Genomic DNA, 72,089 nt, shown 5'->3' with positions numbered 1-72,089 from the left:
AACTTAAAACGGTCGCTTTATTGCTTACCCACAGTGAAAACAACAATTCAGGAAAGAAGAATATGTTACGAAATGCTTATTCTAAACATGTATGTCCAGCTGACACTCAAAATCTAACCATGATTATTCACCATAGATCGTATGCAGCATGTTGTTTGATAGTTTCGAGCTATGTGCAAGTTAGCTGTTTAAGCTAAACTCGCTTAAACACCAGTTGCTGTCGTCTTCATTGCGGATGTGATGCACAAACGAGCCATCCGTTGGATCTGGCTGAGTATTGATCAGTAGGTGGACATATGGGGCTCCGTCCACGAGACTACAATACCATATAGCAATATATGTCTGACAAATGCAGCAAACACCCAGTTTATAAAACGCGGTTCGAACCCTCAACTTCCGTTAATGACTCGCTTTCAGGTATATAGGGCATATGTTGCCTTTCTTGCACTTTCCAAAATTTTTAGTTTGAAGTTCAATTTTCTGTTCAGTAAATTACGCAGGTATTTTGCGCTTTCAGTAAATGGAATATTTTCTCCTCCCAAGGAGATGTGTGCCACTGTGCGTAACATGTATCTCCTGCTGTAAAGTACAACTTCCGTCTTAGATGGACTTAAGCCTAGACCACTTTCGGCAGCACCCTTCGATGTCGTACCTAGGGCTTTCTGAAGAACATCTCTTAGATGTGCCTGAAAATATTCCTATGCATGTTCACTATTGCCTTAAAAAACTTCTTTAAGGGTCCAACTTCTTAAATATGTCCAACTTCTTTAAGAGTCTTCTTGGTTTCCCTTAGGCAAGCCTACAATTTTTCAAGTAATACAACGGGTCTCCATTATTGCCATAAACCTTGGCTTTGAAATGGTTTTACCATGATCTATCTTACTACATCAGAACAACTTTTGAATTTTCTTTTTAAATAGACTAACTTTGTGTTAAAACTGAAATATTTTCAAAAAAACTTAGATATAATTTGGCAGCTACATTGAAATAAAAATGTTTCTTTCTCCACACCCTATTTGAAAACAATGCTACTACACTTGGTCAGTTAACTGTTCTCGAACAACTTCAACAGCTTTGAAAACTCTAAATTTTTATCAGTTCTCCTACTTCAAGTAAAAGTACTTTTGAAACTTTGATTTTATTTCCATGATTTTTTTCTTCATTCCATTTTTTTTTGTCCTGTTATCACTTTGCGGGTTCTTATCGGGTGCTCATCATCAGAACAGCTTAAACAAGAGTAACCCTTACCAATTGATGATTTTCCTTAACTTTGTTTTCAAGTGTAAGGAGAGGAAAAGGAAAATCAAGCAACGTTACAACTGTCTGTATGGAGTGGTTCACTGTCGATATTTAACGCTGCTGATGCTGGTCATCATCATTGGCAGAATGTACGAATGGTTACTTTATCATCTACATGCACTTTAAAATGGTGCTCCATGATGATGATGATGACGATGTTGGTGTTGGTGATGGTGAGGAAGACTATGTTGAGTCAAATCCTTGAGTTGGTCCACTTATTTGTTCGTCGTTCATCGTCGTTTCAAGTGCCATAGCAATGGACAAACTTTGACTGAAGTTCTACTTTTCATGTGGTTTCATTTAGTGGCTTAGTGAAGTGCCTTCCAACCCAGATAAGGTTGGAGAACATGATACAGCCGAGGGGAGATGTACACTTGAGTTTAAGCGCCACACACTTCAACTATAGCATGGAATCGACCATCATCAGCAACACCAAATAAATGAACAAACGTCATCATTATAAAATAATTGGAAATGAGAGTTTAATAAAAAAAAATAAACCAATGATTGCTACAAAGTTCTTGGATGGAGGGAAAAATATGCTCGGATCCAGAATGGTGATACTCCCTAGATTCTGAGAAGCATTTAACTTAAAGTGTTATTGAATGATTCTGAAAACTGAAATTCAATAGCAGCTCATGGATTAAATTTACAAGTGTGCCAAGAAACTTGAAGAAATGGGAAAGAAGAAGAAAAAATAATCTGGCAGATTATTTAAAATCTCTTACAAATTAGAGTAGTTTCTCTTTGAACAACTCAGCATTTTGTAGAATTCAATAAAATAAAGATTAAAATTAAGTTTGAATAAGGAAAAAAACTGATGCAAAATAGAAAAGAATAAGAAAATTTTTATATTAACATAGTTTACTCTGATTGTTACGCATGTAAAGGCCTCGTCATGCTCTCGCAAATGTACCGTGAATGTAGAATAAATATGTCGTAAACGTAAAGAGGCAATTATGCCTTTGATAAAACGTAGCATTTGAAACGGAGTTGATGGTGAGGGAGGGTCTGACGTCGGAAAACTTCAGGCATACCACAAGGGCAGGTCGGACGAAACAGCCCTCCATTAAGTGGTGCGATAAGTCGAAACGTCTCTCCTACTGAAGGAGTACGCAATGGCTTTCCAGAATGTTGAGAGGGCATTTAGTAACTAGAAGATGGGTCGACAGTCACCGTCCTGAACCGCAGGGGGTCCAACTGAGTTTTTCCTTCTGTGACTATATGCTACGTGACAGGGCTATCAACGCGGATTACGGAGATAATGTAGTCAATAGGTTAGTGATAAGGGAAACGCGTCAAGGGTGGGGTATTCTTGTGATTCACTTCCCGCAAATCCTGTGTTTCAAGGTAATAATACCTCCATCTTTATAGATAGCTCCAAGATGGAGACAGGGACTGAATTGGGGCCATACTCCGACACACAAAATATCGGTGAGACTGCCGGACTATTATATGTTTTTTCGGGCAGAGCTCTATGCCATAACGATATCAATAAAGGAAATTTTGGGAAGGGATTTACAGGCCTCAAGGCCATGGCTTTTAGGGCAGTGAGGTCGAAGTTCATGGCGGAATGTGTGAAATCCCTGAATAGACTCCAGTTTCACGACATTCCATTCAACCTAAATTTAACCTTAACAATAAATTCTGATACATTCCACAGAGAAATAATAAAATAGGAGAAAAGCAGTTGTTTAGATTAAATTTTTGGTTTTGAAATTTGTTCAAACATCAAATTTTGTCGGCTGTGACGAAAATGGAATGTAAAATGTTGTTTTTACTGAATTCTACTTTCAGGTTACGGTCGACAGACGTTCGGTAATCATTTGTATGTGTATCCATAAGTATGTTTATAAGAGCATAACCAGGCCTTGACAATCTTGCCTGCTTACATACATTTTCATTTGTATATTGCAGTCTTTAATAAAATCTCTCTAAACAGGATATTTGCCAAGCTCCTAATTGGGATTGGTACAAAAGACAATTACTGTTTTGGAGCTGCAAATAGTGAAAATATAGAGAATTGGACTTGTCGGGCAATATTTTGCGAATTGATCCGTTGAGTTCATCAAATTATGACACATGAAAGTTGCAAATGCGAGCAATTTTGTTTAAAAATTATTTGTATTCGTATGTGGACGGTTCAACATTGTGCCAAGATAGAGATGCAGGCGCGGATTGCAAAAAAATGGAGCAGAAGGCATGTGCGGATTTACTATTGCCGATTACGCCTTCTGAATTGGGGTTGATTGCCGAATGTTCAACATAGAGAGGTATATGGCTGAATCTCGAAGACACATTTTAATCAAAAAGTCCAGCAAGCAAGATTATATTGCTGAAGCGGGTTGCTCTGGCCCGCATGAAAGATGGTTATAATGGTCGAGAACATATAAATGAATGAACGATGTGAGCAAACTGAAGGAAATAAACGTTGCCATTGAAGGCGATCTTCTTGCTACATTGCTGTCATATAGTTTGCCTGATTCTTTCGAGACATTCCGTTGTGCTCTGGAGACTCGGAACGAATTGTCAAAACCCGAATTTCTAAGAGTGAAATTTCTTTTAAAAAATTCAATGTTCAATTGCATCGATTCGTCGTTTAACTGTTTTGGCATTTCGCATGAGTGGTGTTTGGCTAGTGGTTGTACCTTCCACATGTCATCGAATAAATAAGGATGCACAACAATGAAGAGAATCGAGAAGAATTTGTGGTAAGCCAATGGTGAACTGAGCAAGATAACAGCTGTGGCAGACGTACGAATTAAAGTTATTGGTGATAGACAAGAGAAAGTTTATTGTAAGAGATGTAATGTAAGTCAAGGACTTACGAGCATTTTTTTTAGCAAAGAGCCTGTACTTATCCTGAAAGAAAAAAAGGCGCAAAGTTGAACGAAGAGGTTACCTGTATTTCTTGAAGCAAACATCAGATGTGGCACACTCAGCGGTAGTGAAACCAAATGAGATGTATATGTGGCACCAAAGACTAGGTCATTTGTATGAAACTGATCTGAAATTATTTGCGGATCAAAAAGGTGTACATGGAATTAACATTCGTCAAGGCCATCAGTTGCCACAATGCAAGGTATGTATGTTTAAGTGAAAAGCAAACTCGGGGATGTTTTGAATGTGGACTTGAAAAATCCCTGTCAAAGGCAGGGATGTCAAATTCATAAATTAATTTTATGGAAAATTTTTGGAAAACTTTATTCAGATCGATTGGGATCCGCAACCGCAAGTAGAAGATGTGCGACAGGAAATAGATCATCGATAGGAAGACAATGTAAATGCTTTACCACAGCAACCAAATAGCAATAGAGGAAGAAAACGGATTCTTAGAACTGGCGTGCGAGTCCGACGGCGAAAGTTATAAGCAAGTAAAAGCGTGCTATGTTCGGCCGGGCCGAATCTTATATACCATGGAACGTATTTTCGAGTTCTTTCCCCGGTATATCTTTTTAGGTAAACAAAAGATATAAGAAAAGAATTATGGAGATCAGTTTATATATGAGATGTATCAGGCTATAGACCGCTTCAGACTATATATGACACATATGACACGTTAAGGGTCATAGGAGAAGCCGTTCTACCAAATTTCAGCCAAATTGGATAGTATTTGCGCGCTCTAGAGGCTCAAGAAGTCAAGATCCCAGATCGATTTATATGGCAGCTGTATCAGGTTATGGAACGATTTACATCATATTTGGCAAAGTTGTTGAAAGTCATAACAAAACACCACGTACAAAATATCAGTCAAATCGGACGAGAACTGCGCCCTCTATAGGCTCCAGACGCAAGATCGGTTTATATGACAGCTATGCCAGATTATGAACCAATTTGAACCATACATATTGCAGTTGTTGGAAATGATACGAAAACACCACGTGAAAAATTTCAGTCAAATCGGACGAGAATTGCGCCCTCTATAGGCTCAAGAAGTCGAGACGCAAGATCGGTTTATATGGCAGCTATATCAAAACATGGACCGATTTGGCCCATTTTTAATACCAACCGACCTACACTTATAAAAAAGTATTTGTGCAAAATTTCAAACGGTTAGCTTTACTCCTTCGAAGCGTGCTTTCGACAGACAGACGGACGGACGGACATGGCTAGTTCGACTTAAAATTTCATGACGATCAAGAATATATACATATACTTTATGGGATCTTAGACGCATATTTCGAGGAGTTACAAACACCATGACGAAATTAGTGTACCCCATTCCTATGGTTGAGGGTATAAAATGGGTACAGAAAATGTTCCTAATACTGAAGAAGAGGAATCTGTCGGCGAAAGCGAAGAAGCCGATTTATTCATGGATTGCGAACACATCAATGTTGCTTTTACTGGTAATGGGCTATTGGGGACGAATATGTAGCGCAAATTTTGAATGGAACATTAAAAATAACGGAAAGACCTCAAGGAAAAAAATTTATTGGTAATAGATTTGTGTTTTGAAACAAAGCAAATATTTAACGGAAGGCACGCCTAGTGGCAAAAGGGTGCTCCCAACGGCCAGGGGATGATTTTTTCGACACGAATTCTTCAGTACTAAGATTAAGCACTATTAGTACGGTATCAGCTTTAGCAGCCGAGAAAGATCTGGAAATTCATCAGATGGATTTTTTTACGGCTTATTTGTACGGAAATCTGCATGAAGACATATATAGGGAAATTCCAGATTATCTGGTAGACGTTCTGAAATATTCAATAAATGGTGCGACTGTTGGGACATATGAAAGAAAAAGCAAATTGGCTAAATAGCGAATAAATGGATGACAAGCTTACAAAAGGCTCTTTATAGGTTGCACCAGGCAGGTCTTTAATGGCATTAGAAACTTGGTCAAAGCTAAAGGAATTAGAACTAGAAGTCATAACAAAACACTGCGTGTAAATTTTCGGGCAAATCGGATAACAATTGCGGCGTTCAGGGACTTAATTAGTCAAATAGGGATATCGGTTTATATGGGACCTTTATCCAAATCTCTACCGATATGGCTCATTTGCAATACCCAACGACCTACATCAATGGGAAATCTTTTAGCAAAACTTCCTCCCCATTATTAAAATTTTCAAAAACTCCCTATCTTGGAGATGGGTGCACGGATTTAAGCGAAATTTGCTTTGCATGCTTATGGTAAGTACGAACTTGATATACAAATTTTGTCCCGGACCGGGGGTCGCCCCACTCCCAAAAAATCACTCCCAAACGAACGTCTACATGTTCGTGTAGACGTTCGAATGAGACTATGGAACCTCAAACGAAAGGTATTTGAAAGTAGAAGCCGAAACATTCTAAAATAATACTCCAATTGGACATATATACCGAATGGGACTATATGTGACTCACACGATAGATATTTAAGAGTAGAATGCGGAATTTGTATACAAATTTTAGATCAAGTCCCAATCCCTACCACAAAAATCATTCTAAAATAATGTTCAAATGTACATATGCACTAATTTTCAGAAACGCCAGATCTCTTAGATGGGTGGTGCGATTTAAGCGAAATTTTGTACGCTCTCTTATCGTAACCGAAAAACAAAAATTCGGTAACCACATTTCGGATGGCGTTCCAAAGAAGGCCGCCCAACCCCTTCTCTAATCCCCTAAATAGATATATACACCAATCACGACAATTGGGGATTCAAATTAAAAATATTTAAGAGTAGAAAATATGTCTGATATTTAATTGTGGGATCAAGTGTTTGGGGGACCACCCCACTCCCAAAATACCCCTAAATCGGACACATTTACCGATCGTGGCAATATGGGGCTCAAATGAAAGGTATTTTGGAGTAGAGCACGAAATTGATACTCACATTCGGGACCAAGATTCTGAGGGTCCACACCACCCCATATCCACCAACCACCACCCAGGGGCCTTTCCCTCTTCCAAAATCCCCATGAGGGTTCAAATAAAGTCATTTAAAAATGGAGTACATCTAACATCCAAACTTAAACGACCCTAAAACCTCCGAGCGAATTCCCCAGACCCCATAAATTATATCGGGTGTGTTAGGAAACTTGCTATAGCTAGTGAAATGAAAACTTTTCACTTTGAGTTGTTCCGAGGCCCTTTTCTCCCCTGAAAAATGTGAAAAATGTTCACACATTTTTTTGGCTGGAAATACAAACAAAATTGCTTTAATTTACGATGAAAAAACATATGTTAAAACAAATTAACACTGAATTACTAATTGTTGGCACGTTAATTGTTTGTTTCGGTTATATTTTTACAATAACATCACTTTTATTTTCAATTAAATAGATTTTAACAAAACAGAACAAATTTCTTCAATATTTGGATGTTGCTTTTTGTTTAGTTTTAGGGGTGGTATTTAAACTGCTGGTAATTATTTCTTTTAATTTTTATATCCTCCACCATAGGATGGGGTATACTAATTTCGTCATTCTGTTTGTAACTCCTTGAAATTTTCGTCTCAGACCCCATAAAATATATATATTCTAACCATGTCCGTCCGTCTGTCCGTCCATCCGTCAGTCCATCCGTCCGTCAATCCGTCCGTCCATCCGTCCGTCCATCCGTCCGTCCATCCGTCCGTCCATCCGTCCGTCCATCCGTCCGTCCATCCGTCCGTCCATCCATCCGTCCGTCCATCCGTCCATCCGTCCGTCCATCCGTCCGTCCATCCGTCCGTCCATCCGTCCGTCCATCCGTCCGTCCATCCGTCCGTCCATCCGTCCGTCCATCCGTCCATCCGTCCATCCGTCCGTCCATCCGTCCGTCCATCCGTCCGTCCATCCGTCCGTCCATCCGTCCGTCCGTCCATCCGTCCGTCCATCCGTCCGTCCATCCGTCCGTCCATCCGTCCGTCCATCCGTCCGTCCATCCGTCCGTCCATCCGTCCGTCCATCCGTCCGTCCATCCGTCCGTCCATCCGTCCGTCCATCCGTCCGTCCATCCGTCCATCCGTCCGTCCATCCGTCCGTCCATCCGTCCGTCCATCCGTCCGTCCATCCGTCCGTCCATCCGTCCGTCCATCCGTCCGTCCATCCGTCCATCCATCCGTCCGTCCATCCGTCCGTCCATCCGTCCGTCCATCCGTCCGTCCATCCGTCCGTCCATCCGTCCGTCCATCCGTCCGTCCATCCGTCCGTCCATCCGTCCGTCCATCCGTCCGTCCATCCGTCCGTCCATCCGTCCGTCCATCCGTCCGTCCATCCGTCCGTCCATCCGTCCATCCGTCCGTCCATCCGTCCGTCCGTCCATCCGTCCGTCCGTCCGTCCATCCGTCCGTCCATCCGTCCGTCCGTCCGTCCGTCCATCCGTCCGTCCATCCGTCCGTCCATCCGTCCGTCCATCCGTCCGTCCATCCGTCCGTCCATCCGTCCGTCCATCCGTCCGTCCATCCGTCCGTCCATCCGTCCGTCCATCCGTCCGTCCATCCGTCCGTCCATCCGTCCGTCCATCCGTCCGTCCATCCGTCCGTCCATCCGTCCGTCCATCCGTCCGTCCATCCGTCCGTCCATCCGTCCGTCCATCCGTCCGTCCATCCGTCCGTCCATCCGTCCGTCCATCCGTCCGTCCATCCGTCCGTCCATCCGTCCGTCCATCCGTCCGTCCATCCGTCCGTCCATCCGTCCGTCCATCCGTCCGTCCGCCCATCCGTCCGTCCGTCCGTCCATCCATCCGTCCGTCCATCCGTCCGTCCATCCGTCCGTCCATCCGTCCGTCCATCCGTCCGTCCATCCATCCGTCCGTCCATCCGTCCGTCCATAACCTGATATAGCTGCCATATAAACCAATCTGGGATTTTGACTTCTTGAGCCTCTATAGGGCGCAATTATTGGGTTGCCCAAAAAGTAATTGCGGATTTTTTAAAAGAAAGTAAATGCATTTTTAATAAAACTTAGAGTGAACTTTAATCAAATATACTTTTTTTACACTTTTTTTCTAAAGCAAGCTAAAAGTAGCAGCTGATAACTGACTGTAGAAAGAATGCAATTACAGAGTCACAAGCTGTGAAAAAATTTGTCAACGCCGACTATATGAAAAATCCGCAATTACTTTTTGGGCAACCCAAAATTATCTGATTTGGGTGAAATTTGCACAAAATGACCTTCAACATACGTGTCAAATATGGTCTGAATCGGTCTATGGCCTAATACAGCTCCCCTATAAAACGATCTCCCTATTTTACTTTTTGAGTCCCTAAAGGGCGCAATTCTTATTCGATTTGGCTGAAATTTTACACAATGACTCCTGCTATGGTCTCCAACATTTATTTCATTATGGTCCGAATCTGACCTTAACTTGTTACAGCAACAATAGTATAGCAATTATTTTCTTTTATCCCTTCCTTTACTTTGTTTGCCCAAAAAGAGACACCGGGAAAAGAACTCTACAAATGCGTTCAATGAAACGCAGAACACACCCGTATATATACTTGATCGTCATGACATTTTAAGTCGATCTAGCATTATTCGTCCATCTGTCGAAAGCACGCTAACTTTTGAAGGAGTAAAGCTAGATGCTTGAAATTTTGCACAAATATGACCTATTAGTGTAGGACGGATGGGTTGTAAATGGGCCAAATCGGTGCATGTTTTGATATAGCTGCCGTATAAACCGATCTTGGGTCCTGACTAAATGAGCTTCTAGAGGGCGCAATTCTTATCCGATTTAGCTGAATATTTGCACATAACGCTAAGAAATGACATAACCTGATATAGCCGCTATATAAACCGATCTGCCGGTTGGGTTTGTGGAGCTTCTAGAGGGCTCAATTCTCATCCGATTTGGCTGAGAAATTACTTCCATCAACTGTGCAAAGTATGGTCTAAATCAGTCTATAATCTGATATAGCCGCCTTATAAAACGATGTCCTTATTAAAGTTCTTGATCTTCTAGAGGGCGCAATTAACACCAATTTGGTTGAAATATTGCATATGTCGTTTTGGTATGACCTTCAACAACTGTGCCAAGTATGGCCCAAATCGGTTTATAAGCTGATATAACTGCCATATAAATCGATCTCCCAATTTGACACTCTGAGCCACTGGAGGGCGCAATTTTTACTCGATTTGCATTAAATTTTGGAGGTGGTATCTTTTTTTAAAACTTCTAACAGCCATACAAGTACGGTCCATATCGGTCAATAACCTGATGTATCTTATATATAAATTGAAAAAGTCATTCAAAGAACTTGACAAATGCGATCGATGGTGGAGGGTATATTGGATTCGGCCCGGCCGAACTTAACACGCTTTTACTTGTTTTTATACCCTCCACCATAAGAAGGGGGGTATACTAATTTCGTCATTCTGTTTGTAACTACTCGAAATATTCGTCTGAGACCCCATAAAGTATATATATTCTTGATCGTCGTGACATTTTATGTCGATCTAGCCATGTCCGTCCGTCTGTCCGTCCGTCCGTTCGTCCGTCCGTCTGTCAGTCGAAAGCACGCTAACTTCCGCAGGAGTTAAGCTAGCCGCTTGAAATTTTGCACAAATACTTCTTATTAGTGTAGGTCGGTTGGTATTGTAAATGGGCCATATCGGTGTATGTTTTGATATAGCTGCCATATAAACCGATCTTGGGTCTTGATTTTCTTGAGCCTCTAGAGTGCGCAATTCTTATCCGATTCGAATGAAATTTTGTACGGCGTGTTTTTCTATGATATCCAACAACTGTGCCAAGTATGGTTCAAATCGGTCCATAACCTGATATAGCTGCCATATAAACCGATCTTGGGTCTTGACTTCTTGAGCCTCTAGAGGGCGCAATTCTTATCCGATTGAAATGGAATTTCGCACGACGTGTTTTGTTATGATATCCAACAACTGTGCCAAGTATGGTTCAAATCGGTCCATAACCTGATAAAGCTGCCATATAAACCGATCTTGGGTCTTGACTTCTTGAGCCTCTAGAGTGCGCAATTCTTATCCGATTAAAATGAAATTTTGCACGACGTGTTTTCTTATTGTATTCAACAACTGTGCCAAGTATGGTTCAAATCGCTGCCATATAAACCGATCTTGGGTCTTGACTTCTTGAGCCTCTAGAGGGCGCAATTCTTATCCGATTGAAATGGAATTTCGCACGACGTGTTTTGCTATGATACCCAACAACTGTGCCAAGTATGGTTTAAATCGGTCCATAACCTGATATAGCTGCCATATAAACCGATCTTGGGTCTTGACTTCTTGAGCCTCTAGAGTGCGCAATTCTTATCCGATTGGAATGAATTTATGGCACCAAGTATTTCGTTATGATATGCAACAACTGTGCCAAGTATGGTTGAAATCGGTCCATAACCTGATATAGCTGTCATATAAACAGATCTGGGGATTTGACTTCTTGAGCTTCTAGAGGGCGCAATTCTTATCCGATTTGGCTGAAATTTTGCATGACGTATTTTATTTTTACTTTCAACAACTGTGTCAAATAAGGTTCAAATCGGTTCATAACCTGATATAGCTGCCATATAAACCGATCTGGGATCTTGACTTCTTGACCCCTAGAAGTCGCAATTATTATTTCCGATATGCCTGAAATTTTGTACGACGGATCCTCTCATGACCATCAACAAACGTGTTTATTATGGTCTGAATCGGTCTATAGCCCGATACAGATCCCATATAAATCGTTCTCTCTATTTACTTCGTAAGCCCCAATGGGCGCAATTCTTATACGAATTGGCTGAAATTTTACACAGGTCTCCAACATATAATTTAATTGTGGTCCGAACCGGACCATATCTTGATATCGTTTTAATAGCAGAGCAACTCTTTTCTTATATCCTTTTTTGTCTAAGAAGAGATGCCGGGAAAAGAACTCGACAAATGCGATCCATGGTGGAGGGTATATAAGATTCGGCCCGGCCGAACTTAGCACGCTTTTACTTGTTTTTTTTTGTAATTTTTTTCTGTAAACATTCTTTTTTACCCACCACCGAAGGATGGGTGTATATTCATTTTGTCATTCCGTTTGCAACACATCGAAATATCCATTTCCGACCCTATAAAGTATATATATTCTTGATCAGCGTAAAAATCTAAGACGATCTAGGCATGTCCGTCCGTCTGTCTGTTGAAATCACGCTACAGTCTTTAAAAATTGAGATATTGAGCTGAAATTTTGCACAGATTCTTTTTTTGTCCATAAGCGGATTAAGTTCGAAGATGGGCTATATCGGACTATATCTTGATATAGCCCACATATAGACCGATCCGCCGATTTAGGGTCTTAGGCCAATAAAAGCCACATTTATTATCCGATTTTGCTGAAAATTTGGACAGTGAGTTGTGTTATGCTCTTCGACATCCATCTTCAATTTGGCCCAGATCGGTTCAGATTTAGATATAGCTGCCATATAGACCGATCTCTCGATTTAAGGTCTTGGGCCCAAAAGAGTCGCACTTATTTTCCGATTTTGCCAACATTTGAGACAGTGAGTTGTGTTAGCGCCTTCGACATCCTTTTTCAATTTGGCCAAAATCGGTTTAGATTTGGATATAGTTGCTATATAGATCGATCTCTCGATTTAAAGTCTGGCCCCATAAAAGGAACATTTATAATACGATTTCGCTCAAATTTTACTCAGTGACTTATGATAGGATTTTCGATATCCATGTCGTATATGGTTCAGATTGGTCTATATTTAGATATGGCTACCAAAAATACCAATGTTTTGTTTTGCAAAATTGACCAATGACATGTACTTATTAGACCAATCAATATCCATGTCGAATTTGGTCCAAATCGGACCATATTTCGATAAAGCTGCTAAAGGTGCAAACATTTTGTATACATGAGGTGCCGGGTATCCAAAGTTCGGTCCGGCCAAACTTGATGCCTTTTAACTTGTTGTTTTCAGTGCCTTTTGGTTTGTCTGTTTTTTTTTACAATTTTTATACCCAAAATTCTAAGACAATTTAACGATGTCCGTGTGTCTGTCCGTTTGTCCGTCCGTCTATTGTTATCACTTTACAGCCTTCAAAAATTGAGATATTGGGCTGAAATTTGGCACAGATACGTCTTTTTCATACACGCAGGATACGATTTCAAACGGGTCCGATCTGCCGATAAAGGGTCTGAAGCCCATAAAATCTTTATTTATTACTGTGGGTTATTTTAAGGCTCCCTGGACTTATTAAGATATAGCTGCCATATAGACCGATATCCCGATTAAGGGTCTGAGGCCCACAAAAGTTCTTTTTTAACCGATTTCGCTGAAACTTGAAACAGTGAGTAGCTTTATGCCTCTTAATATAAGAACCAAATGTGGTTCAGGTTGGACTATATTTAGATATAGCTGTCATATAGACCGATCTCCACATAAAGGGTCTGAAGCCCATAAAAGCTTTATTTTTTAACTGATTTTGCCGAAATAGTAATCAGTTAGTAGTTTTAGGCCTCCCAATATAGGACCCAAATATAGCTGTCATATAGACCGATCTGCCGATAATGGGTCTGAAGCCCATAAAAGCTATATTTACTACCCGAGTTCTCTGAAATTTGAAACAGTGAGTTGTTTTAAGTCTCCCGACATCCGACCCAAATATGAGACGGATCAGACTATTAAGATATAGCTGTCATATTGACCGATCTTCAAATTTAGGGTAATCCCATAAAAAGCAAATTTGTTATCTGAAAATGTTAATTGTATATGAATTCTTTGGATATTTTCGACACCAGCCACTATTAAGATATAACTACGGATATAGTAGTGGAGTTATAATAAAATAGGATGATTATAATATCCTTGTTTAATTTGGTCCAGATCGGTTCAGATTTGGTTATAGGTGCCATATCGAACGATCTTTCGATTTATAAGGTTTTGGCCCTAAAAAAGCCCATTTATTATCCGATTTCTTTGCAATTTGTTAGGCTTTTCGATATCCGTGTCCTATATCGTTCAGATCGGTTTATATTTGGATAAAGCTGCCAAAAAGACCAATATTTTGTTCTACAAAATTGAACAGTGACTTAAATTTATTAAACCACTCAATGTCCGTGCCGAATTTGGGCGCTTAACTTATCCAAATTTCACCGGATTGTGACGAAGGGGGGTTTACATACATAGCCGAGGTGGTAGGTATCCAAAGTTCGGCCCGGCCGAAATTTTTTCAAAATTTTCTTTGTATTGTTTGAAATCATATAAAAAAAAACAAGTAAAAAAGTAGTAACTTCAACCGGGCCGAACTTTGGATACCCACCACCTCGGTAATATATGTAAACCACCGTTCATCAAAATCCTTGTGTCCCATAGCAGTTATAACGAAATATGTTCCGATTTGGACCAAATACTAATAAGTACAAGTCATTGTTCAATTGTGTACAACAAAATGTTGATCTTTTCAGTACCTATATCTAAAAATAAACCGATCTGAACCATATACAACATAGATGTCGAAAAGCCTAACTAAGTTACTGTGTCAAATTTCAGTGAAATCGGATTATAAATGTGCCTTTATGTGGCCAAGACTTTAAATCGAGATATCGGTCTATATGGCAGCTATATCCAAATCTGGACTGATTTAAGCCAAGTTGCAGAAAAATTTCGGAGAGCCTAACACAACACACTGTCCCAAATTTCGGCGAAATCGGACAATAAATGCGCCTTTTATTGCCCCAAAACCTTAGATCGAGAGATCGATCTATATGGCAGCTATATCCAAATTTGAACCGATCAGGGCCAAATTGAAGAAAGATGTCGATGTCGATGCCTAAGACAACACACTGTCCCAAATTTCAGCAAAATCGGATAATAAATGTGGCTTTTATGGGCCTAGGACCCTAAATCTGAGGATCGGTCTATACGGCAGCTATATCCAAATCTGAACCGATCTAAGCCAAATTAACGAAGAATGTCGAAGGGCCTAAACAACTCACTGTCCCAAATTTTTTGCAAAATCGGATAATAAATGTGGTTTTTATGGGCCTTAGACTCTAAATCGGCCGATCAGTCTATATGACAGCTATATCCAAATCTGGACCGATCGGAGCAAAATTAACGAAGGACGTTTGGGGGCCTAACACAACTCTCTGTCCCAAATTTCAGCAAAATCGGATAATAAATGTGTATTTTATGGTCTAAGACCCTAAATCGGCGGATCGGTCTATATGGGGGCTATATCAAGATATAGTCTGATATAGCCCATCTTCGAACTTAACCTGCTTATGGACAAAATAAGAATCTGTGCAAAATTTCAGCTCAATATCTCTATTTTTAAAGACTATAGCGTGATTTCAACAGACAGACGTCTTAGATTTTTACGCTGATCAAGAATATAAAGGGTGATTTTTTTGAGGTTAGGATTTTCATGCATTAGTATTTGACAGATCACGTGGGATTTCAGACATGGTGTCAAAGAGAAAGGTGCTCAGTATGCTTTGACATTTCATCATGAATAGACTTACTAACGAGCAACGCTTGCAAATCATTGAATTTTATTACCAAAATCAGTGTTCGGTTCGAAATTTTGACAAATTTTGTTCAGCGATGAGGCTCATTTCTGGTTGAATGGCTACGTAAATAAGCAAAATTGCCGCATTTGGAGTGAAGAGCAACCAGAAGCCGTTCAAGAACTGCCCATGCATCCCGAAAAATGCACTGTTTGGTGTGGTTTGTACGCTGGTGGAATCATTGGACCGTATTTTTTCAAAGATGCTGTTGGACGCAACGTTACGGTGAATGAACACATTTCGAACCGAACACTGATTTTGGTAATAAAATTCAATGATTTGCAAGCGTTGCTCGTTAGTAAGTCTATTCATGATGAAATGTCAAAGCATACTGAGCATCTTTCTCTTTGACACCATGTCTGAAATCCCACGTGATCTGTCAAATACTAATGCATGAAAATCCTAACCTCAAAAAAATCACCCTTTATATACTTTATAGGGTCGGAAATGGATATTTCGATGTGTTGCAAACGGAATGACAAAATAAATACACCCCCATCCTTCGGTGGTGCGTATAAAAATTATTAAATTTTGAATGTTAACCAAAGTTTGACTAAATTTTCTATAGCTATTATATACTGACATAATTTCCTATAGCAATTAAATTTTGAAAAAATATTTCTTTGAAAATTGATTTTTTCAACATTTTGTATGGACATCATTTTCTTTAACAAAATTTAATTTTTCCCTTTGGGTTTATATGTCTAACTCTGTGAAGAGAAATGCACATTCCATAACCTCATTCCTCTAAACCAAGTTAACGAAAATTTTCCACCAAACGATATCTGTGATATTCTTTTGTGTATCCTTTGATGTACGTTTTTTCTTTTCTTATTTCTTTTTATTGTATCTTCATCTGAAATATATCAAATTGTAAAATATTTTCATATGAATGGGATTTTCCCTTGTAGTGATTTGCATATTTATTGTTATGATTTTTTATGATTCAACAGTGATTTCTTTCATTTCTTTAACTTGTGCCACCACCACCACCTCTGGCTCCCAGGTTGAGATTTTTTTCAAGTTTTTCTTTGTCGTGATTGTGATTGCTTGGTGTTTTCACAGAAATTCCAGAAAACATTTGCATATGATGATAACACAACAATAAAAATCCTATTTGAACCCAGCAAAAAAATGCATTTGGCTTGCAGCAGCGTTTTGCCTAGCACAGCAACTGCTTCCCCCCGGAGGGCTATTGCTGGAGAGAGTAACGAGGTGTGATATTGCAATGGCTTTGGGACATGCATTCACTGCAATCTTCCTTATCTTCAGTCGTCTTCTTTGTGGCAACTCACATCGAAGTCATAATCATCATCACCATTTTCCATCTTTTACACTTCCATTTGCAGGCAGAAGAGAAGAAGAGTGAGTAGTAGGGGCCAGTTAAGAAAAAGAATCCCATCGTCACATCATATGCATATAAAGTACTTGATTTCCAGGGATAACAACTGGAGCCACCGCTACATGGAGTTTTCTTTTTCCTCTCGTATTTTTTTTATCGCTACAATGGTGTTTTGGTGAAGTTTGCCTGAAAAAGAAAAAAAAACTAAATCAAGGAAAAACTATTTGGTATGCGTGAGTGACCATGTTACTACGTTTTGGTAGCATCCAATGGGGGCCAATGCATTCTGTTTTCAGAATTGCTTCCTCCAAAGCGCATTGATTTGAAAATGTTGTTACGCTTTTTTCCAAGATTTGATTTTTTTTCGTTTGCTCTATCCATCTTTGATATTTTTTACCCTATAAATATGATGGCAGATTTCGTTGTTATAGTTGTTGTTAGGTTGGCTTCTTTTATTTGATTTGATATTGACTACATTCTTGTCTTGAGAGTTCTGAAAGTTCATGGAATTTCAATGTTTTCATAAGAAATCCTCTTAAAGTGTTAAGACATTTACCTCAGTTAAGGAAAAAGAAAATTCTAAAAATTCTGCTTTAGAATGATGTTATACAACTTCTCTTGAAAGGTGTTGTGTGTGTTGGATAGGTTAAGTGGAGCATAACTAGCTTATGAATGTCAATTATATAATGTCAAGAGTCTTGGAGTTGCATAATAATTTTAAATGCTTAAGTCATTGGGATTAATATCCATCAGGCCTATAAACTATCACTCTATGCATAAAAAATACTTTTCCAACTTAAGTTAAAACAAGTAAAAAGGCGTTAAGTTCGGCCGGACCGAACTTTGGATACCCACCACCTCGGGTATATATGTAAACCACCTTTCATCAAACTTCGGTGAAAATTTCATATCTTATGACCCATATCAGTTATATCAAAACATGTTCCGATTTGGACCAAATACTAATAAGTACAGTAGCTATATCTAAAAATTAACCGATCTGAACAATATACGACACCGATGTTGAAAAGCCTAACATAAGTTACTATGTAAAATTTCAGTGAAATCGGATTATAAATGCGCTTTTTATGGGGCGAAGACTTTAAATCGAGAGATCGGTCTACATGGCAGCTATATTCAAATCTGGATCGATCTGGGCAAAATTGAAGAAGGACGTCGAAGAGCCTAACTAAACTCACTGTCTCAAATTTCAGCGACATCGGACAATAAATGCGTCTTTATGGCCCCAAAACCTAAAACCTAGATATCGGTCTATATGGCAGCTATATCTCAATTTGGACCGATCTGTGCGATATTGCAGATGTATGTCAAGGGGCTTAACTTAACTCACTGTCCCAAATTTCGGCGACATCGGACAATAAATGAGTAAAGTAAAGTAAATAAATAAATCAAGAAATCGGTCTATATGGCAGCTATATCCAAATCTGAACCGGTCTGGGCCAAATTGAAGCAAAATGTCGAGGGGCCTAACGCAACTCACTGTACCAAATTTCAGCAAAATCGGGTAATAAATGTGGCTTTTATGGGCCTAACACTATAAATCGGAGGATCGGTCTATATGGCAGCTATATCCAAATCTGAACCGATTTGGGCCAAATTGACAAAGGATGTCGAAGGGCCTAACACAACTCACTGTCCCAAATTTCAGCAAAATCGGATAAAAGATGTGGCTTTTATGGCCCTTAGACCCTAAATCGGAGGGTCGGTCTATATGGCAGCTATATCCAAATCTGAACCGATCTGGGCCAAATTGACAGAGGATGTCGAAGGGCCTAACAAAACTCACTGTCCCAAATTTCAGCAAAATCGGGTAATAAATGTGGCTTTTATGGGCCTAACACCATAAATCGGAGGATCGGTCTATATGGGGGCTATATGAAGATATAGTCCGATATAGCCCATCTTCGAACTTAACCTGCTTATGGACAAAAAAAGAATCTGTGCAAAATTTCAGCTCAATATCTCAATTTTTAAAGACTGTAGCGTGATTTCAACAGACAGACGGACAGACGGACGGACATGCCTAGATCGTCTTAGATTTTTACGCTGATTAAGAATATATATACTTTATAGGGTCGGAAATGGATATTTCGATGTGTTGCAAACGGAATGACAAAATGAATATACCCCCTATTCTTCGGTGGTGGGTATAACAAGTAAAAGCGTGCTAAGTTCGGTCGGGCCGAATCTTACCCAGCAAAAACTCCCATTACCAAATAACCAGAAAGGTAAAAACTAATAACTACTTATTTTTAGGCTTCGTTTCTAATTACTTTTACTTGTCGATGTCCTAGGAGGAAAGTCCTTCCACACAAGCATACCAATATTTCATAAATAAGTACTTATGCCTAAGCATAAAAGTTGTCAAAAAATAATGACATATTATCTTAGTTGAACGTTGCTACAAAATAACTACTTAAGACTCAATCATGTTCGCACCCCCCATCACGTTCACAAAGCTCAGTTTCTTTTGAAGAAGACAAATTTTGTATGAATAATTGAAATTATAAATTAAATTAAAACTTTACCTTCATCGCAGCCGAGAGTTGAACCAAGAACCTTCTATTTTCAAAGCAGATGCTCTACGCATTCATCCACATTACTCTTGTTTGAATAACACATTATTTTCTTCTTTCAATAATAGCGAACAACAAGAAAGTAAACTTTAATTCTATTTATTTCATCAAAGATGACCATGCCTTTGTGTTTATAGACACAATATTCTAACACATGGGAGTGATTTAGTAGTTTTGTGGCACAGAGCATACATCAGAAGATTAACAATACAAAAGTCCCGAGTTCGAATCTCGGACCAGCAAAATGATTTGTAAATTTTTTATTTCTCTAAAATTACGCACACAGCATGCGGAACAATCAACGAAAAACGGTAGAAAAAATTAAAAAATACTCGTCATTCTGTTTGTAACACCTCGGAAATGCATCGAAGTCCCCATAAAGTACGTATATTCTTGATCATCATGTCATTTTAAGTCGATCTAACCATGTCCGTCCGTCCGTCTCTCTGTCGAAAGCTAACGCTAACTTTCAAAGGAGTAGAGCTAGGCGTTTGAAATTTGGACAAATACTTTTTATTAGTGTGGGTCGATTGAGATTGTAAATGGGTCAAATCATCCATCCGATCTGGGATCTTGGCTTCTTGAGCCACTAGAGGACGCAATTCTTATCCTATTTGGCTGAAATTTTCCAACCATTGCACCAATTTTGTTTTAAATCGGTCCATAACCTGATATAGCTGTCATATAAACCGATCTGGGGTCTTGACTTCTTGAGTCTCTAGAGGGCACAATTTCTATCCGATTTGGCTGAAATTTTGCAAGAAGTGTTTACTTATGACTTCCAACAACTGGTTCAAATCGGACCATTACTAGATATAGCTGCCATATAAAACGATATGTCAATAGACCGAAGTCAATAGACTTCTTCAGGAGGGCGTAATTATTATCCGATTTGGCTGAAATTTTGTACAACGACTTCTTCTATAACCTTCAACATACCTGTCAAATATGGTCTGAATCGGTCTTTACCTTGATACAGGTCCCATATGAACCGATCTCCCAATTTTAGTTCATGAACCCCTAAAAGGCAAAATTCTTATTCGATTGGCTGAAATTTTACACATAGACTTCTACTGTGGTCTCCAACATTCAATTCAATTAGCAAAGCAATTCTTTTCTTTTATCCTTTGTTTGTCTAAAAAGATATACCGCGAAAGAACTCGACAAATTCGATCAATGTTGGAGGGTATATAATAACAATAATGCCAATGTATTTCCCTCCTAGTGCTACTAAGTGGTGTCGCTTTGGGGCAAGCCATTCGGACTCGCCAATAAAATGGAGGTCTCTTATCATTGAGCTTAACCTTATAACGGACAGCACTAATGGATATGAGATAATTTTGCCCGCAGTTTCTTAGTGGCATTTTAATCAATACCAAGGTTATAATAATGATTTTTTCCTATTATTACAAATAAGTGCTTATTGTTGACCTTCATCGAATGGTGTACGTAATGATATTTGCCCTACCGGTAATACAGATGTTATTCCTGTTGATAGCTCGTTATATTTTAGCAGCTAGTAAATCTAAGGATAATGAGTTACCCATTATTTTACAAGCCAAAAATAATGACATGTACTTACCATAGATCGCATTAATCGAGTTCTTCTCCCGGTATCTCTTTTTATACCCAACACCGAACGAAGGTACATTCATTTTGTCATTCCGTTTGCAACACATCGAATTTGAACCAAATTGGATAGTAATTGTGCCCTCCAGAGGCTTAAGAAGTCAAGACTCCAGATCGGTTTATATAAGAGCTATATCAGGTTATGTACCGTAGATTTAACCATACTTAGCACAGTTGTTGGAAATCATAACAAAACATCTCATGCAAAATTTTAGCCAAATCGGATAAGAATTGCGCCCTATAGTGGCTCAAGAAGTCAAGATCCAAGATCGGTTAATATGGCAGCTATATGAAAACATGGACCGATATGGCCCATTTATAATCCTAGAGTGCAAAATTTCAAGTGGCAAGCTTTACTCCTTCCAAAGTTGGTGTGCTTTCGACAAACAGACGGAGGGACGGAAGCCGGACGGACATGGCTAGATCGACTTAACATTTCACGAAGATCACGAATATATATACTTATTTGGGTCTCAGATCAATGTGTTACAAATGGAATGACGAAATTAGTATACCCCTCATCCTATGGCGGGTGGTATAAAACATGAAAATAAACAAGAAAAAAGAGGCAAAAGTCGGGTGGTGGCGAATATAAAATACCCTAAACCTTCCCTATAAGTGGAAATTGAGAGCTATTTGGAGGTTTTAAAATGGGTTATCTATATATATATATATAAATGAATGTGTGTTTGTTTGTTTGTGGGTTTGTATATTTGTGAGAGAAATTTAAAATTCTCAGTCGTTTAGATGTGATTGCGCAAGCATCTGGAACGGTAAACTTTTAAGTTATTTTGTTTACATTTTGGCCATTAAAGACTAAACCTTTTCCTTATCGATGGCAGCACTAACATTTAAATAAGCGCCATCATTTCTGTTTGCAACTGAATGGAGACGCCACCACGAACACAGAGAGGGCAGAGTGGTGAAAATTGATGATGCACGATTTATCTTTGTTATGGCAACCTATCGGTCCGTAAAATAAAGAAAAATAAAGTATAGGAATTTCGTTGCGGTTGTTTGCTATATTATTTTTTAAATTTCCCACCCTAATATTGGTGTTTCAGGTAGTTTACGTGGCTATCTTTGCCATAGATACAAATTTATTTAGTAGAGTGCGAATATCCAAGTTTGTGTTAAACTGTTAGAGGGGAAGGCTCAACGAGCCTTCCCCTCTAACCAGATGTTTCTACGTCTTGAAAGCGAAAGCTCAGTGGAGCGGGTTTGATTGAAAATTTAGCTCAAAGATAAGAAGCCTCCTTATTTTAGTCGAGCCCAAGTGGCATGCCGATAAACACACAATTTTTTTCGTTTTGTCACTCGATACGTTCGCCATGTCATTGAAAACAGCTGATTTCATAAAGGGAAAATAGCTGTTTCAATGACTTGACGAACGAATCGAGTGACAACAAGTAAAAGTGGGAAAAGTTCGGCCGGGACAAATCTTACATACCCTCTACCATGGATATCTCTTTATAGGCAAACTAAGGATAACGGATACAAAATTGCAAAGCTTTTGGAGCTATTTCAGGTTATCAATCAATTCGGACCATGCTTGGTTTGGCTGTTGGAGACCATAGTAGATGTCATTGCGTAAAATGTCAGCATAAATTGGATAAGAATTGGGCCCTATAATGGCTTAAGAATTAAAATCGGGAGATCGGTTCATATGGGAGCTATATCGGGTTATGGACCTAATCAGACCATATTTGGCACGTATGTGAAAGGTCATAGGAGAAGTCGCTAAAATAATGTTTAGCCAAATCGCATAAGAATTGCGCCCTCTAGAGGCTCAGAGAGTCAAATTAGGGGATCGATTTATATGGGAGCTATATCAAGTTTTAAACCGGTTTGAACCATACTTAGCACAGATGTTGGAAGTCATAACAAAATATGTTATACAAAATTTGCGACAAGCCGGATAATAATTGCGTCGTTTAGAGGATCAAGAGGTCAAGCTGCAAAATCGGTTCATATGGCAGCTATATCAAAATATAGACCAATATGACCCATTTAAAATCCCACCTGACCTACACTAATACAAAGTATTTGTGCAAAATTTCGTGCGCCTAGCTGTATCCCTTCGAAAGTTAGCGTGCTTTCGACATATGGACGGTTCGACATAGCAAAATCGACTTTGAATGTCAAGCCGATTAAAAATAGTCACATATACTTTGTTGGATCTCAGATGAATATTTCGGTGCTTTACAAACGGAATGACGAAATTAGATTATGATGGATGTTATAAAAAGAAACAAGTAAAAGCGTGCTAAGTTCGGCCGGGCCGAATCTTATATACCTTCCACCATGGATCGCATTTGTCGAGTTCTTTTCCCGAGATCTCTTCTTAGGCAAAAAAAGGATATAAGAAAAGATTTGCTCTGCTATTAGAGCGATATCAAGATATGGTCCGGTTGGACCACAATTAAATTATAAGTTGGAGACCTGTGTAAAATTTCAGCCAATTCGAATAAGAATTGCGCACTTTGTGGGCTCAAGAAGTAAAATAGAGAGATCGATTTATATGGGAGCTGTATCGGGCTATATACCGATTCAGACCATAATAAACACGTATGTTAACGGTCATGAGAGAATCCGTAGTACAAAATTTCAGGCAAATCGGATAATAATTGCGACCTCTAGAGGCTCAAGAAGTCAAGATCCCAGATCGGTTTATATGGCAGCTATATCAGGTTATGAACCGATTTGAACCATACTTGGCACAGTTGTTGGATATCATAACAAAATACTACGTGCCAAAATTCATTCAAATTGGATAAGAATTGCGCACTCTAGAGGCTCAAGAAATCAAGACCCAAGATCGTTTTATATGACAGCTATATAAGGTTACGGACCGATTTGAACCATACTTGGCACAGTTGTTGGATGTCATAGGTTCAAGAAGTCAAGACCCAAGATCGGTTTATATGGCAGCTATATCAAAACATGAACCGATATGGCCCATTTACAATACCAACCGACCTACACTAATAAGAAGTATTTGTGCAAAATTTGAAGCGGCTAGCTTTACTCCTTCGGAAGTTAGCGTGCTTTCGACCGACAGACGGACGGACGGACGGACGGACGAACGGACGGACAGACGGACGGCCATGGCTAGATCGACATAAAATTTCACGACGATCAAGAATATATATACTTTATGGGGTCTCAGACGAATATTTCGAGTAGTTACAATCAGAATGACGAAATTAGTATACCCCCCATGGTGGAGGGTATAAAAACAAATTTAGTGGTTTAGGCCGTAAGTTTTTGTACTAAAGTCTTAAATGGATAATGATTATTGTTGCAACTATTATTGAAGGAATATCCAGTGCAGAAAATTGTTTTTGATATTTTTGGCACGGGTAAGCCGAAGATGGTTACCCATGCGCAACGGTGACATAAGAAAGACCGACAAAACTGGATATTCGATTGAATTCAAAAATAGACAAAATGATAATGTGATGGGTATCAACAGCGAGCATCACCAACAACAAATTCAACGCCACCTATTGGGAGATAAAAAACCCGAACAAAGAAAAACAGCGCGAGAGGTACAGGAGAGTGTGTTCAAAATTGATCATACTGTTTTGACAAGTTGTATGTCCTTCGAATAAATAAAATAAAGGAACTAACTTTTGACTGCTTTCGGTATTATTTGTTTAACCCTCATACCCTGGGACAAGCTTTCACAATAGTATAAAAGTTCTATAAAAACATGGCCGCAAAATATATACGCAACTTAGTAAATGCAAAGAAGAGGAATTGAAAAGAAAGTTATAATTCAGCTAGTCTTATATATCACAAGCAAAAGCGTGCTAAGTTCGGCCGGGCCGAATAATTGGACCACAATTAAATTATGTGTTGTAGACCTGTGTAAATTGTCAGCCAATTCGAATAAGAATTGCGCCCTTTGGGGGCTCAAGAAGTAAAATAGAGAGATCGATTTATAAGGGAGCTGTATCGGGCTATAGACCGATTCAGACCATAATAAACACATATGTTGATGGTCAAGAGAAGATCCGTCGTACAAAATTTCAGGCAAATCGGATAATATTTGCGACCTCTAGAGGCTCAAGAAGTTAAGATCCCAGATCGGTTTATATGGCAGCTAAATCAGGTTATGAACCGATTTAAACCTTATTTAACACAGTTGTTAAAAGTAAAAATAAAATACGTCATGCTAAATTTCAGCCAAATCGGATAGGAATTGCGCCCCCTAGAAGCTCAAGAAGTCAAGTCCCCAGATCTGTTTATATGACAGCTATATCAGGTTATAAACTGATTTGAACCATACTTGGCACAGTTGTTGGATATCATAACAAAACACGTCGTGCGAAATTTCATTCCAATCGGATAAGAATTGCGCACTCTAGAGACTCAAGAAGTCAAGACCCAAGATCGGTTTATATGACAGCTATATCAGGTTTTAAACCGATTTGAACTATACTTGGCACACTTGTTTGACATCATAACAAAAGACATCGTGCGAAATTTCATTCCAATCGGATAAGAATTACGCACTCTAGAGGCTCATGAAGTCAAGACCCAAGATCGGTTTATATGGCACCTTTATCAGGTTATGGACTATACTTGGCACAGTTGTTCGATATCATAAGAAAACACGTAGTGCAAAATTTCATCCCAATCGGATAAGAATTGCGCACTCTAGAGGCTCAAGAAGTCAAGACCCCAGATCGGTTTATATGGCTGCTATATCAAAACATGGACCGATATGGCTCATTTGCAATCCCAGCTGACCTACACTAATAAGAAGTATTTGTGTAAAATTTCAAGCGGCTAGCTTTACTAATTCGGAAGTTAGCGTGCTTTCGACAGACAGACGGACGGACGGACATGGCTAAATCGACATAAAATATCGCGACGATCAAGAATATATATACTTTATGGGGTCTCAGACGAATATTTTGAGTAGTTACAAACAGAATGACGAAATTAGTATACCTCCCATCCTATGGTGAAGGGTATAAAAATCAATTTGTGTTTGTTTGTAGGTATGTTTGTTTGTTTGTTCCTTATAGACTCAGAAACAGCTGAACCGATTTTCTTGAAATTTACAGTGATAGTGCATAATGATCCCGTGGTGAAAATAGGGTACTACATTTTTTGATACCTGAAGGGGGGCGGACCCTCCCCCTTACCCTAATTTTTGTCAGATCACGGAGATGGGTGGTGCGATTTAAGCGAAATTTTTGTGTGCTCTTATATAGTACCCTAAAAATAAAAAATTGGTATCCAAATTTCGGATGGGGTACCTAGGGGGGCGCCCCACTCTTAAGCCTACCAAACATATATTTAGACCAATCATGACAATATGGGACTCAAATGAAAGGTATTAAGAAGCAGAAAACGTATCTGATATCCAAATGTCGGACCAAGTGTTAGGGGGACCACCCCAAGACCCAGAACACCCCTTAATCGGACATGTTTACCGACCATGGCAATATGGGACTCAAATGAAAGGTAATTGCGAGTAGAATACGAATCTGATATCCAACTGTGGGACTACGTTTCTGGGGGTCCACCCCTTCCCCAAAACACCCAACAACTGGACTTATTTACTGACTATGGGAATATGAGGCTTAAATAAAAGGTATTTGAATGTAGAATACGAATCTGATATCCAAATATTGGACCAAGTGTTTGTGGGGCCGCCTCTCACCAAAAACATCCCCAAAGGGGACAAATTTACGACCATAGGGATATGGGGCTCAAATGAAAGGTCTTTGGGAGTAAAGCACTTATTTCATATCAATATTCGGGAAAAGTGTCTATGGGCCACCCCACCCCCACAACACCACCCAAATAGGAATTTGATATTAATGTTCGGGAAAAGTGTCTATCGGGCCACCCTTCCTCCACAACACCACCCAAATAGGACTATTGCAATATGAAGCTCAAATAAAAGGGTTTTTAGACTGGAACACGAATCCGATAGATATTTTCAAGGCCAACTCACTGAATAGTCCCCCATCCCCCAACACACCCCTCAAGCCGTCCATGTTTGCCGACTATGGAAATATGGGGCTCAAATTAAAGGTATTTGGGAGAAGACCACGTATCTGATATCAACATTTGTGACCAACTGTCTAGGGGACGTCCCACCACTATAACAACCCCCAAATAGGACGTATTTGCTCACCAAGACAATTTGGGTCTTAAGTGGAGAGTGTAACTAAATATTTATAGTTTTTAGGGCCAATACTCCAAATCGGACATATTTGCTGACTTTTGCAATAAGGAGTTTAAATGAGATTAGAAAACAAATTTGATATCCAATTTTGAGGCCAATGGCAATATGGAGTTCAAATAAATGATATATAGATATATGAGAATAGAGCACTTTGCTGATAGATTTCCCGCGCTTAGTAAAAATTTGTCGACCATGTCAGTATGTGGCTCAAATGAAAGCTATTTGATGAATTTGATGACCAATTTTGGGGCCATGCCCAAGCACATCATCGTGTAAACTCCCCTAAACCAATGGCAATATGAGGTTTGAATAAATGGTATTTGAAAAAAGAGCACGATGCTGATATTTTTTCAGGGCCAAGTGTCTGGGGGACCACCTCACTCCCGAAAACACACCTAAAGCAGATATCATGAGAATATGTGGCTGAAATGAAGTATTTTATGAATGGAGTACACCTTGAATCCAAACATAAATTCGTAGACCAATAAAGATAATATGGTATTCAGATGAAGGTACTAATATTGTTAAACTGTTAGTCATGCGATATACTATTTTCGTAGCATGGTATTTCACTAAAAGCTCTTTAATTGTCGAAAATAAATATTCCAAGGAAACTTTTGTTCCATATAAAGTAAAAGAAGGCGCAACGGATCGGGCCCGGGTCAGCTAGTGGGTTATAAAATAATTCATATCTTAATACGAGTAAAAGTGTTCAAAATTTTAATAACTACGTCTTATATATGCAAATAGGGCGATGTATTGGGTTGCCTAAAAAGTAATTGCGGATTTTTTAAAAGAAAGTAAATGCATTTTCAATAAAACTTAGAATGAATTTTAGTCAAATAAATAATTGCCATTTTGTTCGATAACCTTTTGCCGTCTTCCTGGCAAATTTAGTATTCCACGCTCATAGAACTTCTGGCCTTTATCTGCAAAAAACTGAACCAAGTGCGATTTTATAGCCTCATCATTGCCGAAAGTTTTACCATTTAAGGACTTCTGCAAAGATCGAAATAAATGGTAGTCTGATGGTGCAAGGTCAGGGCTATATGGTGGATGCATCAAAAGTTCCCAGCCAAGCTCACTCAGTTTTTGGCGAGTGACCAAAGATGTGTGCGGTCTAGCGTTGTCCTGGTGGAATATGACACCTTTACGATTGACCAATTCTGGTCGCTTCTCCTTGATGGCTGTATTCAATTTGTCCAATTGTTGACAGTAAACATCCGAATTAATCGTTTGGTTCCTTGGAAGCAGCTCAAAATATACCACACCCTTCCAATCCCACCAAACAGACAGCATAACCTTCTTTTGGTGGATATCAGCCTTTGAAGTGGTTTGAGCTGGTTCACCATGATCGTTTTCGACTAACGTTGTTGTAAACAATCCATTTTTCATCTCCAGTTATGATTCGTTTTAAAAACGGATCGAATTCATTGCGTTTAAGGTGCATATCACAAGCGTTGATTCGGTTTGTTAAATGAATTTTTTTCAATACATGTGGTACCCATATTAAAATTGACGCCAAACAAACAAATGTAAACAAAATTTCGCGCACTTTTTTCTAAAGCAAGCTAAAAGTAACAGCTGATAACTGACAGAAGAAAGAATGCAATTACAGAGTCACTAGCCGTTGAAAAAATTTGTCAACGCCGACTATATTACTACTTTATTACCGACAATTACTTTTTGGGCAACCCAATATATACATATGTATATGGAAGCTAAATATAAATCTGATCCGATTTTGATAAAATATAACAAAAATTTCTTCAGTCAAAAGAGAATTATATGAGCTACTTTTCGTGACAATTGGTTGAGATATTATTAAGTCGGATGAACATGTATATGGGAGCTTTATCTAAATCTTAACCGATTTCAAACGAACTCTTTTGACGCTGTGGTAGTCGTCGAAGGAAAGCTTTGTGCAAAATTTTTGGAGATAGGTGAATAAACGCTCTTGGAGTGGCTCCAGAAGTGAGAATCTGGCGAAATTTATGTATGGGAGCTATATCTAAATCTGAAACGATTTCTATAATTTCACCAGTAATGTCGAGAGCCATAAAACATCTTTCCTAGCAAATTGCAAGTGTATCGGTTAACAAATGGTCACATTATTGCAATATTGGAGATTGGTCAATAAATGCGCTCGCAAAGGCTTTAGAAGTCGAAATCGGGCGATACAAAAATATGGGAGCCATATCAATATCCGATCCGATTTCAATGAAATTGACCACTAATGTCGAGAGGAATAAGAGAAACCGTCGTGAAAAATTTCTTGAGAATCGGATGTCAACTCACGATATTATTGCAATGTTAGATCAAATCGGACGAACATATAAGGTTGATCTTTTAGCTATTATCTTATTGGCAACACTAATTTAAACACCTCACTCAGAGCGACGAAGTTCATTTTTGGCTCAATGGGTACGTACATAAGCATAATTGTCGATTTTGGAGTGAAGATCAGCCAGAAGCATTGCAAGAGCTACCAATGCATCCAGAACAAGTAAAAGCGTGCTAAGTTCGGCCAGGCCGAATCTTATATACCCTCCACCATGGATCGCATTTGTCGAGTTCTTTTCCCGACATCTCTTCTTAGGCAAAAAAGGATAAAAGAAAAGATTTGCTCTGCTATTGAAGCGATATCACGATATGGTCCGGTACGGACCACAATTCAATTATATGTTGGAGACCTGTATAAAATGTCAGCCAATTCGAATAAGAACTTGGGGGCTCAAAAATAAAATAGAGAGATCGGGCTATAGACCGATTCAGACCATAATACACACGTATGTTGATGGTCTTGAGAGGATTCGTCGTACAAAAAAAGGCAAATCGGATAATAATTGCGACCCCTAGAGGCTCAAGAAGTCATGATCCCAGATGGGTTTATATGGCAGCTACATCAGGTTATGGACCGATTTGAACCATATTTAGCACAGTTGGTGAAAGTCATAATAAAATACGTCATGGAAAATTTCAGCCAAATCGGATAGGAATTGCACCCTCTAGAAGCTCAAGAAGTCAAGTCCCCAGATCGGTTTATATGACAACTATATCAGGTTATAGGTTATTGCACATGTTGTTCTGTTATGATTTACAACAACTGTGCCAATTACGGTCTATATAACCTGATATAGCTCCCATATAAACCGGTCTCCCCATTAGACTTCTTGAGTCTTTACAAGGCGCAATTTTTGTCAGATTTGGCTGAAATTTTGAAAGTGGTATTCCGTTATGACTTTTATCAACTGTGCGTAGTACGGTCCGAATCGGTCCCTAACCTGATATAGCTCCCATATAAACCGATCTCTCTATTTGACTTCTTAAGCCCCTGTAAGCCGAAATTGATGCCCTATTTTGCTGAAGTCTTTCATGTAGTGTTCTTTTTTGACTTTCAAACACTGTGCCGAATACGGTCTACATCGGTCTATAACCTGATATAGCTCCCATATAAACCGATCTCCCGATTTGATTTCTTACCTGATATATTACCTGATATAGCTCCCATATAAACCGATCTCCAGATTTGGCTTCTTAAGCCCCTGGAAACCGACATTTTTGTCTGATTTGACTGAAATCTTTCAAGTAGTGTTATTTGTTGACTTCCAAACACTGTGCCGAATACCGTCTACATCGGTCTATAACCTGATATAGCTGTGCCAACTACGGTCTAAATCGGTCTATAACCTGATATAGCTCCCATAAAAACAGAACTCCCAACTTGACTTTTGAGCCTCTGGTAGTCGCAATTTTTGTCCGATTTGGCTGAAGTTTTGCATACATTGTTCTGTACACTTCCAACAACTGTGCAAAATTCGGACCAAATCAGTGTATAACTCGATATAGGTCTGATGTAAACCGGTCTCTCGATCATCCTTGTTCGGTATGTGAAATAAAATTATTCCCTTCAGCTAAATTTATTTTGTAAAAATTTTTAGCAGAATCCAGGGTGGGTTCCCAAGATTCGGCCCGACCTCACTTAGTACGCTTTTACTCGTTTTCTTATGAAGTCTTATTTTAAATTTTGTGTCTAATTTTTTTTTATACCCTCCACCATAGGATGGGGGTATATTAATTTCGTCATTCTGTTTGTAACTCCTCGAAATATTCGTCTAAGACCCCATGAAGTATATATATATTCTTGATCGTTATTAAAGGGTGATTTTTTTGAGGTTAGGATTTTCATGCATTAGTATTTGACAGATCACGTGGGATTTCAGACATGGTGTCAAAGAGAAAGATGCTCAGTATGCTTTGACATTTCATCATGAATAGACTTACTAACGAGCAACGCTTGCAAATCATTGAATTTTATTACCAAAATCAGTGTTCGGTTCGAAATGTGTTCAAATTTTGACAAATTTTGTTCAGCGATGAGGCTCATTTCTGGTTGAATGGCTACGTAAATAAGCAAAATTGCCGCATTTGGAGTGAAGAGCAACCAGAAGCCGTTCAAGAACTGCCCATGCATCCCGAAAAATGCACTGTTTGGTGTGGATTTGTACGCTTGTGGAATCATTGGACCGTATTTTTTCAAAGATGCTGTTGGACGCAACGTTACGGTGAATGAACACATTTCGAACCGAACACTGATTTTGGTAATAAAATTCAATGATTTGCAAGCGTTGCTCTTTAGTAAGTCTATTCATGATGAAATGTCAAAGCATACTGAGCATCTTTCTCTTTGACACCATGTCTAAAATCCCACGTGATCTGTCAAATACTAATGCATGAAAATCCTAACCTCAAAAAAATCACCCTTTACATTTTAAGTCGAACTAGCCATGTCCGTCCTTCTGTCTGTCGAAAGCACGCTATCATTCGAAGGAGTAAAGCTAGCCGCTTAAAATTTTGCACAAATACTTTTGATTAGTGTAGGTGTAGGGATTGCAAATGGGCCAAATCGGTCCATGTTTTGATATAGCTGCCATATAAACCGAACATGGGTCTTGATTTCTTGAGCCTCTAGAGGGCGCAAATCTGATCCGATTTGCCTGAAATTTTACGCGTGGTGATTTGATATCACTTTCAACATCTGTGTTAGGTGTGACTCAAATCGGTTCATAATCTTGAATAGCTGTCATATAAACCGATCTTGGATCTTGACTTCAGTAGCCCATTGTGCGCGCAATTATCATCCGATTTGGCTGAAATTTTGTACAACGGCTACTCTCATGACCTTAAACATACGTGTCAATTATGGTCTGAGTCGATCAATACAGTTGATACAGTTCCCATATAAACCGATCTCCCGATTTTGCTTCTTGAGCTCCTACGAGGCGCAATTCTTATCCGAATGAACTGAAATATTACACAATGACTTCCACAAAGTTCAGCATTAATTTATGGTCCGAAGCGGACTTACTTGATAAAGCTCTAATAGCGTAACAGTTCTCATTCAATATTCTTTGTTTACCTAAAAAGAGATACGGCGCATAGAACTCGACAAATGCGATATTTGGTGGAGGGTATATAAGATTCGGCCCGGCCGAACTAAGCACAATCTTAGTTGTTATACCCACCACCGACGGATGGGGGTATATTTGCAACACATCGAAATATCCATTTCCGACCCTATAAAATATATATATTCTTGATCAGCGTAAAAATCTAAGACGATCTGTCCGTCTGTCTGTTGAAATCACGCTACAGTCTTTAAAAATAGAGATATTGAGCTGAAATTTTGCGCAGATTCTTTTTTTGTCCATAAGCAGGTTAAGTTCGAAGATGGGCTATATCGGACTATATCCATATGGATGGATATAGCTGCCATGTTGACCGATATCTCGATTTAAAGTCTTGGCCCCATAAAATTCGCATTTATAATCCGATATCACTGAAATTTGACAAAGTCTTATGTTAGGCTTTTCGACATCCGTGTCGTATATGGTTCAGATCGGTTTATTTTTAGATATATCTACTGTACTTATTAGTATTTGGTCCAAATCGGAACATATTTTAATATAACTGATATGGGACATAAGTTATGAATTTTTCACCGAATTTTGATGAAAGGCGGTTAACATATATACCCGAGGTGGTGGGTATCCAAAGTTCGGCCCGGCCGAACTTAATGCCTTTTTACTTGTTGTTAATATTTTATTTTTTTTAAGAATTTTTCCAAATTTTACTTTTCGCCCATGTTCTCTTCAAAGTTCAACACTTTTAATAAAGTTCAATTATATTGTACCCTCTATCCCGCTTTGTCATTAGCCATCGCAACAGGGTTTTGTCCCCTTTTTGACCACAATACAAATAAGACAAGTTAACAAATTTTACACAATCTCTAGTCGATAGGACCAAAACAACAAAAACCTCAAAAACCATAACAATATATTTAATGTTTTCAAAATTCGTTCCAAATTTCACGCTACCGTATGTTTCAAAAACAAAACGCAAAATGGAAAAATTGGTGACATTAAAACTCCCTTAAACTGAAGGAATAAAAGATGCAGCCCCAAGAATGATGCAGAGGGTGAAACAAGTGTGGATTGCCAGCATTAGGCAACTTCAGTGTGAGGAAATTTAATAATGAAAATAGCTTTAAATTCAAAAAGCAGTTGGCAGTGCTAAAACAACAATAACAACAGCAACATCAAACAGAGAGCAGGAATTCCAAAACTTTATGATCCAATTCTCAACATTTGACATTGAGTTATGGCTTGGCGTTTGTAGAAAGCGGAAAATGTTTCCTATGTGCGTGCATGATGAAAAAAATTGAAATGGATGGGCATGGTGATGGTGCTTCTGATGTTTGAAGGCATTCCTTGTCATTCAAGACAACAGCAACAGCACCAACAACAACAGCAACAACTATTGGGTTAAGCTTTACAGCAGCATTTCGCAGGGATTACATGGATATTAGCATATTTTTGGATGGGTAAAAGTCCAGGCGAGGCATATTTTCAGCAGGGGGTTTGCCTAACATGGAACACGTGCATTGAGTATTGCTTGGGTGGTTGGTGGGTGAGTGGGTTGTGCGCCATAATGCAAAATGGGGTGGAATTTTGTCATGCATTTCTTGCAGGGGGTGGTTTATTCAATGAAATTGCTTTGTTTGATTTTTAAACGCAGGCAGTTTCAAGGAAGTTATGAACAAAATCATAATTTCCTTTTTGTCGGTTAGACAAAACAAACTCGATATGGTTTTGGTATGTGGTAAACATTTGTTGGAATCTCAAATTAAAAATATTTTCTTTGTTCCATGAAAGGGATATTTTAAAAATTTTGAAAAATGTTGGGGGACGTCTGATGGGAACATTTGTTAAGCTATTTTGGGGCAGATAGATAACGTATTCCGAAGAACCTTTAATCTGAGTAAAACAAAGTTTTTCTTTTTATAATTCCTTCTTTTCAATTTCAGGTGTGTCTACGCCAAAGTAAAGGTAAAAATTCAATTAACCTTAATTAAAAAATCAAACAAAAAAATTAGAAAAATTCCAACAAAATTTCTTGAGAGAATAAATTTTCTATAACAATAAACTCTTGATACAATTATCTATGAAAATTTAATTTGACAAAATTTTCTATGAAAATTATATGTTGACAGAATATTTGATGAAAATTAAAATTTTACAAAACCTCCTTCTTATATTTAAAAATCAATTTGAGTTTGTTTGTACGTTTGTTTGTTTGTTTGTGTGTTCCTTATAGACTCAGAAACAGCTGAACTGATTTTCTTGAAATTTTCAAGGGTAAGGGGGAAGGGAGTGCACCCTCACCCTTACCCTAATTTTCAGAAACACCAGATCTCGGAGATAGGTGGTGCGATTTAAGCGAAATTGTGTGTGCTCTCTTAAAGTAACCTAAAAATAAAAATTTTTAATCCAAATTTCGGATGGAGTACCTAGGGGGGCCGCCCCACCACCAAAACCTACCAAATATATATAGACCAATCATAACAATATGGGATTCAAATGAAAGGTATTTAAGAGTAAAAAACGCATCTGCTATCCAATTGTCGGTCTAAGTTTTTGGGGGACCACCCCAACCCCCAAAAGACCCCTAAATCGGACATATTTACCGACCAGGGCAATATGGAACTCAAATGAGAGGTATTTACGAATAGAATACGAATTTGGTATCTAAATGTAGGACCAAGTTTCTGGGGGTGCACCCTTTCCGCAACACCCCCCAAACAGTACTTATTTACTGACCATGGGAATATGGGGCTTAAATAAAAGGTATTTGCGAGTAGAATACGAATCTGATATCCAGATGTGTGACCAAGTGTTTGGGGGGCCGCCCGAGAACATACCCCAAAGAAGAAAAATTTACGACCATAGCAATATGGGGCTCAAATGAAAGGTATTTAGAAGTAAAGCACGCAACTGATATGAGTATTCGGGAAAAAAGTCTATGGGGCCACTCCACCCCCATAACACCACCCAAATAGGAAGTATTTACTGACCATGGGAATATAAGGCTCAAATAAGAGGTATTTTAGAGTAGAACGAGAATTTGATATTTGTTTGCCGAACATTTAAAAATGGAGCTCAAATAAAGGGTATTTGGGAGTAGACCATGAATCTGACATCAACATTCGGGAGCAACTGTCTAGTGGACGTCCCACCACCATAACAACCCCAAGTACAATAGGACAAAATTGATCACCAAGACAATTTGAGTCTTGAAGGCAGTGGAGCTCGATATTCATAGTTTTTAGGGTCCATACCCCAAACCGGACATATTTGCTGACTTTTTCAATAAGGGGTTTAAGTGAATAGTATTTGAGATTAGAAAACTTATTCGATATCCAATTTTGAGACCAATGGTTATATGGGGTTCAAATATATGAGAATAGATATAATTTCAGGGCTTAGTGTTTGTGGGACCACCCCACTCCCCAAAATACCCCTAAATAGGGCATATTTACCGACCATGTTAATGTGGGGGTTATATGAAAGGAATTGGGGGGTCGAGCTATCAATTCTTGCTCTACTCACTTTCGGGACCAATTTTCTGGGGATCTATCCTTATTCAAAATACCACACAAACAGCAATTTTTTACTGACAATCGCAATATGGGGCTCAAACAAAGGTATTTGGGAGTAGAATACGAATTTGATATCCAAATGTAGAACCATGTATTTAGGGCATCACCCCTTCTCCAAAACACCCCCCAAAGGGAAACAATTTTTCGGCCATGCCAATATGTGGCTCAAATGACAGGTATTTGAGTTTAGAAAACGAATTTGATAACCAATCTTGGGCCATGTGTTTGGGAGACTCCTCATCCTGTAAACTCCCCTAAACCAATGGTAATATGGCACGTTGCTGATATTTTTTTAGGGCCAAGTGTCTGGGGTCCACCTCACCTCCGAAAACACCACTGAATCAGACATAATGCCAATATCGGGCTGAAATAAAGTATTTTAAGAATTGAGTACACCTAACATCAAAACTTAAATTCCTAGACAATTAAAGATCATATGGGATTCAAATAAAGGCACTTATACCATTTGCGTAGCATGGTATTTCACTAAAAGCTCTTTAATTGTCGAAAATAAATATTCCAAGGAAACTTTTGTTCCATATAAAGTGAAAGAAGGCGCAGCGAAGCGGGTCCGGGTCAGCTAGTTTTCTAAAAATATTAAATTTTGACAAAATTTTCTAAAATTTTAATAAAATATTCTATGAAAATATAATTTTGACAAATTTTTCTATAACAAGTAAAAAGGCGTTAAGTTCGGCCGGGCCGAACTTTGGATACCCACCACCTCGGGTATATATGTAAACCGCCTTTCATTAAAATTCGGTGAAAATATACCTCATACCAATCTGAACTATATACGACACGGATGTCGAAAAGCCGAACATAAGTCACTGTGTCAAATTTCAGTGAAATCGGATTATAAATGCGCCTTTTATGGGGCCAAGACTTTAAATCGAGATATCGGTCTACATTGCAGCTATATCCAAATCTGGACCGATTTGGGCCGAGTTGCATAAACATGTCGAAGAGCCTAACACTAAGCACTGTCCCAAATTTCGGCGAAATCGGACAATAAATGCCTCTTTTATGGGCCCTAAACCTTAAATCCAGGGATCGGTCTATATGGCAGCTATATTCAAATCTGGACCGATCTGGGCAAAATTGAAGAAGGACGTCGAAGAGTCTAACCAAACTCACTGTCTCAAATTTCAGCGACATCGGACAATAAATGCGTCTTTTATCGCCCCAAAACCTAAAACCTAGATATCGGTCTATATGGCAGCTATATCCAAATGTGGACCGATCTGTGCGATATTGCAGAAGTATGTCAAGGGGGTTAACTCAACTCACTGTTCCAAATTTTGGCGACATCGGGCAATAAATGAGCATTTTATGGGCCCAAAACCATAAATCAAGAAATCGGTCTATATGGCAGCTATATCAAAATTTTAACCGATCTGGACCAAATTGAAGAAATATGTCAAAGGGCCTAACACAACTCACTGTCCCAAATTTCAGCAAAATCGGATAATGAATGTGGCTATTATGGGCCTTACACCATAAATCGGAGGATCGATCTATATGGCAGCTATATCCAAATCTGGACCGATCTGAGCCAAATTAACGAGGGATGTCGGTGGGCCTTACACAATTCACTGTCCCAAATTTCATCAAAATCGGATAATAAATGTGGCTTTTGTGGGTCTAAGACCCTAAACCGGAGGATCGGTCTATATGGCAGCTATATCCAAATCTGAACCGATCTGGGCCAATTTAACGAAGGATGTCGATGGACCATACACAATTGACTGTCCCGAATTTCATCAAAATCGGATAATAAATGTGGCTTTTGTGGGCCTAAGACCCTAAACCTGAGGATCGGTCTATATGGCAGCTATATCCAAATCTGAACCGATCTGGACCAAATTAAAGAAACATGTCAAAGGGCCTAAGACAACTCACTGTCCCAAATTTTAGCGAAATCGGACTATTAATGTGGCTTTTATGGGCCTTAGACCCTAAATCGGAGGATCGGTCTATATGGCACCTATATCCAAATCTGGACCGATCTGAGCCAAATTGACAAAGGATGTCGAAGGGCCTAACACAACTCACTGTCCCAAATTTCAACAAAATCGGATAATAAATGTAGCTTTTATGGGCCTAAGACCCTAAATCGGCAGATCGGTCTATATGGGGGCTATATCAAGATATAGTCCGATATAGCCCATCTTCGAACTTAACCTGCTTATGGACAAAAAAAGAATCTGTGCAAAATTTCAGCTCAATATCTCTATTTTTAAAGACTGTAGCGTGATTTCAACAGACAGACGGACAGACGGACGGACATGGCTAGATCGTCTTAGATTTTTACGCTGATCAAGAATATATATACTTTATAGGGTCGGAAATGGATATTTCGATGTGTTGCAAACGGAATGACAAAATGAATATACCCCCATCCTTCGGTGGTGGGTATAAAAATCAAAATTTTTGATAAAGTAAATGTTGACTAAATTTTCAATATTTCTTTTTCAATTTTTTATACCCTCCACCATAGGATGGGGGGTATACTAATTTCGTCATTCTGTTTGTAACTACTCGAAATATTCGTCTGAGACCCCATAAAGTATATATATTCTTGATCGTCGTGACATTTTATGTCGATCTAGCCATGTCCGTCCGTCCGTCCGCATGTCTGTCGAAAGCACGCTAGCTTCCGAAGGAGTAAAGCTAGCCGCTTGAAATTTTGCACAAATACTTCTTATTAGTGTAGGTCGGTTGGTATTGTAAAGTGCGCAATTCTTATCCGAATGCAATTTTGCACGACGTATTGTGTTATGATGTCCAACAACTGTTTTAAGAATGGTTCAAATTGGTCCATAACCTGATATAGCTGCCATATAAACCGATCTGGGGTCTTGACTTCTTGAGCCTCTAGAGGACGCAATTATTATCCCATTTGGCTGAAATTTGCATGACGTGTTTTGTTATAACTTTCAACAACTGTATTAAGAATGGTTCAAATCGGTCCATAGCCTGATATAGCTGCCATATAAACCGATCTGGGGTCTTGACTTCTTGAGCCTCTAGAGGACGGAATTATTATCCGATGTCATTTCTTTGCGCTTCTTTAGTTTGGTCACAAAATTTCATTTTGTTGTTGGTTTAACCAGCTTAGACCAATGTGATTTTATTTCTTGCTTCTATTTCAAAACAAAACAACAAAAACACTTTAAAGTGTCTCAACATTTGTGGTGTGTTAGTGTTAAACGTATTAAGGGGCGGGCTGCAATGATCGCGATTTCGGCCTTTGCCAGGGGCTCATCAGACTGCTATGCCACCAAAAGATTACAGGCTTCCACCCACTCACTAATTAGTGAGCAGTGCAATGATAGAAGCATGCACTCTGAATGAAATGTAGGGTCTTGTTATTCAACCTTTTCTTATAGCTTAGTAAGAGAAAGTTAAATTTGAACAGCCAACATCTCTTCAAAAAGACCTCTAACATCAACAACACACACAAAGCCGAAGACTTGTTATCTAGACAAACTTCGATTGCCATAGAATAACATTTCAATATGTGCATATTAACCACATATTTCTCAACGTGCTGATCGCGCTTTTATTCATTTCTTTGAGACTTTTGAGACTCTTTAAAGTGTTTTTGTTGTTTTGTTTTGAAATAGAAGCAAGAAATAAAAACAGATTGGACTAAGCTGGTTAAACCAACAACAAAATATCCGATTTAGTTGAAATTTTGTACAACATATTTGTCGAAAATGGCATGAATCGGTTTATAGCCTAATGCAGCTTCCCTATAAACCGATCTCCCTATTTTACTTCTTCAGCCCCTAAAGTGCGCAATTCTTACTAGATTTGGCTGAAAATGTACACAATGACTTCTACTATGATCTCCAATATTCAGTTCAATTATGGTCCAAAATGATCATTTACTTGATATTGTTCCAATAACTTAGCAATTATTTTCTTTTATCCTTTGTTTGCCTAAAAAGAGATACCGTGGCAAGAGCTCGTCAAATTCGATCCATGGTGGAGGGTATGTTAGACTCGGCCCGGCCGAACTTGGCACGCTTTTACTTGTTTATATACGTTTTATGCACAAAATTCTCTTCTTTTTGACACAGTTTGTCTCTCTAATTTTTTCTCCCTTTTTGCAACACATTTATTTTCATGGAAATTAATATCATAATTTCTCCTTGCACCTTCTCACTGCCATCAAGGGACTCATCCTCAAATGCTCTAAGATAAATCAATTTTCATTTGTTTTTGCGTGTTATGGTAACGACACGTGTCATCTCATCAAGGAAAATAGAAATTTCCCTTCGTCGTACAAAAATTAACTTGAGTTCATCCTGTGCGCATACCAGAGGGATATGAGATTGTGAAAGCTCTAAGGAAACATTATCCATTATCTAAGGCAAAACATATTGGCAAGCGCATAAGTATGAGCAAAAAAAAAAAAAAACACAATAGCTCTCTTAGTCGCGTACAACAGCAACTTCCTTTCCCATACTTGATTTTCGCTTAGAACATCAGTTGTAACAGAAGTTTAAGCCATACCGACATGTGCCAAAGATCTTGATAAGAGATCCCTCTCAGTTGAGTTAAAGGAAGGGTACTTTTTTAGCTTTGGGTTAGAAGCTATCAACATCCGTTGTAAACGTATTTCGTTGCGTTGTTTTTTTTTGGCTTCTCAGAAATAAAATGTTGAAATGAAATCATTTAACAAAAGTTACGTGATTGAGATCATTGTCTACGTTTTCTAAATCCTCATTTAATAAACTCCAGTTCTTTGACTTGCCCCTACCATGACTTTGAAATGATGAAGTGGCAAAAGGGGACAGTGTCAGGCAAATCTCTGATAGTGTTTTGGCATTGACATTAACAAAGTGTCACCATTAACCATTTCCAACCAAAAAATCAGCTTAGCATAAGATGTGATTAGCTTTTGGCCTTTTGAAGGCAAATGTAGTAACTACACAGAGAAAAAAGGAAGTAAAAAAAATTCTGATAAAAAATTGGCCTCCTTTTGAGAAAAATTAACTTAAGTAAAACTTTTTTACTTCAATGCTGAATTATACTAAAAAGTTAAAATTTGATTTCTTTCATATAATTTTTATCAGTGTACCTTCAACTCAACTCCCTTCTAACAAAAATTCTGAGGAGAAAAAATAGTCTCTCTTTGACAAAAATTAACCTAAGTAAAACTTTTTACTTCAATGCTTAATTATACTAAAAAGTTAAAATTAGTGTTCTTTCATATAATTTTTATCAGTGTACCTTCAACTCCCAGCGAAAGGTAGGAGAAAATTCAAATGTTTTATTTAGCTCTGATTACCCTAACAAAACCATAGCAAACACACATACCCTCTGATTTTCAGGTATTTGTGTTGACATTTGCCTCTTATTGTTGTGATTTCTTGTGTTGTTGTTATACCTTTTCCACCTTTGTCAATCATCCATCTAGTCATCACCATCTTCTGCATCATCGTCAAAGCAAACTTGTTTTTCCATTTGAAGGAACCGGAAAGTTTTCCCAGAAATTCCCTTTCATGTCACTTGTTAATCACAGCTCAAAGTCGTGGATATGTCAATAATCATCACCTTTGTAGACAGCCATACACAAACGCAAAAAGGCACAATTTGACATGTGTTAAGATAAACGGCAAGAAAAGATCTTGAAACCAGTAAGGCAAAAGTCGGGCGGTGCCGACTTTATAATATCCTACACCAACTTTATATGTACAAAAGGTGGGCCATATATAATTCTGAACCAATGTTGATGGACCTCGGCGGATGTATTCAGATGGGTTATTAAAATTCCTGTATCAAATTTCGAGCAAAGCATATATGTTCAAAATGTAATAACTACGGTTGAGAAATGACAACAAATTACCCAAAATCTGCGAATACATATAGGGGAGCTACATCAAAATCTAAATCGATTTTGAACAAACTTCATAGATATTGTGGTAGTCATTGAGGAAAGCGTTGTGCATAATTTTAATAAGATTGGTCAATAAATGCGTTTGCAGTGGCCTTAGAGGTGGAAATCGGTCGATCTACATAAATGACAGCTATATCTAAATCTGATACAATTTCTATGATATTCACCAGTAATATCGAGAGACATAAAAAAATCCTTCCTGCAAATCGGACGAACATATATTTGGAAGCTATATCCAAATCTGAACCGATTCCTATGAAATTTACCAGTAACATCGAGATTGAATCCGTCCTGCCAAATTTCGAGGGAGTCGGTTAACAATTGATCATTTTATTGCATTATTACTGCAAATCGGACGAGCTATATCCAAATATGAACAGATTTTTTCCAAATTCAATAGGCTTCATCTCTAGAGCGAAAAACATGCCTGTACACAAATTAACATGGACAGACGGACACAGCTAAATCGAATCAGAAAGTGATTCTGAGTCAATGGGTCTAACTCTCTTCCCTTTGGGTGTTACAAACAAATGCACTAAGTTATAATGCCCTGCACCACAGTAGTGGTGTAGGGTATAAAAAGAAAAAATATATGCAAATATTTGACAAAGAAAGAGAAATTCGCTCAGCATACCAAAAAAGTTTTTGCATTAAAAAGGAAAAATCTTTTTATTCTATGAATTTTTGTAATACTTTAAGGCAGACAAATGTCAATTTGTAAATTCTTTCAAATTAAAGAACGAGAACTAATGTTTGATAAACAAAAGTTTTATCAAAATATTTCGATGTCAGTAAAATTTTTACATAATTTTCTTTACCAATAAAATATTGACAAAATTTTCTATACCAATAAAATGTTGACCAAACTTACTTAAAACCAGTAAGTCGAGCGGTGCCGACATCCTAATACCATACACCTACCCTTTAAGCACAATGTGCGAGTTATAGCCAATTCTGAACCAATTTTGATGGACCTCGGCGGATGTTTTCAGATGGGTTTTTAAACAATCCGTTTCAAATTTCGAGCAAATATTTCAAACTGTAATAACTTCAGTTGATTAATTAAACATTAAACAAACTTTGACGGACATATATATGAGAGCTTTATCTAAATCTGAACCGATTTCTATGAAATTTACTCGTTATTACGACGATAGTCATGAGAAAATTCTTAATACCAAATTTTGGGAGAATCGGTTAACAAATGCGAACAGCAAGGTTGGTCAATACATGCGCTTGCAGTGGTTTTTTTGTATGAAAATCGGGCTATATACATATATGGCTTCTATATATACATCTAAATCTGAACCGATTTCTATGAAATTCACCAGTAATATCGAGAGTCGAGAGAAAATTCCTCCTGCCAAATTTCGAGAGAATCGGTTTACAAATGAGCTATTTATTGCTATATCTATCAAAATCGGACGAACATATATTGTATATCGGAGCTATATCTATATACGGACCGATTTCGACCAAACTTTTCAGATATTGTGGTAGCCGTCGAGGAAGGCGTTGTGCAAAATTTTGGTAAGATTGGTCAATAAATGCGCTTGCAGTTGCTCTTGGAGTGAAAATCCTGCGATGTACATATATTGCAGCTACATCTAAATCTGAACCGATTTCTATAAAATTCACCACTAAGATCAACAGTCATGAGAAAATGCTTCCTGCCAAATTTTGCGAGAATCGGTTGACAAATGTGCACTTAACTGAAATATTTCCACAAAATCGGACAAACATGTATATGGGAGCTATATCTAAATCTAAACCGATTTCCTGCAATCTTCTCAGATATTGTGGTAGTTGTACAGCAAAGCGTTGTGCAAAATTTTGGCAAGATTGGTCAATATATGCTTATGCAATGGCTCTTGAAAAAAGTGAAAATCGGGCGATATACATATATGGCAGCTACATCTAAATCTGAACCGATTTCTATAAAATTCACCAGTAATTTTAAGAGTCATAACGATGTCCTTCCTGCCAAATTTCGGGAGAATCGGTTAACAAATGAGCACTCTTTTGCAAAATTTATCAAAATCGGACGAACATATATATCCGAGCTACATCTAAATCTGAACCGATCTCGAGCAAACTTCTGAGATTTTGTGGTAGTCGTCGAGAAAAGCGTTGTGGAAAATTTTGGCAAGATTGGTCAATAAATGTGCTTGCTATGACTCTAGAAGTTTAAATCGGGTGATATGAGAGATATATCTAAATCTGAACCGATTTCCATGAAATTGACCAATAATATCGAGAGTCGAGAGAGTCTTTTGTCAAATTAGGAGAGAATCGGTAAACAAATTACCATTTTATTGCATTATTACTGCAAATCGGAAGAACATTTATATGGGAGCTATATTCAAATCTGAACCGATTTTTTCCAATTTCAATAGGCTACGTTTTTAGTCCAAAATACATCCCTGTATAAAACTTTAAGACGATGGGACGAAAACTGTGACCTGCACTTTGTACACAACATGGACAGACGGACAGACAGACGGACAGACAGACGGACAGACAGACAGACGGACAAACAGACGGACAGACAGACGGACAGACAGACGGACAGACAGACGGACAGACAGACAGACGGACAGACAGACGTACAGACAGACGGACAGACAGACGGACAGATAGACGGACGGACAGACAGTCGAACAGACAGATGGACAGACAGATGGACAGACAGATGGACATAGCTAAATCATATCAGAAAGTGATTCTGGGTCTATCTCTCTTCCTTCTGGTTGTTACAAACAAATGCACTAAATTATAATATCCTGTACCACAGTAGTGGTGTCGGATATAATAAAAAATTTTTGTAAATATTTTTATACCCTCCACCATAGGATGGGGGTATGCTAATTTCGTCATTCTGTTTGTAACACCTCGAAATATGCGTCTAAGACCCCATAAAATATATATATTCTTGATTCTCATGTCATTTTAAGTCGATCTCGCCATGTCCGTCCGTCTGTCTGTCGAAAGCACGCTAACTTTCGAAGGAGTAAAGCTAGCCGCTTGAAATTTTGCAGAAATACTTTTTATTAGTGTAGGTCGGTTTGCATTGTAAATGGGCAAAATCGGTCCATGTTTTTATTCGAGTAGGTCGGTTGGCATTGTAAATGGGCAAAATCGGTCCATGTTTCTTGATATAGCTGCCACATAAACCGATCTTGGGTCTTGACTTCTTGAGCCTCTAGAGGGCGCAATTCTTATCTGATCTTATTGAAATTTTGCACGTAGTGTTTTGGTAACACTTCCAACAACTGTGCTATGTATGATTCAAATCGGTTCATAATCTGGTGTAGCTATCATATAAACCGATCTTGGATTTGACTTCTTGAGCCAATAGAGCGCGCAATTCTCATCCGATTTGGCTGAAATTTTGGATGACGTGTTTGTGTTGTGACTTCCAATAACTGTGCTAAATATGGCGTAAATCGGTATAGAACCCGATATGGATGCCATATAAACCTATCTGGGATCTTGACTTCTTGAACCTCTAGAGGGCGCAATTCTCATCTGATTTGGCTGAAATTTTGTACAAGGGCTTCTCTCATGACTTTCAACATACGTGTCTAATATGGTCTTAAACGATCTATAGCTTGATACAGCTCCCATATAAACCTATCCCCCGATTTTGCTTCTTGAACCCCTACAAGACGCAATACTTATCCGTATGAACTGAAATATTACACAATGACTTCTACAATGTTCAGCACTAATTTATGGTTCGAATCGGACTATAACATGATATAGGTCCAATATCATAACAGTTCTTATTCAATATTCTATGTTTGTCTGAGGAGAGATACCGCGCATAGAACTCGACAAATGCGATCAAAGTTGGAGGGTATATAAGATTCGGCCCGGCCGAACTTAGCTCGCTCTCACTTGTTTAGAACTAAGTTTTGATAAAAATTAATAGATAAATAAAATTTTGGAAACATTTTTTTTTGTTGAAATAAAATTTTTACTATATTTTCCATAAAAATGTATATTCTATAACAAAAATGTTGTACAGAAATACAAGTTTTTGACTAAATTTTCTATTAAGAAAATTTTTGACAAAATTATCTGCAGAAATAAACCTTGCTATAAAAAAATTTGACATTATTTTCTACACAGATAAAATTTTGAAAAAATTTTCTGTAGCTACAAAATTGCAAAAAAAAATTTCTAAGAATATTTTTTTTTTTCAAAATTTAAAAACAAATTTTGTCAAAGGTTTCTATAGAAAAATATTTTGGAAAACATTTTCTGTAGCTACAAAATTTTGATAAGATGGTAATCTAAGCTTTGACAAAATTGAAATAAAATCTACAACATTTTCTTAACATTAAATATTTGAAGCAATTTTCTATTAGAAATGTAATAAAGATTGCTAAAATTTTTTTGTAGAGATAAAATTCTGAAAAAAATGATATACAAAAGGTAAAAACGCATTAAGTTCGGCCATGCCGACCTTTGGATACCCACCACCATGGGTGTATTTGTTATCCTATTATATTATAACTCTGCTATATCCATATTGGGGCGATCTGGACATATTTGGTTCAGGTACCGAGATGCCTTATACAAATTTCGGATAAGTTCTGATGTTGACTATATTTGGATCGGATATCTGGTGGCTTAATCCAACCGACTATTCCAAACATCCACGAAATTGGATAATAAAATGGTCTTTCACCCGCTGGAGACCCTAAGTAGCCAGATCGGTTTATATGGCAGCTATATCCAAGTGTAGCCTGATGTGGACCATACTCGATTCGGATATGAAGTGACTGTGTCCAACTCACCATCCCAAAATTCAGAAAAATCTAATATCGGTCTATATGGTAGCTGGTCCGATGTGTTGGGTGTCCTACTGCAACTCACTGTTCCAAATTTCAGCGATATCGGGCAATATATGCGGCTTTTATGCGCTAAAAAACCTTGAGTCCGCAGATTGGTCAATATGGCAGCTATATCCAAATATGGTCCAATCTCAACCATACACATTGTTCCGAATTTCAGCGAGATCGGGCAATAAATACGGCTTGAGTATTTGAGTCCGCAGTTCGGTCTATATGACAGCTATATGTTAATATGGGTCCATATGAAACATATTCGGTTCGGATATTGGGTGCCCTAGCACAATTTATTGTTCCAAATATCAGGAAATCGGTTAATAAATGTGCCTTTTATGAGCTCAAGGCCTTAAATCAGAACATCGGTCTATATAGCAGCTATTTCCAAATCTCATACGATTTCGCTCGTTCAAGAACTTAACCTGCGTATTAAATAAATACGGGTTTCTGCATAATTTAAGCTCAATATCTCAATTTGAAGTCTGTAGAGTGATACATACACGGCCAGGCACACGGAAATAGTTAAATCGTCTTAGAATTTCAACACAATCTGAAATTTATATAATTTGTAGGGTCGGAAATTGATATTTCGATATATTGCAAACGGAATGACTAAATTAATATACCCCCTAAGACTCAAAAGTGGCTGCACAGAATTTTCTTGGTTTCAGACGAATCATACGCCTGACTGTAATTTTTAAAAACGCAGATCTCGGAGATGGATGGTGGGATTCAAGCGAAATTTCGTTTGTACTCTGATACTAAACTAAAAACCAAAAATTTTGTAACCAAATTTGGGGTGGGGTACCTGGGAGGGCCTCTCCTACCGCAAACCCCATTCATGACAATATGGGATACAAATACCTTTTTTGAGAGTAGAAAGCGTTTTTACTATTCCTTTATTTCTCATAGTAGTTCTCAGTTCTTTTCCGGGGGCGTGTTACTGGTCCATCGCCCCAACCGCATGGGTTTTGTGGGATTACACTCGTATCCCTCGTTGTGGCGAGCTGCTTGCTCCAAGATCCGACGCTCGCCGCCCGCCGTCCCTAACCTGGGAACAGATGCTGATGGTGGCCATTGGTTATTTGAAGGCGCCAATAACTCGCCTTGTCATCTCGAGTATCATTGGCACTCAGTATTTAATTAAGAGCCAGTGCCACCTGACTCCCCACTAAGACTCTCTTCTCGAAAATCGCTGACTGCCTGCGGCCGCATTTGCAGCTACTCCGCATAAAAACAGAGGTTTCCACCATCCGCAACCTGTGGACGCGCCCGGTAGCTTTCAGCTAAGCTTCCCGTGATAACGATGGACACCACACAAGTCGGAGCTCAAAGTTCCAACCTGTGTGGTGCTCATAGTTATCCCGTATCGGCCGGCGTTGACGACTCACGCAAACGAAAAAAGACCATGATTTGCGGATCTGCACCTGGAATGTCCGCACTCTTTATAGAGAAGGTGCAGTATATTCGCTGGCGGATGTATTAGAGAAGTACAAGGCAGACATAACCGCCTTACAGGAAGTGCGATGGACTGGGAATGGCGTCACTACAACACCAAACGGAGACGAACTGTACTATAGCTGCCATAACAAGAGGCATGAATTTGGCTGTGGATTTGTGGTTAGTCGGAGACTGAAACACCTTGTATCCAGCTTTACTCCGGTTGATGAGAGGCTAGCCACAATCCGCATAAAAACCAAATTCTTCAACATCAGTCTTATTTGTGCCCATGCCCCGACGGAAGACAAAGACGAGCAGACCAAGGATATTTTCTACGAGCGCCTAGAGAGAGAATATGACCCCTGCCTCGCCCATGATGTTAAAATAGTTCTGGGAGATTTTAATACGAAAATAGGAAAGGAACACATTTTTGGTCCAACAGTCGGAAAGTTTAGCCTCCACTAGATAAGGTCCAGTAATGGGTTGAGGCTGATAGATTTCGTCGCGGCAAAAAACATGGTAGTTAGTAGCACCAGATTTCAACATAAAAATATTCACAAAGCCACATGGCTGTCAAACGATCAAAACACGAGAAACCAAATTGATCACGTTGTAATAGATGGAAGGCATTCATCCAGCGTGTTAGATGTATGATCGATCCGTGGAGCGAATATAGATTCGGATCATTACCTTGTTGCAGCAAAGGTTCGCACCCGTTTGAACATGGCGAGGAAAGTACAATCTGACACTGCACGGAATCTGGTCATTGAAAAGCTGCAAACACAAGAAATGGCAGCGGCATACTCCACTTGACTGACCCAACTGCTTGATGAAAGCACTCCTTGTTCCGATGATATAATGACGCAGTGGCAAACTATTGCCCACTCCATGGAAAATGCCGCGAAATCCGTACTTGGGTACCGGAAGCCTCCTTCAAGAAACCTATGGTACGACCAAGAGTGTCGAGATGCTACTTAAGCCAAGGAGGAAATCTGGTAACTGACACAGATAACATGCTGAGGATATGGAAATAACATTTTACCCAACTGCTAGTGTCCGATGTTGGCGGCGAAGAGGATACCGCAGAACCAATCCCTGTTGATGGTATAGAATATTTACCTCCTAGTCAGAATGAGGTCCAAGTAGTAGTGACCCGACTAAAGAACAACAAGGCAGCAGGAGCCGACGGGTTACCCGCTGAGCTATTTAAGACCGGGGGCGACACGATGATAAGGCGTATGCATCAGCTTATCTGCGCAATCTGGCTAGAAGAACGCATACCCGATGATTGGAACCTCAGCATACTATATCCCGTACACACGAAAGGAGACAAGACGGAATGTGCCAACTACAGAGGAATAAGTCTCCTCCCCATCGCATACAAGATACTCTCGAGCGTACTGTGTGCAAGGTTAAAACCTAAAGTCAATGAGATAATTGTGCCCTATCAATGCGGCTTTAGACCTGGTAAATCCACCCTAGACCAGACATTCACACTGTGCCAAATCCTGGAAAAGACCCGAGAAGGACAAATCAACACCTACCATATCTTTGTTGACTACAAAGCCACCTTCAAGACCCCTTTTCGTTCAAAGGTATTTCAAGCCATGTCCGAGTTTGGTACCCCTGCAAAATTAGTTGGAATCTGCAGGATGACACTTGCTGATACGCATTCATCAGTAAGAACAGGAAAGAATCTCTCCGAACCATTTAATACCAAACGAGGTTTCAGACAAGGAGCAGGATGACACTTGCTGATACGCATTCATCAGTAAGAACAGGAAAGAATCTCTCCGAACCATTTAATACCAAACGAGGTTTCAGACAAGGAGACAGCTTATCGCGTGATTTCTTTAATATCCTGCTGGAGAAGATTATACGAGATGCAGAAGTGAATAGATATGGTACACTAATCACAAGAGAACAAATGCTACTCGCCTATGCCGATGACATCGATATCATAGGTCGCAATCGAAAGAGAGTCGGTGAAAATGGGTCTGGCAGTAAATGGAGGTAAGACAAAATGGATGGTCTCTACTTTATGTACCTCGGCACCGCCGTAACCCAAACGAATGACACCAGTTTTGAGATTAAGCGAAGAATAATACTGGCAAACAGATGCTACTTTGGACTAAGTAAGCAGTTTAGAAACAAGGCCATGGTTCTGAAGCATGGGTACTTGTGAAAGCAGATAAGGCAGTGCTTGGAGTATTTGAGATTAAGATTCATCGTAAAATATATGGACCATTTTGCGTTAACGGAGAATATAGGCAACGTATGGACCACAAGCTGTATGAGGTGTATGACGACGATAGCATAGTTACACGCATCAAAATACAACGGCTGCGTTGGCTAGGTCATGTTGTCAGAATGGATGAAGAAGCTCCACCAAGAAGTCTTTTGAAGGCAAACACGGTGGCACACGCAAACCGGGAAGCGCTTTTACTTGTTTTTTCTATTTTGTGCCTTTTTCGCAAACTACAATAGTTATGATCAAAGAGCAGCGTGTTATCAAAGAGAGTGGGTGGAAGTGACATTACATGAGAGCTGTATAACACATTATACCGATATAACAAATTATGTGAACTGCATCTCATTAATAAATTCTGTTATATGTTCATGACGCATAACACTACGAAGTAAAACAAGTAAAAGCATGCTAAGCGCGGCCGGGCCGAATTTTATGTACCCTTCACCATTGATCGCATTAATCGAGCTCTTGCCACGGTATCTCCTTTTAGGCAAACAAAGGATTCAATAAAAGAATTGCTATGTTATTGAAACAATATCAAGTTATGGTTCATTTCGGACCATAGTTGAACTGAATGTAGGAGACCATAGTAGAAGTCAGCCAAATCTAGTAAGAATAGAGCACTTTAGGGGCTGAAGAAGTAAAATAGGGAGATTGGTTTATAGCGGAGCTGCATTAGGCTATGAGTGGATTCATGCCATTTTCGACCCACTAGTGGCTCAAGAAATCAAGACCCGAGATCGGTTTGTATGGAAGCTATATCAGGTTATGGACCGATTTGAACTATTCTTAACACAGTTGTTGAAAGTCATAACAAAACACCTCATGCAAAATCGGATAATAATTGCGTTCTCTAGAGGTCCAAGAAGTCAAAACCCGAGATCGGTTTATATGGCAGCTATATCAGGTAATGGACTGATTTTAACCATTCTTAATACAGTTGTTGGAAGTCATAAGAAAACACCTCATGCAAAATTTCAGCCAAATCGGATAAGAATTGTGCCCTCTAGCGGCTCAAGAAGTCAAGATCGGTCTATGGCCAGATCGGTTTATATGGCAGCTATATCAGATTATGGACTGATTTGAACCGTTCTTAATACAGTTGTTGGAAGTCATAACAAAACACCTCATGCAAAATTTCAGCCAAATCGGATAAGAATTGTGCCCTCTAGCGGCTCAAGAAGTCAAGATACCAGATCGGTTTATATGACAGATATATCAGATTATGGACAGATTTGAACCATTCTTAATACAGTTGTTGGAAGACATAAGAAAACACTTCATGCAAAATTTCAGCCATATCGGTTAAGAATTGTACCCTCTAGCGACTCAAGAAGTCAAGATCCCAGATCGGTTTTTATGGCAGCTATATCAAAACGTGGACCGATATAGCCCATTTACAGTCCCAACCGACCTACACTAATAAAAAGTATTTCTGCAAAATTGCAAGCAGCTAGCTTTACTCCTTCGAAAGTTAGCGTGCTTTCGACAGACAGACGGACGGACGGACAGACGGACGAACAGACGGACGGACATGGCTAGTTCGACTTAAAATGTCATGACGATCAAGAATATATGTACGTTATGGGGTCTTAGACGAATTATTCGAGGAGTTACAAACAAAATGACGAAATTAGAATACCCCCATCCTACGGTGGAGGGTATAAGGCGTGGATGATATTGCTTTCATGGAATGTCTCTCATTCATAGGTTTCGCGTACACTCATGTTTCGCGTACACGCATATTCAATCCCATGGCAGCCGGTTATACGCACCGGATTGACCCGATGGAACCCTCATCGGCAAGGGCTGCCGCCTCAGTGTACGTGTTCGTCTTCTTTCGTCATGGCAGTGGCACATCCCGGAGTGCCTTCTCCGCAAGCTTCTGGTCCGTGCCGGGATTGAAAATAACCCCGGACCCTGGTTCTGTTCGGTTTGCCAGAACCGCCTCCAACATCGGTCGGTGTCGGTGAGGTGTAACCGGTGCATGGAGTGGGTACATTTCCGATCTTGCTCTGGCCTCACTTCACTTTGGGAGTATATTCATACTGGTTATATGGCAAGGTGCTGTGCGAACATAGCCAGCAGTGGGTCACAAGCGTCGTCGTCATCGCCTTCTGCGTCCTCGTCGTCGGACTATGTGACACCCCCGACCTCTCCCGTACGGCAATTTACGCTACGGTAGCATCCCAGTCCAAATATTGCCAGGCCAATTCCGGGAAATGTATCATTTTTGCAACTAAACTGCAACGGTCTCCGTGGCATGATCGACGAGATTGTGGATTTCACGAGTCGGAAAGATATATTGGTCGCAGCGATGCAGGAGACAAAGCTGGCCAGCACCTGCAGCTTGCACAGTTGTCACGGATACAATGTGCTACGTAAGGATCGCTCAAGGAATGGAGGTGGGGGATTGGCCTTCGTGATACACCATTCCGTGCAATATAGACCCATCTCGCCTGCGCCTGGCGCTAGTGACCCCTACATGGAGTGCATGGGGATAGTAGTCAGATCCGGTACTGCCGGATAGAGCTATACAACGTGTACATACCGCCGGGTGGTAGCTGTGTCCCGATTAATGACCAAGCTTACAACCCCGACATAAGTGGGTTACTATCTGGCCATATCGTTTGGTTGTAGAGGACTTTAATGCCCATCACACTTAATGGCATTCTCCCCTAGGTAACGACCAACGTGGCATAGCTTGGCAGAGCAGTTTGCACGGTGAATGAGGATGCCCCCACTAGGATTACGAGGAGGTGCAGGGGGTCCTACCACCTCCTCATAATTCTCACCATCGACCGACCACCCGACTTCATAACCTCTGTGTGGTCGCCAGTCATTTGTGGAATTAAGGGATAAGAAGTTGAAGCACCGTAGAGTGAAAGAGGGAGTTCCCCAAGGGTGATATCTCCGGCACTGTTTAACCTCTACCTATCCTCCATGCCACCTCCTCCAAAAGGCATAGAGATCGTATCATATGTGGGCGATTGTACGATCATGGCATCAGGCCCACCACCCCTTGTTGACATCTGCGATAGGTTGAACGTCTACCTCAACGAACTCTCTTATTTCGCTACAAGAAATCTGAAGATATCTGCCACCAATTCTTCAGCCACACTGTTCACTTCAAATACGCGTGAGGTGAATAACGAGGTGACTGTGATCGTCGATGGAGAAATGATTCCGGCCATCAAATGTCCCAAAATACTAGGCGTTACATTTGACAGCTCTTACACATTCTCCCCACATGCCACAGCAATTTGCGATAAAGTCAAAAGTAGAAACAAGATGCTCCAGCCACTTGCTGGCAGCACTTGGGGTGCAGACCAAGAAACCTACAAAGCAATTGGCCGGTCTGTGGTAAGTAATGCAGCGCCAGTGCGGTCTCGTCAACTTTGTGCACACAGTGGAATGATATTCAGATCTGTCACATTGCCGCCCTCCGAACTGCGACGGTCCTACCAGTGCGAAGTCATAACTACATGCTGTCTAAGCAATTACTTTCGGGCTGTTATTGCAGAGACCATCCAAATCATCATCTTGTGGATAGATATTCACCGCCCAGAAGCTTTAAGGTAGATCTACATGATCTAGAGCGTGAGGTTCAACGCTGCAAGAGAGAACCTCTAGCAAAGATTGATGCCGACGCGCAAGATGTATGTCCCGATTGTAACCAGGCACCGCACGATACACGTCACCCGTTTAACTGCCCGGCCAGACTCAATCGACTCAGACCCAGATGCCTATGGACGCACCCCATTTTAGTCGCAGAGTTCCTAGGTCTTGATACTCAACAGAATCAAGCAGACGAAAGATAGAACACAGCAAACTGTTACAACAACAACACTCATGTTAAATTAGATAGCAGAAGAAAGGGTTTTAAAATGTCTTCTACTGTTTTGAAGGTAAATTACCATAGGATGGGGGTATACTAATTTCGTCATTCTGTTTGCAACTCCTCGAAATATTCGACCAAAACCCTATAAAGTATATATATTCTTGTTTCGTCGTGACATTTTAAGTCGATTTAGCCATGTCCGTCCGTCTGTCGAAAACACGCTAACTTTCGAAGGAGTAAGGCTAGCTGCTTGCAATTTTGCACAAATACTCCTTATTTGTGTAGGTCGGTCGGGATTGTAAATGGGCTATATCGGTCCACGTTTTGATATAGCTGCCATATAAACCGATCTCGAGTCTTGACTTCTTGAGCCACTAGAGGGCACAATTCTTATCCGATTTGGCTGAAATTTAGCATGATGTGTTTTATTACGACTTCCAACAACTGTGCTAAGTATGGTTGAAATCGATACATAACCTGATATAGCTGCCATATAAACCGATCTCGGGTCTTGACTTCTTCAGCCACTAGAGCGCACAATTCTTATCCGATCTTTAGCCTTGAACCTCTAGAGGGCGCAATTCACATCCGATTTGACTGAAATTTTGCACGAAGTGTTTTGGTATCACTTCCAACAACTGTGTTTAGTATAATTCAAATCGGTTCATAATCTGGTATAGCTGTCATATAAACCGATCTTGGATCTTGACTTCTTGAGTCAATAGAGCGCGCAGTGCTCATCCGATTTGGCTGACATTTTGCATGAGGTGTTTTGTTACGACTTTCAATAACTGTTCTAAGTATGGCGCGAATCGGAACATAACCTGATATAGCTGCCATATAAACCTATCTGGGATCTCGACTTCTTGAGCCTCTAGAGGGCGCAATTATCATCCGATTTGGCAGAAATTTTGTTCAACGGCTTCTCTCATGACCTTCAATATACGTGTCTAATATGGTCTGCATCGATTAATAGCTTGATACAGCTCCCATATAAACCTATCTCCCGATTTTGCTTCTTAAGCCCTGACACTGCGCAAATCTTATCCGAATGAACTGAAATATTATACAATGGCTTCTACAATGTTCAGCATTCATTTATGGTCCGAATGGGATTATAACTTGATATAGCTCCGATAGCATAAAAAGAGATACCGCGCATAGAGCTCGACAAATGCGATCTATGGTGGAGGTTATACAAGATTCGGCTCGGCCGAACTTTTTTTTATACTTAGTCAAAAACACTTATAGTTAAATTATTCAAGAAAGGTTCAAATTTTCATGATGTTACGTCTTCTCTTGTTTAATGCTGGGGATGGCAGGTGATGGGTGTAGGTTATGTCTGAGTAGGTGAACAATGGAAATAACAACGTCTCACTTATGGTTATGGCATGGATTTGTGTACTGCACCGAGCAGCAAAAGAGGACTTCATGTTTTTAGGTAGCCGCACCAGATGTCTTGGGCAGAGGCACAGTGGTTTTAGACAGAGGCACAGTCAGAAGAGTCTTTCTTCTCGTGGAAGCAAATGACAGAAATCGCTGATATATCCGTCCAGCAGAGACACAGAATTTCCAAAGCAAAAATCATCGACAGAAGGCATATAAAGTGTGATACATAAGCTCTGGTTAAAAACGATGTTTTCACAGCTTTTGCAAATTTTTTTTCGATCTCTTTGTAATACACGTGTGGATTAACTCGAAAAAAGTGTTCTTTGAAGGATGGCTCCAATAACTTTCGACTATTTTCGTTGAATCGATCGATGTGGTTTCTTCGGCATCCAGAATAAGATGGAAGCAACCTAATTTTTACGAAGTTCGAAATGGCTATTTAAAAAAACATGATTACAAATTAGTTACAAATCGTCACTTGTCATTTCAGAAATACTGCCACTTGGTAACCAAAGGAAGGAAATTAATTCTCGAATAAATAAATTTCTCATTGTCTACACGATGAGTATAGACAATGAGAAATGAAATTTGCAAAATGTTGGGTAGCAAAGAACTTTAAAGGAAAATTTGGAAATAGCTAAATCGCAATCGATTGCATAGAAATTAAAGGCAGCGATGGTCTTTGCTTACAAGTAACCATTTGCCATAGGCAAGAAAAAGTCAAAAGTAAAAATCCCCGAAATCGAATAAGGACAAGTAAGAGCGTGCTAATTTCGGCCGGGCCGAATCTTATATACTCTCCACCATGGATCGCATCTGTCGAGTTCTTTGCGCAGTATCTCTTTTTAGGCAAACAAAGAATAATGAATATGGGCGGAGGAGGAGGTGGATCTTTATTAAGTTATAGTCCAATTCGGGGCTCAAGAACCAAATCAGGAGATCGGTTTATATGGGAGCTGTGTCAAGCAATAGATCGATTCATACCATATTGCACACGTATGTTGAAGGCCATGGAGGAAGCCGTTGTACAAAATCTCTGCAAAACGGATAGGAATTGCGTCTTCTAAAAGCTCAAGAAGTCAAGACCCAAGATGGGTTTATATAGCAGCTATATCAGGTTATGGACCGATTTGAACCATACTTCGCACTGTTGTTGGAAGTGATATCAAAACACTATGTGCAAAATATCAGTCATATTGGATGAGAATTGCGCCCTCTAGAGGCTCAAGAAGTCAAGACCCAAGATCGGCTTATATGGCAGCTACATCAGGTTAAGGACCGATTTAAACCATACTTCGCACAGTTGTTTTAAGTAAGACTAAAACACATTCTGCAAAACTTCAGTCAAATCGGATAAGAATTCCGCCTTCTAAATGCTCACGAAGTCAAGACCCAAGATCGGTTTATATGGCAGCTATACCAGGTTATGGACTGATATAAACCATACTTGGCACAGTTGTTGGAAGTGATATCAAAACACTATGTGCAAAATTTCAAGAATTGCGCCCTCTAGAGGCTCAAGAAGTCAAGACCCCAGATCGCTTTATATGGCAGCTATATCAAAACATGGACCGATTTGAACCATACTTAGCATAGTTGTTGGATATCGTTACAAAACAAACTTCGATCCAATCGGATAAGAATTGCGCACTCTAGAGGCTCAAGAAGTCAAGACCCAAAATCGGCTTATATGCCAGCTATATGAAAACATGGACCGATGTGGCAGCTATATCAGGTTATGGACCGAGCTGAATCGTACTTGGCACAATTTTTGGATATCATAACAAAACATGTCTTGCAAAATTTCATTTCAATCGGATAAGAATCGCGCACTCTAGAAGCTCAAGAAGTCAAGACCCAAGATCGGTTTATATGGCTGCTATATGAAAACATGTGCCGATATGGCCTATTTACAATACCAACCGACCTACACTAATAAGAAGTATTTGTGCAAAATTTCAAGCGGCTAGCTTTACTCCTTCAGAAGTTAGCGAGCTTTCGACAGACAGACGGACAGGCGGACATGGCTAGATCGACATAAAGTGTCGCGACGATCAAGAATATATGTACGTTATGGGGTCTCAGACGAATATTTCGAGTAGTTACAAACAGAATGACAAAATTAGTATACCCCCCATCCTATGGTGGAGGGTATAAAAATGGGAAATATTTAGGCCTCGCTTTCCCTGCAAAAAAAAAAAAAAATTACAAAATTTAAATAGAAAGATATCATAGACGAATATTACAGGTGTTCATTGCTGTCACGAGAAGCTTAGCTGCGAGCTACCGGATGCGTCCACATGCTACGGATAGTCGGATGCTCCATACGGAGTAGCTGCAACGGCAGTCGCGAACAATCAGCGGTATCGAGCGGAGAGTCGCAGTGAAGTTCGGCCGGCACCGGGAGTTGCACAAATACTGAGTGCCTATGATATTCGATGTGGCAGAGCGAATTATTGGCGCCTTTAAATACCCAATAGCCACCGGACCGGACCACCGGACCAGGATTGCTACCTGTACAAGTAATGTGGCTACAACAACAACATGTAACGATTTGGACGAGGATTGCTACCTCTACAAGTAATGTGGCTACAACAACAACATGTAACGATTTGGCCCATTTACAATTCAAACCGACCTACAGTAATAAGTAGTATTTGTGCAAATTTTCAAACGCCTAGCTTTACTTCTTCTAATCTATATATATATATATATATATATATATATATATATCTCATCTCATATATATATATATATATATAGGCATATATATATATACATATATATATATATATATATATATGTCATGACGATCAAGAATATATATATATATATATATATCTATATAAATATATATATATATATATATAAATATATATATACATATATATATATATATATATATATCTATATAAATATATATATATATATATATAAATATATATATAAATATATATATATATATATATATATATATGTATATATATATATATATATATATATATATATATATATATATATATATATATATATATATATATATATATATATATATATATATATATGGTTTCTTCGGCGAAATTTCTTAGAGTTTTATGTACTTAACGTTTTTACTACACGATTAAAAAGAAAAAAATCGACCCGCCCCATTCCCAAGGTTGCATGGCTGGCGCCCGATCAAAACACGAACAAGTAAAAGCGAGCTAAGTTCGGCCGGGCCGAATCTTATATACCCTCCGACATGGATCGCATTTGTCCAGTTTTTTTCCCGGCATCTCTTCTTAGGCACAAAAAAAGGATATAAGAAAAGATTTGCTCTGCTATTAGAGCGATATCAAAATATGGTCCGGTTTGGACCACAATTAAATTATATGTTGGAGACCTGTGTAAAATGTCAGTAAATTCGAATAAGAATTGCGCCCTTTGTGGGCTCAAGAAGTAAAATAGAGAGATCGATTTCTATGGGAGCTGTATCGGCCTATAGACCAATTCAGATCATAATAAACACATATGTTAATGGTCATGAGAGAATCCGTCGTACAAAATTTCAGGCAAATCGGATAATAATTGCGACCTCTAGAGGCTCAAGATGTCAAGATCCCAGATCGGTTTATATGGCAGCTATATCAGGTTATGAACCGACTTGTACTTTATTTGACATAGTTGTTGAAAGTAACAATAAAAAACGTCTTGCGGAATTTCAGCCAAATCGGATAGGAATTGCGCACTCTAGAGGCTCAAGAAGTCAAGATCAGGTTATGAACCGATTTGAACCTTTTTTGACACAGTTGTTGAAAGTAAGAATAAAATACTTCATGAAAATTTTCAACCAAATCGGATAGGAACTGCGTCCTCTAGAAGCTCAAGAAGTCAAGACCCCAGATCTGTTTATATGACAGCTATATCAGGTTATGAACCGATTTGAACCATATTTGGCACAGTTGTTGGATATCATAACAAAATACTACGTGCCAAAATTCATTCAAATTGGATAAGAACTGCGCCCTCTAGAGGCTCAAGAAGTCAAGACCCAAGATCGGTTTATATGACAGCTATATAAGGTTATGGACCGATTTGAACCATACTTGGCACAGTTGTTGGATATCGTAACAAAATACGTCGTGCAAAATTTCATTTCAATCGGATAAGAATTGTGCCCTCTAGAGGCTCAAGAAGTCAAGACCCCAGATCGGTTTATATGGCAGCTATATCAGGTTATGGACCGATTTAAACCATACTTGGCACAGTTGTTGGGTATCATAACAAAACACGTCGTGCGAAATTTCGTTCCAATCGGATAAGAATTGCGCACTCTAGAGGCTCAAAAAGTCAAGACCTAAGATCGGTTTATATGTCAGCTATATCAGGTTATGGACCGATTTGAACCATACTTGGCACAGTTGTTGGATATAATAACAAAAACGTCGTGCAAAATTTCATCCCAATCGGATAAGAATTGCGCACTCTAGAGGCTCAAGAAGTCAAGACCCAAGATCGGTTTATATGGGAGCTATATCAAAACATGGACCGATATGGCCCATTTACAATACCAACCGATCTACACTAATAAGAAGTATTTGTGCAAAATTTCAAGCGGCTAGCTTTACTCCTTCGGAAGTTAGCGTGCTTTCGACAGACAGACGGACGGGCGGACGGACGGACAGACGGACGGACATGGCTAGATCGACATAAAATTTCACGACGATCAAGAATATATATACTTTATGGGGTCTCAGACGAATATTTCGAGTAGTTACAATCAGAATGACGAAATTAGTATACCCCCCATCTTATGGTGGAGGGTATAAAAACAAAATAGATAATGTTACGATAGATGGAAGGCATTCAAACAGCGTGTTAGATGTACGATTGATTTGAGGGAAGAACAACGATTCGGATCATTACCTTGTGTCAGCAAAGGTTCGAACACGTTTTAGTGTGGCGAGAAAAGTACGAAGCTGAACATCGAAAAGTTGCTAACGCAACATATGGCAACGGCATACTCTACTCGGCTGGCCCAATTGCTTGAAGAAAACATTTCCTGTACCGATAGTATAGCAGCGCAATGACAAACCATTGCCAACTTCATGGAAAATGCCGCGAAATCCGTACTTGAGTACAGCAAACCTCTTACAAGAAACCCATGGTACGACCAAGAGTGTCGAGATGCTACTAAAGCCTAAAATGCGGCATATAAAGCGACTATCCAATCAGTAGCAACGCGCCAAATGAAGGAGAGGTATCGGAAGAAAAGGAGAGAGGAGAAACGTCTATTCCACAGGAAGGAAATGGAATGGAGTCCGGAATTTCTACAAAAGACTTAAACATCAAACCGATGGCTTTGGAGAGACAAAGAAGGAAATCTGGTAACTGATACAGACAGTTTGCTGGAGATATGGAAAGAACTATTTTACCAGGTGCTTGTGTTCGATGCTGGTTACCATGAGTGTACCACAGAGCCAATCCCTGATGATGGTAAAGAATGTGTACCACCTAGCCTGAACGAGGTCCACGTAGCAGTTACCCGACTAAATAACAATAAAGCAACAGGGACCAATGGGTTGCCGACTGCACTGTTTAATACCAGAGGCGACACACTGATAAGGCGTATGCATCAGCTCATATGCGCAAACTGTCTAGAAAAACGCATATCCGATGATTGCAACCTCATCTTACTATGTCCCGTACACAAGAAAGGGGACTACATCATAATAACTCCTCCTCCCCATTGCATACATATAATGTTATCGAGCGTACCGTGTGAAAGATAAAAGTCTAAAGTTAACGAAATAATCGAGCCATATCAGTGTGACTTTAGACCTGGTAAATCCACCATAGACTAGATATTTACACTGCGATCTTGGCCATCTTCAAGAAGGATATCGATGGGCATAAAACAACTCACCGATTTGGCCCATTTAAAATCCCAACCGACCTACACTAATAAGAGGTATCTGTGTAAAGTATCAAGCGGCTAGCTTTACTCCTCCGAAAGTTAGCGTGCTTTCGACAGACAGACGGACGGACATGACTAGATCGACTTAAAATGTCATGACGATCAAGAATATGTTTACTTTATGGGGTCTAAGGCGAATATTTCGAGGTGTCACAAACGGAATGGCGAGATTAGTATACCCACGTCCTATTGTGGGAATAAAAACAAACCCTATTGGTTTCAACTGGACAAAAAATCCAACACAAAATTACCCAACGAAGATAAAAAGAAGAGCAAAAACGGACATCTTTTCCATCAAAAACGGATTTTGCTATCGATTTTAATAATGTTTGAAGAAGAATTTAGCGACATTACCTAAGCAGTATAGATGGCTCTTCGTAAAATTTGGTCAAAAGGTATTTTTTCGAAAAATTTTACAGTTATAGTTGCCTAATGTTTTCAATTTGCTTGCGTAAACACAACAAAAACCTGTTGAAATCATAAATCCAGTTTATAAGCAAATGTGCAAATGAATGAAAAGAAAAACATTTCATCAAAATACTGAAGCAGATTAGCTGCAACTATCAATATTAAACTAAGATATTCGCAAAGACAATCACATTTTGAAGGATTTGTAAAATAAGGATCGGCCTACAAATAGTGTGTTGAGAAGGAATATAAAATTTTAGTTTGACTTTATGACCAAATGTTACCGCCGAGGGGTCAGTTTTGTTACCCAGTAGCGATCACAATTTCCAACAAGTGAAAAGGCGTTAAGTTCGGCCGGACCGAACTTTGGATACCCACCACCTCGGGAATATATGTAAATCACCTTTCATCAAAACCAGGTGAAAATTGCATACCTTATGTCCCATAGCAGTCATAACGAAATATGTTCCGATTTGGACCAAATACTAATAAGTACAAGCCATTGTTAAATTGTGTATAACAAAATTTTGATCTTTTCAGTAGCTATTGCCCAAAAAGTAATTACGGATTTTTCATATAGTCGGCATTGACAAGTTTTTTCACAGCTTGTGACTCTGTAATTGCATTCTTTCTTCTGTCAGCTATCAGTTGTTACTTTTAGCTTGCTTTAGAAAAAAGTGTAAAAAAAGTATATTTGATTTGATTTGAAGTTCATTCTAAGTTTTATTAAAAATGCATTTACTTTCTTTTAAAAAATCCGCAATTACTTTTTGGGCAACCCAATATATCGAAAAATAAACCGACCTGAACTATACACAACATAGATGTCGAAAAGCCTAACTAAGTCACTATGCCAAATTTCAGTGAAATCGGATTATAAATGCGCCTTTTTCGGGGCCAAGACTTTGAATCCAGATATCGGTTTATATGGCAGCTATATCCAAATCTGGACCGATCTAAGCCAAATGGACGAAAAACGTCGAAGGGCCTAACACAACTTACTGTCCCAAAATTCAGCAAAATCGGACAATAAATGTGCCTTTTATGGGCCCAAAACCTTAAATCGAAAGATCGGTCTATATGCCATATTCAAATCTAGACCGATCTGTGCCATAATTAAGAAGTATGTCAAGGAGCTTAACTTAACTCACTGTCCCAAATTTCGGCGACATCGAGCAATAAATGCGCCTTTTTAGGCCTAAGACCCTACATCGGATGATCGGTCTATATGGCAGCTATATCTAAATCTGGACCGATCTAAGCCAAATAAACGAAGAATGTCGAAGGGCATTATACCAAATTTCAGCAAAATCGGATTATAAATGTGGCTTTCATGGACCCAAGACCCTAAATCGGAGGATCGGTCTATATGGCAACTATATCTAAATCTGAACCGATCTGGGCCAAATTGACGAAAGATGTCAAAGGGCCTAACACAACTCTTTGTCCTAAATTCCAGCAAAATCGGATAATAAATGTGGCTTTTATGGGCCTGAGACCCTAAATCGGAGGATCGGTTTATATGGGCAAAATTAACGAAGGACGTTCGGGGGCCTAACACAACTCACTCTCACAAATTTCAGCAAAATCGGATAATAAATATGGCTTTTATGGGCCTAAGACCCTAAATCGGCCGATCGGTCTACATGGGGCCATATCAAGATATAGTCCGATATAGCCCATCTTCGAACTTAACCTGCTTATAGACAAAAAAAGAATCTGTGCAAAATTGCAGTTCAATATCTCTATTTTTAAAGACTGTAGCGTGATTTCAACAGACAGACGGACGGACATGTCTAGATCGTCTTAGATTTTTACGCTGATCAAGAATATATATACTTTATAGGGACGGAAATGGATATTACGATTTGTTGACAAAATGAATATACCCCCATCTTTCGGTGGTGGGTATAATAAAAAATTTGAGGTATCTCTACCAATTTAACAGTGTCAGAAGAATTTTGGCAATTTTCGGTTTTGAAAAAAAAAAAATTGGGATGGGCTTCCCCCAAAATAAAATCCCTGATGGCAGCTATATATAAATCTGAACCGATTTCAATGAAATTCACCAGTAATATTATGAGTCATACGAATATCCCTCTTGCCAAATTTCGAGAGAACCGGTGAACAATGAGCAATATGTGTCATAATCGGACGAACGTATATATGGGAGCTATATCTGAATCTGATTAGATTTGGAGCAAACTTCCAATATATTGCGGTAGTCGTCGAGGAAAGCGGTGTTCAAAATTTTGGGAAGATTGGTCAATAAATGCGCTGCAGTGGCTCTAGGAGTGAAAATCGGTCGATATATAGGCGATATATGAGAGCTATATCTAAAACTAAGCCGATTTCTATGCAATCTACCAGTAATGTCGGGAATCAAGAGAAGATCCCTCCTGCCAAGTTTCGATTGAATCGGCCAAATGGCCACATTATTGCAATATTAGTCCAAATCGGACGAACATATATATGGGAGCTATATCCAAATCTGAACCGATTTTTTCCAATTTCAAAAGGCTTCGTGTCTACGTCAAAAAAAAAAAAAAAATGTATGTGCCAAATTTGAAGACAATCGGACCTGCGACCTGTAGTTTGTACACAAATTAACATGGACAGACGGACAGACAGGTCGACGGTTTTAGCTAAATCGAATAAGAAAGTGTTTCTGAGTCTATCGATATACTTATCAATGGGCCTATCTCTCTTCCTTCTGGGTGTAACATACAAATGCACTTAGTTACAATACTTTGTACCACAGTGGTGGTGTAGTGTATAAAAATTATCTTTGGAGATAAAATTTTGTTTAACTTTGAGATAAATTCGAAAAATTTTCCATATGTAAGTTGATTTAAAAATCACTGATTTTTATCATGCTTGGCTACTTGTCACTTCATCAAACATCTCTTCAGATTATAGATAGTCATCTATTGGGGTTGATTTCCGCGACAGGGTTGGGGATGCCGTCTCCCGTATTTGCATTTATATTAAATTTAACCTTTTGCTCTCCCCCATCAACCCTTTCCAAAATGAATGTCTTTTATAATGGCTTTGATTAATGCCATTACGGGTGTCTGTGTCTGGAACATCCCCAAAAATATAATCCACTCATTATTCACTAAGCAATGAAATGGGGCTTGTCAGCTTGCGGAGACCGTGTCAAAAAACCGCTGTTTAGATGGGGCTTTAATTATGGCTTATATAGAAGAGAGGCATTTCATAGAGAAGTGACAGTTGCCAATTTGGTATGAGTGAGTAACCGTCCTAGTAAAGGGGGCTTAGGGTTTGCCAAATATCCTTTATTATTGTAATGACTAGAAGGACATTTAAACAAAATGTTGTTCCCCACAAATATGTAGGCATTTTGGGGAAGACACAAAATCCAAGTATTTTCTCTTTTTTTTGTTATAATTTGGTTTTGATTACAATTATTACTAACAATGATGCTTTGGCTGCTGTTCAACTAAAACAGGGGTTGCAAACATTCACCCCCTTCTGCAACGACTGGAGATTCCATTTCATGTCTCCCCCTATTCTCTTAAGTGTAGTAGCAGCACATCCTTGCATAGTAACAAGTGTTGCCAATTGTTTGCCTGGGCCGAAACGTGTCTTTCGTTGTGGTGGCATTGTTGCAATTTCAGACCCATTTTATTAAAGTCTTCCTTTTTCCCCCACTTGCTTGAAGTTTTTGTTCATATTTTCTTAAGCAGAAAATTGTGTTTTGTTAAAACGGAATTATTAGATTTTCTACAAACCACTAAATCCAAAACCAAGCACATATTGAAGGGGACACCAAGTATTGGTAATAATAAATTTTTATGGTTTTTATTTTTCGTCTCTTGGAGAGAGGTTTGTGTGGTTGAAATTCTTTTTAATTCTACAAAGTGCCAATAATAAAAACTCAGCCATTCAACTATTGTCTAGTGAATAAATCTTAGACTGTTGATGAAGGGGGATGGGATGATTTTTGGGGGGTTGAAATAAAACGGAGGTTTTTACGGGGGCTGGGAGCATAGACATTGAAAATGTAATTTGTTTACAAAGGACATATCATTTGAAGAGTTATTGAAGTGTTAAGAACAAGAAAATTAGCTTGGGGAATACTGCAGAGTCTGACATGCTTGCTAAAGGTAGATCACATTAAACTGCGTAATACCCTTTTTTTAAACAGAGGAGAGTGGGAGATGGAGACTTATTTTAACTTTAACAAGTAAAAAGGCATTAAGTTCGGCCGGGCCGAACTTTGGATACCCACCACCTCGGGTATATATGTAAACCGCCTTTCATCAAAATTCGGTGAAAAATTCATAACTTATGTCCCATATCAGTTATATTAAAATATGTTCCGATTTGGACCAAATACTATTGGGTTGCCCAAAAAGTAATTGCGGATTTTTCACATAGTCGGCGTTGACAAATTTTTTCACAGCTTGTGACTCTGTAATTGCATTATTTCTTCTGTCAGTTATCAGCTGTTTCATTTTAGCTTGCTTTAGAAAAAAAGTGTAAAAAAAGGATATTTGATTAAAGTTCATTCTAAGTTTTATTAAAAATGCATTTACTTTCTTTTAAAAAATCCGCAATTACTTTTTGGGCAACCCAATAATAAGTACAGTAGATATATCTAAAAATAAACCGATCTGAACCATATACGACACGAATGTCGAAAAGCCTAACATAAGACATTGTCAAATTTCAGTGATATCGGATTATAAATGGGAATTTTATGGGGCCAAGACTTTAAATCGCGATATCGGTCTACATGGCAGCTATATCCAAATCTAAACCAAGTTGCATAAAAATGTCGAAGAGCCTAACTTAAAGCACTGTCCCAAATTTAAGCGAAATCGGACAATAAATGCCTCTTTTATGGGCACAAAACCTTAAATCGAGAGATCGGTCTATATGGCAGCTATATTCAAATCTAGACCGATCTGGGCAAAATTAAAGAAGGACGTCGAAGAGCCCAACTAAACTCACTGTCTCAAATTTCAGCGACATCAGACAATAAATGCGTCTTTTATGGCCCCAAAACCTAAAACCTAGATATCGGTCTATATGGCAGCTATATCCAAATCTGGACCGATCTGTGCGATATTGCAAAAGTATGTCTAGGGGCTTAATCTAATTCACTGTCCCGAATTTCAGCGACATCGGACAATAAATGAGCATTTTATGGGCCCAAAACCTTAAATCAGGAAATCGGTCTATATGGCAGCTATATCCAAATCTGAACCGATCTGGGCCAAATTGAAGACAGATGTCGAAGGGCCTAACACAACTCACTGTCCCAAACTTCAGCAAAATCGGATAATAAATGTGGCTTTTGTGGGCCTAAGACCCGAAATCGGAGGATCGGTCTATATGGCAGCTATATCCAAATCTGAACCGATCTAGGCAAAATTAACATAGGAAGTCGAAGGGCCTAACACAACTCCCTGTCCTAAATTTCAGCAAAATCGGATAATATATGTGGCTTTTATGGGCTTTAAGACCCTAAATCGGAGGATCGGTCTATATGGCAGCTATATCCAAATCTGGACCGATTTGAGCCGAATTGACGAAGGATGTCGATGGGCCTAACACAATTCACTGTCCCAAACTTCAGCAAAATCGGATAATATATGTGGCTTTTATGGGCTTTAAGACCCTAAATCGGCGGATCGGTCTATATGGCAGCTATATCCAAATCTGGACCGATCTGAGCCAAATTAACGACGAATGTCGATGGGCCTTACACAACTGTCTGTCCCAAATTTCAGCGAAATCGGATAGAAAATGTGGCTTTTATGGGCCTTAGACCCTAAATCGGAGGATCGGTCTATATGGCAGCTATATCCAAATCTAGACCGATCTGAGCTAAATTGACGAAGGATGTCGAAGGGCCTAACACAAATTCCTGTCCCAAATTTCGGCAAAATCGGATAATAAATGTGGCTTTTATGGGCCTAAGACCCTAAATCGGCGGATCGGTCTATATGGGGGCTATATCAAGATGTAGTCCGATATAGCCCATCTTCGGACTTAACCTGCTTATGGACAAAAAAAGAATCTGTGCAAAATTTCAATATCAATATCTCTATTTTTAAAGACTGTAGCGTGATTTCAACAGACAGACGGACGGACATGTCTAGATCGTCTTAGATTTTTACGCTGATTAAGAATATATATACTTTATAGGGTCGAAAATGGATATTTCGATGTGTTGCAAACGGAATGACAAAATGAATATACCCCCATCCTTCGGTGGTGGGCATAACAAAATTGTTAGATATAGCAATTGCGTAGAACTGTTGTTTACAGTGGAGGTATTTGGAGCGAAATGCTTCAAAAACACCTTTTGTATGTGGACCCCCTAAAGCAATAGTGCCATAAAGAATAGAACATAATTTGATTTGAACCGAACGAGGCACAGCTGTTGGAGGTCAAAACAGAACGATACGTTCAAAATTTCATCCCAATCGGACAAAAATTGCGGCTTCCATGTGCTCAAGAAGTCAGATCGGGAGGTCGGTTAATATGGGAGCTGCAATATATCAGCTTATTGACCTATTTATACCATACTTGGCACTGTTATTGAAAGTCATAACAGAACACTGCATGCAAACTTTCAGCCAAATCAGACAAAAATTGGAGATCCGGATATCGGTTTCTATGGGAGCTTAATATAAACCTGAGCCGATACGGCCCATTTGCAATCCCCAAAGACCTTCATTAATATTAGGTATTTGTGCATGATTTTAAGCGACTAGCAATACGCGTTCGACCGCTATTGTGATTTCGACAGACGAACGGACAGACTGACATGGCTAGATCGACTCAGATTGATCAAAAATATATATAATTTATGGGGTCTTATACGAATTTTTCGAGGAATTACAAACGGAATGACTAGATTAGTATGCCCCCATCCTATGGTGGTGGGGAAAAAAAAAACTCTGGCGATGATAGCAGACACTGTCTGCTGACCTTTTGTTTTTATACAAGTTGGTGGTATGCTAATCTAGTCACTCCGTTTGTAACAACTCGAAGTATTCGTCTAAGACCCCGTAAAGTTTATAATTTTGCACAAATATATGTTATTAGTGAAGATCGGTTAGGATTGTAAATGGGCCCAATCGGTCCATGTTTTGGTATTGCTGCCATATAAATCCATCTTGGGTCTTGAATTCTGGAGCCTCTAGAGGGCGCAATTCTTATCCGATCGGTTAATAACCCGACGCAGCTCCTATATCATCCAATCTAGGTTCTTGGCTTCTTGAGCCGCAAGAGGGCCAATTAATACACGATTTGGAAGTATTAGGACCAAGAATGGCCCAAATCGGTTAATAACCTGACTTTTAAAAACGCTAGAGGGCGTCCGTCCGTCCGTCTGTCGAGAGCACGCTAACTTTCGAGGGAATAAAGCTAGCCACATGAAATTTAGCATAAAGACTTGCTATTAGAGTAGGTCGGTTGGGTTTGTAAATTGGCTATATCGGCCCATGTTTTGATATAGCAGCCATAAACCGATCCCTTATCTTGACTTCTTGGGGATTTAGAGGGTGCAATTTTTAATTCGATCTATCTGAAATTTTGCACGAAGTGTTTTGTTATGATTTCCAACAACTGTGTCAAGTATGGTCCAAATCGGTAAATAATCTGATGTAGCTCCTATATAAACCAATCTCGGATCTTGACTTCTTGCGCAAGGGAGCGCAATTTTACACGATTTGGCTGAACATTTGCATGAGGTGTTTTGTTATGACTGTCAACAACTATGCCATGTATTGTCCAAATAAATTAATAACCTGATAAAGTTCCCATATAATTCGAAATCGGTTCATTGCCTGATTCAGCCCCCATATAAATCTACTGATTATATTTTTGAGCCTCCAGAAGGCGCAATATTTTTCCGATTTGGCTGAAATTTTGTACAACGACTTCTTTTACGACCTTCAACATACTTGCCAGATATGGTCTGAATCGGTCCTTAACTTGATATAGCTCCCATAGAAACAATTCTCCCGATTATACTTCTTGAGTCGCTGTGGGGCGCAATTCTTATCCGATTTGGCTGCAAGTTTCCACAATGACATTGGTCTCCAACAGCCAAACCATGCATGGCCTCAATCGGTTCATAACTTGGTATAGCTGAAATAGCATAGCAATTCCATTAAATTTTGTTTACTTGTAAAGAGATGTCGGGCAAATAACTTGGTGGTGGGTATATAATATTCGGCCCGGCCGAGCTAAGCGCGACTTATTTCTTTCAATTCATTTGTTTCTCAGAGTAATCCTTACAGTTTTTCGTGTGTCGGTTACTGGCGCAGCGCCCCAATCGCATAGGTTATGTCAGATGTATCCCTCGATGTCGGGAGCCGCTTGCTCCAAAACCCGACGCTCGTCTCCAGCTTAAAATTGAATGGGACAGCACTCTTTGATGTGTGAGAAGTTGGCTTAATGGAATGTTTATGGGCCAATTTGCATTCCCTAACCTGTTCCCATATCAATGAATGCTGTCCGATTCAATTTTAAGATCAATGATAAGACGCCTACTTTTTATACCCGAGTCGGAATGGCGAGCCGCAGTACAAAACCTCTTTGGGTGAAGTTTTTACATGGCAGGTTAGCCACTTCTGAAAAAGTCAAAAGTCATAGGCAGACATACAAGCCTGAAGGTGAAAGGAACTCTCCACCACAAGGAGAGTTCCTTCCTCTTTCTCTTCCCTGTGGAAAACCTCCCATTTCTCCGTTACCACCGCTTTTTACTGGCAGCTCATAATTTTTATGGGTGGACCACCTTCAGAGTTCAACACATGTATGAAAACTCGCTCTTTAACAAGATCTTCAACTTGGGACCGATGATCCGTCAGCTCATCTCTGTTGTGCTTCCTTGCCACTATGGCGAAAGAGGGCGGCTCCTTACCTTTTTCAGCGACCATCTTCACCTTCGGTGTTGGCTGTAGCCTCCTTTTGGAAGTCACAATTCTCCATGAAGACTCAGGGGCCGTGCGCGCTTCCTCTTCCGACTTTGCCTCCCACCACAGAATTCTGTTTGGAGTCTTCTATACCGGAAGAGAGAGTACTTGAAAGCGGGGAGCTCTTTTCCTTTTTTAGCGTTTTAGCCGTGTTGTGGTCTTCGGCAGATTTTATTTTCTTTCCAGCTTCTGTAGAAGTGCTGGGAATATCTGTTCTATTGCATTCAGCATCCTGCACTTTCCCTCGAAAATCTCATCATCTTCCCCGCATGCCCTAAACATGCTATCACTTGCCGAACCGATTTTACACAAGTAAGCTCGTAGTCATATATGTCCCGTCATGATATCGAAAGCTATTCTGACCTTCTTCTTATTTCCTATCAGTAATAGCCTCGATCTGGATCTCCCCATAGGATTTTTGCCGTCCTACCGGCACGGGATTGCATGCACTTTCGTCGCCCACGACCTTATCTCGGACTGCATCGACCCGAAAGGCTTCGGGTTAACCAAGTTTATTGACGGCAGTTCTCTGGCCTTCACTGCCAAATCGTCTTTTTATCATT

This window comes from Stomoxys calcitrans, chromosome 1 (genome assembly GCF_963082655.1).
Source record: "Stomoxys calcitrans chromosome 1, idStoCalc2.1, whole genome shotgun sequence".
NCBI classification, from domain to species: domain Eukaryota; kingdom Metazoa; phylum Arthropoda; class Insecta; order Diptera; family Muscidae; genus Stomoxys; species Stomoxys calcitrans.
This window is presented reverse-complemented; position numbering follows the sequence as displayed.